The 60948-nt window shown below is 43.7% G+C and overlaps 1 protein-coding gene and 1 long non-coding RNA gene across 3 annotated transcripts in view; both read left to right on the top strand.

Moving 5' to 3' along the window:
* The first annotated feature begins 2202 nt into the window (after nt 1-2202).
* On the top strand, nt 2203-29030 carry LOC126540828 (uncharacterized). Its single transcript, XM_072286195.1, has 3 exons — nt 2203-2253; nt 26353-26517; nt 28353-29030. Exons 1-3 carry the CDS (start codon nt 2203-2205, stop codon nt 28908-28910), a joined length of 774 nt encoding a protein of 257 aa, XP_072142296.1. The 3' UTR covers nt 28911-29030.
* A 23459-nt stretch (nt 29031-52489) lies between these two features.
* The window catches only part of LOC140216191 (uncharacterized), an 11235-nt gene continuing 2776 nt past the window's right edge, over nt 52490-60948 (top strand). Inside the window, exons 1-4 of one of the 2 annotated variants that reach the window (XR_011892877.1) lie at nt 52490-52792; nt 53541-53631; nt 57773-57958; nt 59739-59900. This is a non-coding gene — a long non-coding RNA (uncharacterized lncRNA). Of the gene's footprint in view, nt 52793-53540; nt 53632-57743; nt 57959-59738; nt 59901-60948 lie in introns of both variants that reach the window. The other variant, XR_011892878.1, reaches the window with a different exon arrangement.

Here is a 60948-nt window from a genome sequence, read left to right as displayed (position 1 = left end):
GTAACGATATTGCCGGCTTTGTCTCTTAACGCACACATCTGATTCTTGCCTATTCCTAGTTTCTTCTTCACTGCTTTTAGGTTTCCTCCGTTCCTGAGAGCCTGTTCAATTCTATCCATATTATAGGTCCTTATGTCCGCTGTCTTACGCTTGTTGATTAACTTAGAAAGTTCTGCCAGCTCTATTCTAGCTGTAGGGTTAGAGGCTTTCATACATTGGCGTTTTTTGATCAGATCTTTCGTCTCCTGCGATAGCTTACTGGTTTCCTGTTTAACGGCGTTACCACCGACTTCTATTGCGCACTCCTTAATGATGCCCATAAGATTGTTGTTCATTGCTTCAACACTATGGTCGTCTTCCTGGGTTAAAGCCGAATACCTGTTCTGTAGCTTCATCCGGAATTCCTCTAGTTTCCCTCTTACCGCTAACTCATTGATTGGCTTCTTATGTACCAGTTTCTTCCGTTCCCTCCTCAAGTGAAGGCTAATTCGAGTTCTCACCATCCTATGGTCACTGCAGCGTACCTTGCCGAGCACGTCTACATCTTGTATGATGCCAGGGTTCGCGCAGAGTATGAAGTCGATTTCATTTCTAGTCTCGCCATTCGGGCTCCTCCACGTCCACTTTCGGCTAACCCGCTTGCGGAAAAAGGTATTCATGATGCGCATATTATTCTGTTCTGCAAATTCTACTAATAACTCTCCTCTGCTATTCCTAGAGCCTATGCCATATTCCCCCACTGACTTGTCTTCGGCCTGCTTCTTGCCTACCCTGGCATTGAAATCGCCCATAAGTATACTGTATTCTGTTTTGACTTTACCCATCGCCGATTCCACGTCTTCATAGAAGCTTTCGACTTCCTGGTCATCATGACTAGATATAGGAGCGTAGACCTGTACAACCTTCATTTTGTACCTCTTATTAAGTTTCACAACAAGACATGCGACCCTCTCGTTAATGCTATAGAATTCCTGTATGTTACCAGCTATGTTCTTATTAATCAGGAATCCGACTCCTAGTTCTCGTCTCTCTGCTAAGCCCCGGTAGCACAGGACGTGCCCGCTTTTTAGCACTGTATATGCTTCTTTTGGCCTCCTAACTTCACTGAGCCCTATTATATCCCATTTACTGCCCTCTAATTCCTCCAATAGGACTGCTAGACTCGCCTCACTAGATAACGTTCTAGCGTTAAACGTTGCCATGCTGCTGGGCAAGAGATGTACACAGGCGGATAGGTGCTATATTTAAACCTCAGTTTTATTTGTTGCTAAAGTCGAGCGAATATGCTAAAAATAATGACCGCATGGCTCACAAATACTCAAAAAATAAATGAAAAAGAAACTGAAGAACATGTAAACTCTTCGCGAACATTCACAACGCCCTTAGTCAAAGTGAGAGAAAACACTGGGCAACAAGAACAGTTCCTCAGCAAGCTAACAATTCAAATGTTACAGACTCATTGCAAATCCTTCGTTTCTAAGAACTACTCGACAATACAAACATTGCAACAATAAGCTAACAATTCGAAAATTAAAAAGAAATTTTCAACTCTTTGTGTCTAAGAAACAGTAGGAAGCAAAACATTTCTGCTATAAACTAAAAATATAAAATCTCAAGACAGATCATAAACTCTTCGCGTTTCAAAAATGTAAACGAGCTACCCAACGCGATACAAAACAAAAAAAGAACAATACGGAGGAGGCGGAGATTGTAATCACGAAGTGGCAAAATGCACATTTTAGGGGGAGGGGGAGTGGCGGTATAAGTTAACGTTAGGGACTGTGACAGCTTGAATAAAGCTGGCGCATTACACTGTTATGAAGTTCACTGTCCTTTACATAAATCATATCGCACAATCGTGAATGCGTTTCTACGCGGAGTTCATCTGTTAATAAACTCATCCGCGATTTCAGAGATTTATTTTGCGGGCAAGTTCTTCGTCCCCATGGAGAACTGCTTTGTGATTTAACCGCGCTTATCTAATTGTTGACCTCAGGTACGTTTTGTCGCTACGGAGGCATGAAAACGATCTCTCAGATCTGCATGACGTGACTGGGCTTTTACAATTTTGACATGCTTAGCCACCTCAGGCAAAAGATTTCGCAGCTTCTCACAGTTATCGCGTGAAAACATTTCTACAACATCCTGAAACATTTTTAAGGCTGTATTGCTCTGCATCGATATATCGATGAGAATACTACGATGAACGTGGACCCGCTCAGGCTCAAGGTTTTTCCCGTAAAGCTTCAACATGTACGTGCTGTCACCATTACCAGTCTAAAACTGCTCAATTTGTGTCATGCACGTGCTGTCAGATTTCTGGTGATACCTGCCGCCCATGCACAATCTACTCTGTCCAATTCCTCGTAGAACAGCTGATAGTAGATGTCCTCGGCCGAAGGACATACGTGAAGTACGGTTCAGTCGTCATACCGTCGTGGAGTCTTCCTTTGGCTTGGCGCAGGAGCTTCTTTGTCTTTAAAAGACGGCTCCAATTCACGCGCCTTTGCGTGTGTCTTGTTCAAAAATTTGCAAAGTCCTTCCTTCCTAAGTCCGCTAAGACTCTCCGTGATGGACTTTGACCACTTTTTCTGCTTGATCAAATCTCAGTGCTCCTTTCTGCAACGCAGCACTTACTGTTTCTAATCGCGAAAACGCTAGCGTCATAAGCTTGAGGATGAAGTATGTATGGACTTTCGACAGTGCTCTTAAAAATGCACCGGCTTTGGATCCGGCATCGTTCCGTTCTTCTGATGCTAGGTCATGAAGAAATGAGAACAGCTGGCTATAGTTCTGTACAATTGACCCCGTACAAGTGGCCCTTAACGGCTACCTCGTCGGACAATATTTCCGAAATTCACGCTTTCACCTTCTTTCTGAAATACGTGGAATATATCCAGGCGATTTGGTAAGCACGCAACAAACCTTATCTTTTCTGACATCATGCCCCGAAATTACGACACATTTCCACTTTCTGACTCACGTCCTGCAGCACCACGTTAAGTATGTGCGCAAATTAGAATGTTTGCCGACGACTGCATATTGTACAAGAGAATGGAGTCACCAGGTGATCAGGCCGACCTTAATCTTAACTTACAGAAAATTAATAACTGGTGTGATCGGTGGCAAATGCAGTTAACCCAACTAAATCAGTTTTTATGCCTATCTCTAGAAAAAAGAATATTTTAAATTTCTCATACAGTATCAATGGTCATGAGCTTGCTCAAGTTAAACAACATAAATACTTAGATCTTGTATTTACACCCGACTTGCGTTGGAATCTTCATGTAAATGAACTTTGGGCAAAAGCTAACAAAGTATTGTGGGGGCTGAGACGTAACCTGCGCTCTGCCTCCCCTGAAATTAAAATTTTAGCTTAGAAAACCTTGCTAAGACCGATAATTGAGTACGCAAAAATAGTATGGGATCCCTACACCCAAAGTAGCTGTCTAAAACTAGAGAAGGTCCAGCACCTTACTTCTAGGTTTATATTTAATAAATACCGCCGTTTTCACTCTCCGACTGAATTATGTAAACTTACAAAGCTTCCACCTCTGCAAAAACGTACGGAGTATGAAAGGCTTAAATTCCTGTTTTTAGTAATTCATAACCATGCCAAAATAAGATACGACAAGTACTTCCAAATCAAGACACAGGAAACATCACGGCACAGACACAGTATGTATATACCTCCTTCCACAGTGCACAATGACTGCTTCAGGTATAGTTTTCCCAGAGAAAATCAGCAGTGGAACTCTTTGCCTGACTCAATTGTCCAAATAAAATCAGGCAATGCATTCTTGGAAGCAATACATGGCCTTATGTAACCTGATGCACCCTGATGTTCTGTAGTAATATTGTGATATTATTACGATATGATTGAGCGATGCTCAAGAGACGAGCCGCCGCGAGAACGACGAAGAAGTTGGTCGGTGCCCTTGGCACGAGCGAGTGTCAGCCTGGCTGCCAGGCTCCAGTGTAAATAGCGTGTAAATAGCAACTCTCGTCTGTGTCTTTCCACACGTAAGATTTCTGGTGGAGGTCAGTGATCCCCGTCCTCACCACGGAACTCCGAATTGGTCGGCACACCGAGCTTGTCACCATGCCTCCCGGTGACGAGCCCGCCTCTGCAACGGCTTCGGCTTGTCCGACTGCTCCAATCGTCACGGTTGCCCCACATCGTGACCCAGGTGTGTTCTCTGGCCCGGAGGGACAGGTCGTCGATGACTGGATCAAGCTCTATGAACATGCCAGCACTAATACCAGGTGGGACCCAACGATTATACTCGCCAATGTCATCTTTTATCTCGGGGGCACCCCACGCGTGTGGCACCAAACACATGATGACGAAATAACCAGTTGGGTCAGTTTCGAAGAAAAATTACGGGAACTGTTCGGCGACCCCATTGGGCGCAAGGCTGCCGCGAGAAAGGCTCTTTCGTCTCGTGTTCAGTCATCTACAGAGCCATACGTTTCCTACATCCTCGACGTCTTGGCTCTATGCCGTAAAGCTGACGATCATATGCCCGAAGCAGATAAAGTGGCATATGTGCTAAAAGGCATCGCCGACGACGCTTTCAATTTGCTTGTTTTCGGCAACGTCTCGACTATCGACGCCATTATAAAAGAATGCCGTCGCCTTGAGCAGGCTAAGAGCCGCCGTATCTCACACCACATTGCGCGCCTACCCAACACTGCTGCTACGCCGACATGTGAGGGTCGACCGCGTCAGACGACCACCTGTGACGACGTCACCCGTATTGTCCGCCGCGAACTCGAGGCCACCTGCTCGCCAGCCTTCTGCACGACGCCTCCCGATCCGCCAGCAACCACCATTGCAATGATTCAGGCCGTCGTCAGACAGGAATTTCAAAACATGGGTCTGAACACCGTGTGTTCTACGTCTCGACCCAGCGTTCCCCAGTTATCTAGCGGCCCTCCTCGTCCCCGGCAGTCCTTTTCTGCCACATCTCGCCGCAACCCGTCAGAATGGCGTACCCCTGCTGACAGGCCGATCTGCTTCCACTGCTGTCGCATCGGCCACGTCGCTCGTCAGTGCCGCAACCGATGGCCACCACCTCCTCGGACTTATGCCCCCACTTATTCCCGCACCTTTGGACCTTCTGTACCATATGCCACCCGCCATGAACCCACTACCGCTGATGTCCCTGCTCCGAACCTTCGCTACAGCCGCTCGCCCTCACCTCGACGCCACCAGTCTCGTTCGCCCCAAGCCCGCCGCTTTTCTTCGCCGCCTATCGCCTCCCGCACCCAGCCGGAAAACTAGGCACTGCAGCTTCTGGTGGTGAAGCTGCGTTGTGACCCTGCCCTCAAATCCTCTGATCACGTTACCTACTAACCGAAACATTCTTGACGTTGACGTTGACGGCTATTCTGTCACGGCACTCATCGATACAGGAGCACATCTTTCTATTATGAGTGCTGCCTTCCGACGACGACTGAACAAGCTCCTCACCCCAGCGTAGGAAAGCGTCGTCCGCGTTGCGGATGGCGGTACTGTGCCTATCATCGGCATGTGTACGGCACGTGTCAGCATCGCCGGCAGCCGCACTCCTGTCCTCTTCACCGTAATTGCTCATTGCCCCTACGACCTTATCCTCGGCCTCGATTTTCTCTCCGCCCATTCTGCCCTTATTGACCGCTCTTCCAGTACCCTTCGCCTTGAGTTGCCGATGCTCGCAGAACCTTCTGACGCAGCCCACTGCCGCTTACGCTCCACCGGCTTTCTTCGCCTGCCGCCAAAGTCCATAGCCTACATTGAACTGTTGTCTTTCCCACCAGATCCTGATGGCGAGTACCTCGTCACTCCTCTGCCCGACATCCCAATACAGTATGACGTCACCGTGCCTCACAGTATAGTTACTATTACTGCGAACCACACTCGCATGCCTGTCAGTAACTTTGGATTGGCAAAGCAAATTCTACCGCAGAGTATTTGCCTTGCCACCATTGATTGTCGCGGTGACCTATACGTGGCAGCGTTATTGACCGATGGTTCTCGCGACCTTAGCATGCCCCTCGCGCCAGCCTGGGGCGTCGATCCCAACATAAAGAAAATGGTTGCGACGGACCTGTCCTCGACGCAGGCTGAAGACCTTTGCGAAGTATTATCGTCCTACCGCGATATTTTCGACTTCGACGATCGCACTTTAGGCCAGACGCTCGCTGTCAAGCAACGCATTCTTACTGGCGATGCTGCGCCTATTCACCGACGACCGTATCAAGTTTCTGTGTCGGAACGCCGAGTAATTCAAGGTGAAGTGAACAAAAGGCTCGATAAAAACATCATTGAGCATTCATCGAGTCCCTGGGCATCACCGGTGTTGTTGGTTAAGAAGAAGGACGGCACGTGGCGCTTCTGTGTAGATTACCGTCACCTGAACAGCATTACAACAAAGGACGTCTACCCGCTCCCACGTATAGACGACGCCCTTGAATGCCTGCACGGTTCCAGATATTTCTCGTCTATTGATCTTCGTTCGGGATATTGGCAGATTGCTGTTGACGATGTGGACAAAGTAAAAACCGCGTTCATCACACCTGATGGCCTATACCAATTTAAAGTAATGCCGTTTGGATTATGCAACGCCCCTGCCACCTTTGAACGTATGATGGACTCCTTGCTCCAAGGTTTCAAATGGTCCACATGCCTCTGCTACCTCGACGACGTCATCGTCTTCTCGCCAACGTTCGACACTCACCTTGAGCGCCTCACAACTACACTTGATGTATTTCGAAAGGCTAAGCTGCAACTTAACTCATCCAAATGTCGTGTTGGCCACCGACAAATTACTTTTCTGGGCCATCTCGTTGATGCTTCCGGAGTACAGCCTGATCCCGACAAAACTCGCGCTGTCCGAGAGTTTCCGGTTCCGAAGACAGCCACAGATGTTCGAAGTTTTGTAGGGCTGTGCTCGTACTTTCGTCGTTTTGTTCCAGATTTTGCGACAATTGCTAGGCCCCTAACTAATATTTTAAAGAAAGGCGTACAATTCTCGTGGGGTACTACAGAAGCCACCGCCTTCTCTCGTCTCGTCACTCTTCTAACCTCACCACCCCTTCTCGCCCACTTCAACCCTGATGCACCTACAGAATTATGTACAGATGCCAGCGGTCATGGCGTAGCATAGGGTAGCTAGTCTTAGCATAGCGTCAGCGAGGCCAGGGTCGCGTTATTGCTTATGCGAACCGACTCCTCACGCCATCGGAGCACAACTATTCCATTACGGAACGAGAATGCCTTGCTGTAGTCTGGGCGGTTGCGAAGTTCCGTCCTTACCTTTACGGTCGCCCTTTTTCCGTAGTCACTGACCATCATGCTCTCTGCTGGCTCTCATTGCTAAGAGATCCTACAGGCCGGCTTGGTCGATGGGCTTTGAGGCTACAAGAATTTTCATATTGCGTGGTCTACAAGTCTGGCCGCCGGCACCAAGACGCTGACAGGTTGTCGCGTTACCCTGTTGATGACCCTGACTCCTCCAATATTACCAGTGCTCCTTGCGTATTCTCTGTGTCGCAGCTCCTTCATTTCGCCGACGGGCAACGTCGTGATGCCTCCATCAGAGCGCTCATCGACCGCTTTGAACACTCTCCGGCCGACGCCACACTACGCCTCTTCGTCCTCCGCGACGGTACTCTGTACCGTCGTAACCTTCATCCAGACGGCTCTGAGTTCCTTCTTGTAGTACCTAAACACCTCCGCTCCACTGTTCTAGAAGAGCTTCACGACGCACCAACGGCAGGACACCTCGGCGTATCTCGAACCTATGACCCCTGTACGTCGCCGTTTTTTCTGGCCGGGCCTTGCCCGTTCCCTACGACGTTACGTCGCCGCTTGTGAACTTTGCCAACGACGCAAGAAGCCTTCCCAGCTCTCCGCTGGTTACCTGCAGCCGCTCGACATCCCTGCCGAGCCCTTCCATCGTGTCGGCTTGGGCCTTCTCGGCCCATTTCCGGAATCTACATCAGGAAACATGTGGGTTGCAGTCGCGGTGGACAACGCGACCCGCTACGCCGTAACGCGTGCTCTTCCGACCTGTTGTGCAACTAATGTTAATAATAATATTTGGGGTTTTACGTGCCAAAACCACTTTCTGATTATGAGGCACGCCGTAGTGGAGGACTCCGGAAATTTTGACCACCTGGGGTTCTTTAACGTGCACCTAAATCTAAGCACACGGGTGTTTTCGCATTTCGCCCCCATCGAAAATGCGGCCGCCGTGGCCGGGATTCGATCCCGCGACCTCGTGCTCAGCAGCCCAACACCATAGCCACTGAGCAACCACGGCGGGTGCAACTAATGTTGCGGACTTCCTGCTACATGATATCAATTTGATGCATGGTGCTCCGCGTCAATTGCTTATAGACCGCGGCGGCACCTTTTTGGCCAAAGTCATTGACGACATCATGCGTGCCTGCTCAATACGTCATATACGCTGACGATATCACAGTGTGGGTCCCAAGGGGGTCACTCGCAGCACTAGAGCAGACACTACAGGCAGCGGTAGACACCACAGAATGCTTCCTTAAGGGCACCGGACTCAGGCTATCACCTAGTAAATCTGAGCTGCTGCTCTTCAGACAGGGGAGACAAGATGTGAGAAACCTTGTGCCTTTAGAAACTCTGCCAATAAAAATCACGGACAACACAGGACGGGTCATACCCAGAGTAGAGCAAATAAAAATTCTGGGTCTTCTCATTGACGCAAGGAGCTGTAACGCTACGGCCCTAAACCGTCTCACAGGTCAGGCCAACAGTACTTTAAAGCTCCTGGGCAGGGTCTCAAACCGAAATGCAGGCCTCAAGGAGGACAATCTCATCAGAGCATATCATGCATTTTTCATCAGTCATGTGACGTACATTGCATCATACCTGAACTGGGGGAAGGGAGAGAAGGCTAAGCTAAACGCACTTATACGCTCCGCACTCAAAAGGGCTCTGGGACTCCCGCACGGAACGAGTACCGAACTCCTCAACAAGTTAGGACTTCATAACACTATAGATGAGCTCATTGAGGCACATTCGATGTCACAAATTGCAAGACTCTCCAACACTAAGCCAGGGTGTAAAATTCTAGATGAAGTCGGAATACTGCCTCGAGGAGGAGACGTCTCTAAGTTCAAAATACCCAAGGAGGTGGAGACACAATTAGTTGTAGACCCCATACCTAGAAATATTGATCCTGTGTACAACAAGGGCAGAAGGGACGCCAGGGCCAAATTCATTCTGGGTAAACTGCACCAACAACACAGCTCAGCACTTTTTGTCGATGCAACTAGTTATGGATCGGGCAACCGCTACGCTATTGCCGTGGTCGACGAGAGCGGTAAATTAATAAACGCGGCATCACTAAGAACGACCTCCATTCATGCCGCCGAAGAAGCAAGCATAGCACTTGCAATTACAATGAGGAGAGGCTCCACGATTTTCTCTGATTCCCGTAAAGCTATTAGGAATTACTCAGCCGGCTTCATCTCAGTGGAAGCACACAAGTTACTTATACACAGTATTAATACTCATAATTACGACCAACTGGATAGCTCACACCTAGTCTGGTTTCCGGCTCATCAGGGCCACTCGTTCAGCCCCAGTGGCTGCAATCCTAACGAGCAAGCTCACTCTGCTGTGCGAGATCTCACATGCCGCGCATCAGATCAGGAACTGCTCCAGGATGACTGCGGCTCCTACAAAGACCCACTTACTACTTTTCACGAGATCACCTCACACTATAGGGAAGGCAGGAGGTTTTTTCCTCCCCACCATCAGAAGCTCAACCGAGCTCAGGCAGTCACATTAAGAATGATTCAAACTAAATCTTATCCCACACCTTTCGTGCTTAACAAAATTGACCGGGACTTTCCCGCGGAATGTAAAAGTTGTGGACACACTCCGTGTCTATTTGATCATATGTTCTGGCTGTGCCCCAACCAAAGGGCTTCGGATCTCAACAGTGAGGAGGACTGGAGTCGGCGCATATCCAGCGAAGTCCTCCAAGATCAACTCCTGGCCGTCCGGAGAGCTCACGACATCGGGAAAGCCTTTGGCCTACCGGTGCCTACGTGGGCGAAGCCACCGACTTAGCCTGGGGGCTTGTGCCCTCGGACCCTAGTTTCTCTGGACTAAAATAAAGTTCTTGCCATGCCATGCTCAATACAGCATAAATTTACCACCTCCTACCACCCCCAAACGAACGGCCTCACTGAGCGTTTGAACCGCACCCTTACATACATGCTATGCAAATACGTTTCAGACGGCCACCGTGACTGGGACCTGGCTCTACCTTACATTACCTTTGCATACAGCTCTTCCCGTCTCGAAACTGCTGGCTTTTTCCCGTTTTACCTCTTGTATGGCCGCGAACCGACGCTACCACTGGACACTGGGCTTCCGTCCGCCACAGCTTCAACTAGCGATTATGCCCGTGATGCAATCATCCATGCTGACCATGCTCGCCAACTTGCGCGCGCTCGTCTACAAGTGTCTCAAGACAAGCAGAAACACCGCTACGACCTCCGTCACCGCGATGTCCATATTGTGGCCGGCGCCCTCGTGTTGCTTTGGTCACCATCGCGTAAAGTCGGCCTTTGTGAAAAACTGCTTTCCGGTTACACAGGCCCATATCGCGTGATACGCAAAGTGACCGATGTCACCTATGAAATCGTTCTAGCCACGCCCACTACGTCCTCCGCTGTGACAACCAGTGACATTGTCCATGTTGCCCGACTCAAGCCCTACAACTCTCCGTGCACCTTGGATATTTAACAGTACCGTGACGGTGCTTTTGCGCCGGGGGGTAATATTACGATATGATTGAGCGATGCTCAAGAGACGAGCCGCCGCGACAACGATGAAGTTGGTCGGTGCCCTTGGCACGAGCGAGTGTCAGCCTGGCTGCCTGGCTCCAGTTTCAATAGCGTGTAAATAGCATCTCTCGTCTGTGTGTTTCCACACGTAACAATATAATAAGTCAAAGTGTGCTGTGTAATTATATTGTTAATGTTTTTCATATCAGCAGTGCTACTTCATTTTCTTTTTTCTTCTTTTTAGTGCATTGTTCAATCGCACTAATACGCTTCTCTGTTTATGTATGTTACATCAACTCCTGTAATAGCCCGTCATGGGCTGACAGTATCAATAAATAAATAAGTCAATGTATGTAGAGAGCTCGCGGCTCCTCTTATGTGAGAGCTTGCTACCCATCGTTCTGTCCTCTCATTTGTGTAGCGCCATCATGGAGCATTAGATTTGTCAATGCTAAGACTAAAACGGCAAAGGACTTCCTTTAGAAGGACAAATATACTGGCCGCTCTGGTGTCCGCAGTGTTAGGAAATACACAGAACAGCTGGTGTTTGGTTACAGTGGTTACAGTGGCAGATGCCGAGCCTGCGCCGGTAATGCAAACCTCGTTAGGTTCAGAAGCGGACGTCAAAGGTTCCATGCCAAGTATATTGCGTGTCCTTTCGTCACCCTCTTTGGGAGATCTGTTCTTGATGAGAAATGTGGCCATTCTTTTTCACTGTTTCCTGAAATAGTGTACCAGGAAGGTAAGACCACCAAAAAATTGAGTTCTACAAGCGTGTTTCAGGTTTAAGAGAAAGAATTTACGTGTTAATGAAAACCATCCCTCAAGATGCCATGGTAAATTACCATAGACGCACAAGCCTTAAGGAAAATAATGATCGGGACCCAAGGCTAACAGAAGAGAAAAACCTCGAAGATCTCCTGCAGTATTTTCGCGTTGAGGTTGACTGCAGGGAGAGAACAGCACACGGTCCGCTAGAGGTGTTAAGCGGACAACACTTGCTGCCCAGAGCAACCGCCGAGAGTCACCAGCTTCATTGGCAGGAGCGCTCTAGAACAGTGGAAATGGAAAGTGAGTGTTTTGCGAGAACCATCATGCAGCATGCGAGTGCGACTCCTCCTTGGTCTACAACGAGAAAAAGTGTGGTCGAGGCAACCGGCTGCTCGAGCCAAAACTGAAACTGCCGTTGCACGGTTAGCTGCACGCACTGCACCGGCAGACATGCTTCATCTATGTGTTATACAAACAGAGCACAGACGGTTAAACTTGAACCAAGGCAGTCTCTCAGCAGTTCATTGATGCATGCTACGCAAATAGGCAGCAAAAACCATTACCAATTTGACAGTGCTGTTCTACTTCAGACGTTCAGCAATGTTTTACTGCTACGTTCGAGACATCTGTTAGAGCGGCAGCCAACGTAGTTTTGTTAGCCCAAAATTATCACGGAAACTGAAGATCGAAGTCATACATGAAGTTGACTTATGCAAATACGTCTTTCGCTCTCAAAGTCCCAACCACGCTTGACGGCGAAAGACTTTTAAACTTTCACTGCATAGTCAGTTGGACGGAATTCTTGTAGAAACTGAGGCTATTGAAACACCGCGTATTTGCGAAGACACTGTGCAGATTCCGCATGTCAAGAATTTCGTCAAAATAACGGAGAGCCGTTATAGGCCCCTCGCTGACGCGGTTGCTTATCCTGCTACACTACAGGAACCAGGAATAAGTTTCCTAATCGGAGCTGATGAGATCTGCAAAATATTAAAGAAGTGACACGGGTGATGCCAACAAAACACTAGTTGCTAGGGGCTCAGCACTCGGGTGGGTATTGCGAGGCCCAAAAAGCAATGGAAGATGCCTCAATCGACGGACGCTGTGCTGTGGACGGTGTGTGTGCTTCGAACTTCGTGTCGCATGTTCGACGATCTGTCAACATCATTGCAGGAATTTTGGCAGCTTGAGAGTATGGGTACAACTGATCAGCCAGATTCATCTGATCATTTTAAGACTGTTTTGAAAGAATGTAACAGCAATGTTAAGCTACGGGGTTAGCGCTACGAAATAAGCCTTCCCTTTGAAGACCTTGACGTCAAACTTTATCACAAACGGTCGTTAGCGATTAAAAGCTTGAAAGATTAAAATCAACGTTTGTCCAAGAGCGAAAATCTACTCCTACATGATGCGGTGGTCACGAAGTATCTCAAGGTTGATGATGCAAAACTAGAAGCTCCGCACTGCACAGCTAAGGACAAGACGTATTACATGCCCCATCGCACAGTCATCAAAGAATCGTCCACAGTAACAAAGCTACAGGTGTTTTTTCATGCGTCATCTCATGCTGCCGGAGCGACATCCTTGAATGATCATCTGGGTGAAGGCCCCAGCCTCAACAATGAGCTGCTGGAAACGTTATCTTTCGCACGCATAAGATTGCGATCACCACAGACGTTCAGAAGGCGTTTCTGATGATTTTAATAAAGTTCGTCGACAAGGATTCCCTGAGATTCCTGCGGTTTGAGAAGACCTGATTCGAATCAAAGACTGTGTAAGCACTTGTGTACCCTTCGGTACTACATCTAGACCGTTTCTAGTAAGCGCGGCTTTACAATGCCATTTCCATCAAGGTTGTGAGCCTTATGAGACTACCACTCTAAAGTTATTCAAACACTCTTATTTAGACGACATGCTGACTGGAGTTGAGGACAATGATGCCGTTCACCAGTTGCATGGCCGGGCCACACATATATTTTCTGGCGCAGGCATGAAGCTGCAAAAGCGAGCAACCAGAAGCGCTGATATACATGGCTACATGCAGAAGAAAGGAGAGTCCAGTTCTCCTGATAAGACAAAATATTGGCACTAATGTGAGACATTCAAGAAGGTACTCTAAGCGTGAATGCACAACCGGTATTGAAGTGGTTGAAGAAACAGGAGCCCACAACATGATTCAGTTTGCAGACTTGAGCTCGAATATATGACCCACTGGCCTTTGTAGCGCCGTTTTCGATCCGAGTCGAAATTATTTTTCAGTGCATCTGGCGAATAGTGACGTCGAGGGACCACGGAATACCGGAAGAACTAGCGCAACATTGCAAGAACTGGCTGCATGAAGTGTCTCATATTGCATCGTTGGCTGTTCGAAGACTGTGCCCTCTCTCGAGGTCCTTTCCAGACACACAGCTGCGCCTTTTGACAGATGCGAGCAATGCAGCTTACGGACCTGTCGCTTTTTTGTTCTTCCCAACACAGACTATGGGCGCTGACAGGCCCCTGCTAATGACAAAGGCCCGAGTAGAGATTTGGTTTATTTCAACACATCAGTACACTTGTAACACAACAGAATGTACCATTTATGATGAAGATAGCGGGGTAAATGCTGCATTTCTGCAGCTTCACTAGCCTTGCCACTCCCTTGGCACAAAGGCAGCAACATGCGGTACATAAGATTTTGAGTCGTGCGCAAAATTTTGAGTGATACTTCAGAAACCATCATATAATAACGCACAAGATGTCGTATTTACATAAGAAAAATACACATTCAGACACCATATCTAACATTGAATTTTTAGACATAGCACATAAACTTCCATCTCTGAGTTTGAATTTATTTAGTAAATTGGGTTGGCAATACTGTAGTATCTGTGATCCACAGTTTGTACGCGTCTTGTTGAACGTACAGAGAGATTTAGAGTTATGTTTGCTAATGTACGTATGTGGCGGCTGTTTTAGATAAGGTCTGATCTAAATGTCGTTAAGAGATAGTATTTATAGAAACTTTCAAACTTCAATATCTTCAATCTTGCAAATGATTCGAACCTTGGTGCATTGTATGTATACCTGCAATCCAACGTATGTCCTTTTTTTTGCAACATGATGAAGCTATGTTATGATTTCTTGGTCCCGGCACCCCAAATTAAATGACAGTAGAGCCGATGTGGAGTAAATAAAGCATTATATATCATAAATCTTTGCTGTTCTGGTAATATGCGGTGACATTTTCTTGGGATTCCTACTAAATTACAAAGCTTGTTTCTTATGTAATTCTTGTGGTGCTCCCAGGGCATGTATTTATGAAACACAGCTCCCAATGTCTTTCCAAAGGGACAGAATTCTATTTTACAATTATTTAGGTATAAAGAATTGAACATAGGGAATGTTGTAGGCTTGGCTCGGAAAATAGCATATTTTGTCGTAGAACAGTTTCTTCTTTAAGAGATTTTTACCGTCCAAGCGTGCAACGCATTTAGTCTGTCATTTGCCAATGCAGTAACATTACCAACATTCATTCCAGAAAAACACAGGTGTCATCGGCATAAATAACATATGCTATTGAACTGTCCCCTCTAATGCTGTCGTTTATAAACATGATAAACAAAAGCGGGCCAAGTATACACCATGTATACACCATGCGGTATACCATGTCAAATTTTTGCTAGTAAAGACAGTTCGTTTATTCATATAAACTGGTGCCGATCGGTCAATTAACCCCTGAATTAAAGTTAACACGACACCGCGAATGCCATAGCATATTATTTTTTTGCAGTTATGTTACGTGATTTATGGTATCGGAGGCCTTTGAAAAATCTAGGAAAATACCTAAGGGTAATGTTTTCGCTTCAATATTTGTCTAATATTAACTCCTTTTAATAAAGCAGCGCAGATTAGGTTGAGAGGCTGAAACCGAACAGTGATGGCGTAATAACACAAATGTTCGTCAAAAATGTTCAAAGTCTAATAAAGATAATACTGTCTAGTCCTTTTACGAATGCTGGTAATATTGAATTTTACAAGTAATTATTGAGATTTTTTTTCTCTGCCCTCTTATATATTACAGTTACTTTAGCTGTTTTCAGAGGTTGAGGAAAATACCGGTAGTTAAAGCGAGGTTGTATTGCGTGGTAAATACAGACTGAGGCGGTCAATAACAAAAATAATAAGTTGTAGTTTTAAACCATTGATCTCCTCACTCTTACATTAAAGGATCTAAATATAAATATTATCTCATGTTCATCTGCTGATGTGGCAAATAGGGAATTTTGTGTAGAAAGGGAAGGTAGTTTAGAGCTTCTGCATCATATTTACCATTTACTAGAATATTAATATGCTCGCTGAATTTCCTAATCATGTCAGTTCCTTTGTATACTTTATTACATATGGTAAGGTCATCAATGATATTTTCCGGCTGCCTTTCAGAGACTACAGCATCTAATTTGATCCACATCTTTTTCCCGTTTACCGCGCCGTCAAAGTAAAATAATAGTCGTGTTTCCATTGTCCCAGGGGCTAAATTTTTTCGGTATAGTACTTTAAAAGCCTTGAAAGCAGCTATGTCGCGTCCTGCAAGGAACACATTATAAAGGCTATTTTTTTTCATTCATCATTTTAAGCGTGGAAGGGGTTATCCATGGTTTACGCGCACGTTTATGTATGTTTTGTCAGAATTTTATATGGAAAGTGCTTCTTACATACCCAGCATCATTATTATCAGCCAGGTTACGCCCACTGCAGGGCAAAGGCCTCTCCCATACTTCTCCAACTACCCCGGTCACGTACTAATTTTGGCCACGTTGTCCCTGCAAACTTCCTAATGTCATCCGCCCACCTAACTTTCTGCCACCCCCTGCTACCCTTCCCTTCCCTTGGTATCCAGTCCGCAAGCCTTAATGACCATCAGTTATCTTCCCTCCTCATTACATGTCCTGCCCATGCCCATTTTTCTTGATTTCAACAAAGATGTCATTAACCGGCGTTTGTTCCCTCACCCACTCTGTTCTTTTCTTATCCCTTAACGTTACACCCATCATTCTTCTTTCCATAGCTCGTTGCGTCGTCCTCAGAAACCTCTTCGTAAGCCTCCATGTTTCTGCCACGTACGTGAGTACTGGTAAGACACAGCTGTTATACACTTTTCTCTTGAGGGATAATGGCATCCTGCTGTTCATGATCTGAGAATGCCTGCCAAACGCACCCCATCCCATGCTTATTCTTCTGATTATTTCAATCTCATGATCCGGATCCGCAGTCACTACCTGTCCTAAGTAGATGTATTCCCTTACCACTTCCAGTGCCTCACTACCTATTGTAAACTGCTGTTCCCTTCCGAGACTGTTAAACATTACTTTAGTTTTCTGCAGATTAATTTTTACACCCACCCTTAGGTTTTGCCTCTCCAGGCCAGTGAGCATGCATTGCAGTTGGTCGCCAGAGTTACTAAGCAAGGCAATATCATCAGCGAATCGCAAGTTACTAAGGTATTCTCCATCAACTTTTATCCCCAATTCTTCCCACTCCAAGTCTCTGAATACCTTCTGTAAACACGATGTGAATAGCATTGGAGAGATCGTATCTCCCTGACTGATGCCTTTTTTTATTGGAATTTTGTTGCTTTCTTTATGGAGGACTACGGTGGCTGTGGAGCCGCTATAAATATCTTTCAGTATTTTTACATATGGCTCAGCTACACCCTGATTCCGTAATGCCTCCATGACTGCCGAGGTTTCGACTGAATCAAACGCTTTTTCGTAATCAATGAAAGCTATATATAAGGGTTGGTTATATTCCGCACATTTCTCTATCACCTGATTGATAGTGTGAATATGGTCTATTGTTGAGTAGCCTTTACGGAATCCTGCCTGGTCCTTTGGTTGACATAAGTCTAAGGTGTTCCTGATTCTATTTGCGATTACCTTAGTAAATACTTTGTAGGCAACGGACAGTAAGCTGATCGGTCTATAATTTTTCAAGTCTTTGGCGTCCCCTTTCTTATGGATTAGGATTATGTTAGCGTTCTTCCAAGATTCCGGTACGCTCGAGGTCATGAGGCATTCTGTATATAGGGTGGCCAGTCTTTCTAGAACAATAATCCCGCCATCCTTCAACAAATCTGCTGTTACCTTTTCCTCCCGAGCTGCCTTCCCCTTTGCATAGCTCCCAAGGCGTTCTTTACTTCTTCCGGCGCTACTTGTGGGATTTAAAATTTCTCTAGACTATTCTCTCTCACATTATCGTCGTGGGTGCTACTGGTACCGTATAAATCTCTACAGAACTCCCCAGCCACTTGAACTATCTCATCCATATTAGTAACGATATTGCCGGCTTTGTCTCTTAAGGCATACATCTGATTCTTGCTTATTCCTAGTTTCTTCGTCACTGCTTTTAGGCTTCCTCCGTTCCTGAGAGCCTGTTCAATCCCATCCATATTATAGTTCCTTATGTCCGCTGTCTTACGCTTGTTGATTAACTTAGAAAGTTCTGCCAGTTCTATTCTAGCTGTAGGGTTAGAGGCTTTCATCCATTGGCGTTTCTTGATCAGATCTTTCGTCTCCTGCGATAGCTTACTGGTTTCCTGTTTAACGGCGTTACCTCCGACTTCTATTGCGCACTCCTTAATGATGCCCATAAGACTGTCGTTCATTGCTTCAACACTATGGTCCTCTTCCTGGGTTAAAGCCGAATACCTGTTCTGTGGCTTGATCCGGAATTCCTCTAATTTCTCTCTTACCGCTAACTCATTGATTGGCTTCTTATGTACCAGTTTCCTCCGTTCCCTCCTCAAGTCTAGGCTAAGTCGAGTTCTTACCATCCTATGGTCACAGCAGCGCACCTTGCCGAGCACGTCCACATCTTGTGTGATGCCAGGGTTAGCGCAGAGTATGAAGTCTATTTCATTTCTAGTCTCGCCATTTGGGCTCATCCACGTCCACTTTCGGCTAACCCGCTATCGGAAGAAGGTATTCATGATCCGCATATTATTCTGTTCTGCAAATTCTACTAATAACTATCCCCTGCTATTCCTAGAGCCTATGCCATATTCCCCCACTGACTTGTCTCCGGCCTGCTTCTTGCCTACCTTGGCATTGAAGTCGCCCATCAGTATAGTGTATTTTGTTTTGACTTTACCCATCGCCGATTCCACGTCTTCATAAAAGCTTTCGAATTCCTTGTCATCATAAGATCTCTATGAGAAGATCTCATAGCGTAAGATCTCTATAAAACAGTTGTACGCTATATCAGGCGAAAATGTCGATAACGCGTCATCCCAAATTAATGAGCTAATTTCTTCTAAGAAAAACAAGAGCGAATCAGAAGGTATTTGTTGAAATTTTATTTCCGGCAAAGCGTTGTTTTTTGTTGTTTTTTCTGGTGTCTAGCCAAAACAAGGTATATGGGTTGGTGATCACTTACTGGCGTGGCAAAACGGCGGAATGATCGCTTCAGTGGAAGCGTTTGTTAGAAATAAATCTATTAGGGTTGCACTTGTCGATGTAATTCTGGTAGGAATTGAAATTTTATTTGAAACAAAATTTGAAGCAAAGAAGACCGATAACTTCGAACGCTTTGTTGTGTTCGCTTACATATGCTCATTGTGCAGGCGAGGTTCAACATGTGCGGGCTACTTAAGGTATATATTGCGTAGACAAGTGATCCGTAGCATCGCAGTTCTGTTTTACAAACAACGAGAATTTATTCGGCTGCTTTAACAGGCCTGCTAACGCATGCGACATCAAATTGAGGCGTAAAAATAGGAAGCGGGTAAAGGGGAGTATGGGGGAGAAAGACGTGAACCCTATGGCCTATGTTCTGGCAAATTCAAATGGGGGTGAATGAATTATTGACTTACTTTTTAAAGATTCCTTAAGAACTCATTGGACCTTGTTTCATTTGCTCGCAAATTCCCTGAATTCGCAGTGCTGATCGAGCAGGGGCTGCCTGTCGACTATCTTGTTTGTATTTCCTTGCTACTTGATTCCTTTGCTAAAACTAACCAAAAAATGATCTGTCCATTTTGCCAAAGATTATTCTCGCGCTAACGAGGCTTGCGTGATTGATTACTTGGAAAATTGTTTAATTTATTTTGACGAAAATAGTGTAAATAATTTTGGACCTGCTTTAAGAACACGTGTCATTATTGTCGTGATAAATTCATAGCAAATAAAAAAACAAATTCACAGGGAAACACAATGGATCTATCCCAATTTCATTCATTTAAAACGCAAAATTCACAGACTAAAAATGCTCCTGCGCAGCCAAGCTTGATATCTCAAGTGCTGGATAAACTAGCACTTGCCGTGCGTAGGTCAAAGGATTATTATTTTCACTAATCACTACCTAATTTTATTACTAACAATCCAACTAAATATTGGAATTACATGGCTGAGAAGAATAAAGTAATGTCCAGAATGACAAGAAATTGACAGGTGGTTAAGGAGAAGGTAGAATTTGCTCATCAATTTAATATCTTTTTTCACAGTGTGTTCCCGAATCCTAGTTATTGCTCACTAGGATAGACGGCACATTCTACCACCCATTTGATGGGAATCTTATAACATATGCGGGCGTGCTCTCTATGGTGTTGATCCTAAACCCCAAATGTTAGAGGGAGCCTGACAATATTCCTTACTTGTTTCTCCCTAGATATTCTGTAACCTTATAAAAGTTCCTTGTTATAATATTCCAAGCTTCATTATTGTTGTCTGAATCACTGAGTGAATGGAGGACAGCCCGAATTGCACCAATTCATTTTCTATTTATTTACAGTACACCCTGCAACGCCGAAGCATTATAGCAGGGGAGTGGGTCCAACATGAAGTGACTAGCACGAGATTATAATCCCACAAGAAGAAGGGGTGACAAAGGAGCAAGGCATCAAGATAAAGAAAAACTAGTTCATGAATAAAGTAGATGAAAAATGTACGAAAAAGTATATGAACAACAGTACAAGAAAAAAACTTCATTCAGCCTGCAGTCATTGGTTTCGGAGAAGATTGCAATTACAAATAATTAATTAGTCTTAAAATGCATCCCGAGTAGCACTCACACCTTCATGTGGCAACTTATTCCATTCAGAAATACTGTGGGGGTAAAAGAAAGCTTCATATAGTTCGTTTTGCAGGAAATTTCACGTATATTGAAACTGTGGTCTCTTCTCTTTGAGATATAGTGGGGTGCTTTAAGGTATTGTAGCTTGTCATAGCCGGTCGCGTCAGTGTATCTTGCGTGCAGAAGTTTCAGTCGGTGCTTCTGACGTCTTATTTGTAGCGGTTCTAGTCCGATGTGTTTCTTTATTGCTGTTATGCTTGCACGTGCGGAGTACTGCCTTGATATAAACCTGGCATCGCGGTTTTGTATGCCTTCGAACTTCTCAGTTAGGTACCGCTTGTGGGGATCCCACAAGGCGGTGACTTATTTTAATTCCGGCCTTACCAGCGACTTATATGCTATGGTTTTAAGAATCTTAGGGGAAGTTCTAAGGGTTCGTATAAGTAGGTGAAGCATTTTCCCGGCTTTCCTGACGGTCATAGCAATATGGCTGGAAATAGACAGATCAGCAGTTAGATGAACACCTAGACATTTAACTTCGTTAACCTTCCTGAGTATGAAATCTCCAAGTTTGTAAGTAGGTTCATTAGTGATTTTAGATTTAGTGAATGTTACATGGTAACATTTATCCGTATTCAGGCTAAGTTCCCAGTTTTGACACCAGGAGGCTATGCTGTTGAGGTCCTGCTGGAGTGAGTCTATATCATGTTGATTGCGAATGGATCTGTAAAGGACGCAGTCATTTGCGAAAAGTCTAATTTGTGAGAAAATGTTTGAAGCGAAAGAGGGAGACCGTCTACTTGTTGAAAATTACCATCCTATTTTTTTAACGTCATCATGCTGCAAACTCATCGAACATATTATAGCAACAAGCTTAACGAAACACCTAGAAATGCATTCCTTTTTAACTAAATTTCAGCACGTGTTCCGAAGAGGGTATCCGACTGTCACACAGCTGGTCACTGTAGTTCATTCTTTTGCATCAACCCTTAAAAAAACGGACAGATAGACATAATTTTCCTTGACTTCCATAAGGCATTCGATACGGTCACGATACGATATGCAACGATCACCCAACTAACACTTGCGCTTCAGCCTTCAGAAAACTTTGCTTTTTAAGACTCAAACTTGAGAAAGCCCCTTCTAACGTCAAGATGTTATGCTATACCTTTCCCTAATTAGACCTAAGGTGGAATATGCATGCATAGTTAGGGATTCATATACAAAAAGTAATTTCAATAGTCTTAAGAGAATTCACCGGAAAGCGGTCAGATTTACATTCAACAAACTTTCAAGATGTGATTCCCCCACTGAACTTATGAAAATTAACAACATTCAACCACTTGAGCTTAGAAGAAAGCAACAGAAACTTGAATTTGTTAACCTACTTCACAATAACAATTTATCCCTTGACCCATCTGAATAATTATAGCAGTTATCGACCAGAACTACACGCCACCGCAGACATGATGCATAAACCCCTTTCTTTGCAAGAACGAATAAATATAATTTTTTCCTCGAACTGTAACCAAATGGAATTGTATAATTGAATCAACATCCTAATCTTGTAATTTTATGGTCTTTGCTTGTTTTGTCAATTTTATTTTCATTGGATGTACCATATTTTGCCCTCCCTGCTTGGACCGCGTGTCCGCAGTATTTAATAAAAAAAGTGCTGGAAAGCTTTCTAGGCGGCCAATGACTAGGCGGCCAATATCCGGGCAAAACTTCAAACTACACGATTCAATTACAAAAAACTGAAATACTTATTGAAACAGTGCAAAATAAATAGCTTCTTCTGAAATTGGGCTGTGATTGTGCGAGATAGCGCACGACTGCTACAGTCTTGCTGCCCTGAGGAGGACGGCGTATGATAGTCCTCGACTTCCGCTTGACCTAACTTGTACCGGTCCTATCCTGTTATCATACGAAGCACCAATGCGGCGGCACACCTACACGAACGCGCGCATTGCTATGGAATATTTTATTCGTACTTGCCGCGGTAGCTAAGGCGTTGCGCTGCGAAGTTGGAGGCCATCATTTCGGTTGGGGCGGCTCTATTCCTATGGCGGCATGACGCAAGAAGGCTCGTGACTGTGCATTGGGTGTACGCTACCGGAACCCAGATGGTCAAGACTATTCCGGAGCCCCCACTAAGGCGTTTCACCTAATCAGATCGTGGTTTTGGCACGTACAATCCAAGAGCTTATTCATTTTAACTTTGTGCGACTTTTCCCAACTAGGTCGTTAAAATTTCTCTTTCGTTAACTTCATTTAGTATAAATTATAGGTAGCTTTCTTTCTTATTTTACTTGGAAAGCGTAGTTATTTCACCTGTGTCTAACTTCTCAATCACACTATTTCTTTTCTTTTTCGAGTTTATTGACTGTCGTTACAAAATCATTTTTAATAATTAACATCGGCTACACAACCACATTCTTTACCAGTCACCGTTAATAACAATATCTCAAAATATTTCTGCTTATGATCATCAATCGCACGAAGTATTTATCTTGCATGATACACCAGATCCTCTCGTCCTCCATCTTAGTTTGGTTAACAAAGCGTCGCGTCAGGGTAAAATTGTCCGGCCGCCCTCGTCGTTGCCGTACTGTCGTCACTGTCGTCATTGTGCCATCACTATTGTTGACAGCATAGGTGTGCAAAATATAATAACTAAGACTCATTCACAAAATATACTTTCTGATAAAGGTTCATTTGGACGCAGAGTCACAAAAGTTCTACTCAGCTGAGTCAGTCACTCAGACTCACCACAATTCTACCCAGCCGCGGGTACTCAGACTAATCAGAATCAGACTGAAACAGACCTACTTAGGGTCACCAACTCAAAGTCACTCAGGCTTAGTCAGATTCACAGAATTACGGAAACAGAAAGCTCATACGAATTATGGGCTGATACTCCATTTATTGTAATGAATTTGCCCATTCTCTCACTTGATTCAAACTCACAAATTTAGAACGGGTCCGAATTAACACTATGAGAACCGGCCAGTTACCACTAAGTAAACAAACAGGATCAGGGGTTTAGACTCCATTGATTGGATTGGAAAAACTTTAATAGAAGTCCTGCAGGACGCACGTCAGCGCGCAGTGGGCGTCTCCCACGCAGGGACCGACAGGGAGTACCTGGAGGCCGCTGCGCGAGCCTGCTGGACGGCCCATTGCTGATCTTCTAGGAGCGGACTTCGTATTGTCCTCTCCCACTTGTCGGAGGTAGAGTCGGGCGGAGCGTTTCTGCACTCCCAGAGCACGTGTGCGAGTGTCGCCGTGACCCCGCACGAGGGGCACGCATTGTCTGGGTAGACGTCCGGGTAGATGATGTGTAAGGTGGCGGGGTTCATTGAATCACAAGGAATTTAATTTTACTTGATCGCACCTCACATTTAACACTTGTCTGATTTCCAGGTCGCTAAAACGCTCACTGATTCAGCGTAACTTCACACCGCGTTTATAGTAACAATCACACTACCGTCTACTCACACGCACTACGACGCCCTCAGTTACACACTCCTCTGCTTGTACTAAAACATACTCGTTCACGCCCATAATCTCCTGCACTCACAGTCAGCAGCATTCACTGATATTGAAAACGTATGGTGATACTGAGCGGCATTGATTCCTGTTCACACTCATGCTTGTCAGCACTGAGTCACGCCCACATTTGATACAATCACGCACACTCACAAGTATGCATATTTGCTGGCACTTACACCTACCTACCAAGTCCAGGTAAATGTGAGTGGGTGTGGCCTTATTGAGACCATGGGAATTATGAGTTTTACAAATGTGGGAGTGTCAGTTAGCGAGGCTGTATCAAACATTTGACTCCGTGTCTTTTACAGTACGCGTCCGCTTGATCTAATACGCTTGAGACAGGACGGTAACTGTAAGTGAGGACATTAGTTTGCACTTTCAGATCGGAAGACAAACTCGGCGCAGTGAACTTTGTCCTCAGTCTTCCAAGTTTCTGACATAGGCCGGCAAAATGAGCGGACTCACAGAGACTCGTGCGAAAATTTCTACGTTTACGGCTCACTCAAACTAAACTCACCAGAATTCTGTTGAGCCGTGCACACTTGGACTCCCGGGTCAGTTTTAGTTTAAGTGAGATGACTAATTGGTGAGTTTACCGACCTATCGAACAATTGACACAACTACCTTCGCTGCAGAAACACCATCGTCGTCATGCGGTGTCATCATCACTGTCGTCGTGTCTCGTTCGCGTCACACCGTTGTTGCCTCTTCCATGGCACTGGCGCCGACGTGCCGCGATCTTTACCGTTTCGTCGTCCTGCCGCAGTCGATATTGCCTGTGTTGACATTGTGTCGTGGCTAGTAGTGCCTCTGACTTGGCGGTCTTGTTTGCCAAAGTGCTACGCATACACAAGCCATTGATTGTGATCGGCCTGTTCTTTGTCGTTAATAATGGCTGTGGACGTAAACAAGATGTACAGTGATGGATAAAGGTTTGTACACCACGCCCACACAAAAACTACTTGATTTCCGTATGACCACTGCGTGACACATCTAAATGAGAAAAGTCAACTCTCTTTCCTTGCTAGATAATAGTAGTGCACCTTTACCTTCCGGCCGTGCCCGTTGGATTCGACAATGTTCAGCGCTTTCTATATAGGCTAGGCCCTGACATCTTTGTCCTTCACAGTACTCTCAGGGCCTCCTGGAACGAAAGGATACTATAGCTAACTGGAGAACTGTGCAATGCATCAGTCAGTGGCAGCTTAGGGAGTGTCAGGAAGCAACGTAGCGTGAGCGAGGCACGTCACGACTTCTCCCTTTCTAGCGCTGGCATGGCGCAAAGCACGAAATCTTCACGCTTGTTGACATTGCGTGCAGTCAACAAGAACGTCAGAGGTATTGCGCTTTCACTGAAGAACTGCTTTCATGCAAGTGACTACCCGCAGGAAAAACATATATTCAAAAACAGAAAAGCGTACATTCTTTCCACATGTCTCGAGATCTGGTGGAAAGCGCCCGCTTGGTAGAATATAAAAGCTGGCTGCGGCGGACAAGCTCCCATTGTAAAACACTGACCACATCTCCATTGTTTGAACTGTATCGCACAGAACAAGTGGAAGTTGCCAATACCATACGTCGTAAAGGAAGCGGGCAAAATCGAAATGTTCTCGAAGGTAAAATTACCGCACAGTATTTTCCGTCGGACTTCTTGATCATTGTTTCATACCACGCAAGTCCTATGATTGATAACGTGCGCCGCTTAAATTTTAAGCATGGGGGTGCAGAATTTATGTAATCTAAAATCAGTTGCATATTATTTCACAGAGTTGGAGAAGTTGCTGTACAAACGATATATTGAAGTTTACTCATAAGACACTCACCTGTTATTAGAGATAACTTCACGGTCTGTGCTTTTTCAATGCGAAAAGCCGCATCTTGCTTGACCCTCATGTTTTCCGAATGATTGCGATGAAGCTTATCGACATTTCAAGCTAGATGTGCTTATGACAGAAGGACATTGTGCAGTACTACTTGCCAGGGAGTAATTCTTTTGTAGTGGTTTTTATACATTTGTTTTCATTGCTATCATTATGTGTTTCCAAGGTGGTTTCACTTCGTAACACGAAGATGTATGACAATTTTGCTAGGTTCTGCGCCCGATGCTACTATCTAGAAACGGTGTTACAAGTGCTTCATTTTGCTTCTCTGCAGGTGAAACTGCTCGTGTTCGTACTGTTCGTATTTGTCGCAAAGACGTGCGCACTGAATCACCACGACTCCGCAACTGGATACCAGGGTCCCGGCTACATTGGGTACGGTGGCTATAACGCTCCTGCAGCAGGCACATCTTACCAAGGATACGCTGGTTACTCAGCTGTAAGTAAGGCATGAGCTGGGATTATGCCAAATTTCGCTTTCTTTGTCATTGTAGGTGCATAAAGTTGCGCGCTGGAGATACTTTTTTTCAGCACTGTGTTTATACTTAAAAGTTGAGGAAGTAGCTGCTGTACACATACGCACTACCTATCGCCCAGCTTGGGGAGGAGAAAAGTGAAGTCGCTACATCGGTCGTTTTCACCCAAAACGTGCTCCGCGGCCGTGAAACACATAATGAGGTTTAAGTGCGGAATGCGTAGTGCCTACCTCAGTAACACAGTTTGTTGCCGTGCTGACCTACATCCTTCAGCAACTCTATCCCACTATCCTTCGGCTTTAGGCAATCAAAATTACGGCAACATTTGAGGCTTCGAAGAGAGCACACAGAATGGCTAAGGCCGCCTGTTCTAGACTAGCTTAATCTCTTTCCGGACATGCAAACCGAATATACTTTTGCACAAGGATTTAGGTAATATTTTATATCAGCGCCACGACAGCTTTCTTCTTAAACCAATGCCCGCATTCCTTTTAAACCGAAACGCACTCACTCACATACACGCTTTGGTTCGGCGAAACGTTAAAGACATCATGTTTTCTCGTAGCCCCTAGGAGCACTCCTCAAGGGAAACATGACCATGACTGCTCTTCCAGAGCAGATTGATGAAACTAACCGGAAGGCCGCGTCGTTTGCAATACACTCTTATAGTGTCAGCATTAACATCAGCTCTATGCCACATTGCGCATATTTCCAAGGCGACCAAGCATAACGGCTGCGTCCCACTTCGCGTGCTTTAAGAGTAAACTTCAGCGCGGGTGCTTCTGTCTATACACATGGGAACGTAGAAAGCTTTTCTTTTTTGCAACCACTGCAGTGATATTCATGAGGCTTGTGGCACTTAAAAGAAAAAGTTAAAATCCAGTGTTTTTTCTGTTTAGCTCATCATAAAACTAAACTTTCCAACTCAACGTGAAAAAACAAGCCTCATGTAACGGTAGAAATTCCAATATGTTAATTAAATTTATAACACTCCCACCCCCGCCGTTGCGCTCACCGCTCATCGAGGTAGATTTCAATCAAAGAACTCAGATTAGATGCTACAAAATGTTTTTAAATAATACTTGCAATTTTTTTATGGGGTTTTACGTGCCAAAACCACTTTCTGATTATGAGGCACGCCGTAGTGGAGGACTCCGGAAATTTCAACCACCTGGGGTTCTTTAACGTTCACCTAAATCTAAGTACACGGGTGTTTTCGCATTTCGCCCCCATCGAAATGCGGCCGCCGTGGCCGGGTCGGGATCCCGCGACCTCGTGCTCAGCAGCCTAACACCATAGCCACTGAGCAACCACGGCGGGTTACTTGCAAAATGAAAGTGACACTAAAACTAGATGTCCCTTTATTGTAATCATCTTTTTCACACCGCTCTGAAAGTCATAGAGATAGTAGGAATTCAATCCGAAGCGCATTCATTTAAATGTCACTATTGACCGCGAGAACAACAGAATGCATACATGGCTCTCGCGGTACGCAAAGCCTCATACCGTTTTCCCCTGCCTCCAAATATGGATAGGGTATTCCGCTAAGCCCCTTATCCCGCCAACCTATTGCAGACCTTCTGCATATCTTTGCCTCTCGTAACACTACACCTTGTGGACATTTCTTCACTCGCTGGTGTTCTGTATTGATAATTAGTAAGTATTCTAATGTTATCCTGTTGCGAACTTAATTTCCTTTGACACATGCATCAGACACGTCCGCTAAGCTCCACTGATACTTCGCTGTAACCTTTTGGCCGGTGTTTTGATATTTCGTGTGGTCTCTTTTTCGATGCAGCCACCGCAGCCGTACAGCTTTGGCTATGACACGGCTGACGAGTTCGGCAACCGGCAGTTCCGCAGCGAACAAGGTGACTCCAGCAACGTAAAGACCGGCTCGTACGGTTACATGGACGTCAACGGCCTCTACCGGCGCGTGAACTACATCGCGGACGCCAACGGCTTCCGCGCCAGTGTAGACACCAATGAACCGGGCACCGCGCCAGGAGCCAGCGCGGACGTTGTGTTCAATGCCTCGCCCGTGGTCCCGCCCGTTCCTGCTGGGGCGGCAACACCTGCTGCGTACGGCACCAGGGCATCCGCTGGTTACAACAACGCCTTGAGTGGCTATGGTGGATACGGATACGATCCTTACGGCCGCCGCGGTGCTGGAGCCGGGTTTGGTGGTTACGGGCGCTTCGGCTACGCCCCTAGTGGCCCGGCCCTTGCCGGTTATGCTAGCGGTGGACATACTCCTTCCGGCTACGGTTCTGCTGGCTACGCGGCAGGTCAGTACGGGCCAGCTGCCTATGGCGGATTGGCCGCTGGTCACCATGGATTCCGCCGCCGTAGATAAAGCACGCATCTAACGCCTGTGAACTTCTCAGTCGAAATAGGGTGCTGCAGACCAACGGGCCCTCGTGTGAGCTTTCGGTCATCAAATTGGCCCTGCACTGACTGAGATAAATGGTGCATATCAATAAAATGATTTAGTCATTTTTGTTGTGTGAGATCTTCTTGCGGACTCCCTGCGAACCGTACGCTGAGGCTGCTGATATGTTCTGGGAAAGGTGGAAAGGGGGGGCTTTAAGGGGGTTGCTATTCAGACCTGCAGTGAGCGTGTAACAGAGGCCGTAAATGCTTGCGAAAACGCAATGGTCTTGCATTTGACTACAACGGGTGGTGTCTGAGCCTGATGCCCACATTATTTTAGTGGTTCCAACCATGATTCACAGAAGAATCCACAGAAGAATTCCATACAACACTGTAGAAGAACTCTATAGTGACCTGGGACCACTCGACCATTTTGTTTGATCACTGGAACGCTCAAAATATGGGGAATGTGCCCAACATTTTTACATGCCAAATATTGGGTACGGATTGACTAATCATGTTCTTGCAATGTATAGTCCTTGAAGGATTGGGAAAGCTCCTGTGGCCCGACTAGGGGACTTACTTTTTTTCATTGCTTTTTTGTTCCCTCAGTAGACCAGGCTCTTAATCGTAGGCGGAGAGTTCTCATGTATTCGGGGAGGGGTGGGGGGGCTGGGGCCCGACTAGCTTTCCAAACCCCATGTAGTATATATATGTATTTCTTGCACTGAAAGAAATTTTGTGTGACCTCGAAGAATTGAGCCCTGAAGTGACGACGTTATATGAGTATATACAAGACCCCATAGTTGGAGACAGTTTAATTTCACGGCCTGAGTCCTCTTGGTGGTGTAATCTTCCTTGGTGTAATTGTCGCACACTTGGCTATCACTACTACTGCTTCGCTTTCTTGCGAAACCGAAGCCTCTCTGTCTCTCTTTCTTTCTGTGAGTCCATGCTTCTGCTTATGACTGCTGTTGATTCTGATTTCGAGTTAATCCGGCTTGGCCTCATTTTGATTACTGAGTGAATTAAAGTGTTGCCTAACTATCATGCATCAAGTGCTAAAACAGAGCAGTTGCGTTACTCGAAAAGAACCTATTGCATATTGTTTCCAGATACACATGAGTAGCCGCCACTAATTTTTTCGTTACTGAGATTTAGTTCGTTATTTGCAAATAATTATCTAACTCGAGAATTACTGTGCCAATTTTGAAAGCGTCAGTGAGGCATTTCCAGGCATCCCAAAATGACATCTAACTGTGGTATTTTCAGCGACGTATTAATTGCGTAAATTTTTTTCTAACTGGCAAAAGAACCTCACGAAGTATGAAACAGACCACTTGAGTGCGCTCCCACCCGCATCGTGAAGCAGCGCCCTCAAATAAGATGATCGAAAGCAACTGCATTGCTTGTCGCAAGCCTGAAGAGACAGCGTATCACCTTGATAATGGTACGGAAAGAGCACCAACAGCACGTCTGGCGGCTTCGCAGCTATTCCTTCGTCTTATTTCTACGTCACACTTATTATCCACCTCTTAAGGCTGACTGATTACATTGATAACAAAAGCCCCTTGATAACGCAGGCGAAGCGCCGCTCTGACCCTGCACGATATGCGAAAAGCAATGCAATGGGCATAGAATGTTTCAAAATCCTGGCTTTGCTCGCACCGCATTGAAAGAGTGCGAGTGAAGCTGTATTTCGCACCAGGATATCGCTTCGGATCAAAGCCAAATTAAAGTAACCGTTTTAGTTTTCGTGAAAGTGTATATGTGCTGCAAAAACAAGTTCGTGTCAAAAAATAAAAGCGACATAACCCGGGAAGCGAACAACGTGTAGAGAAAAGGCAAAACCTATGCGTTCAAGAATGTAAATGTACCAATTCTATGTGAGCCGAATTGGCAATCAGGATGCCTGCACAAAAAGAAAGACAAAAAAAAACGATCCGATTTCAGTGTACCCTTCTTACCTATGAATTCATAAGCTCCGTTGAACACCAGCCTAGAGTACGTGTTCCAATAGGTCTCCTTTTGCAGCTACGCAGTACTGTGTCCGTGTTATCACATCTTCAGTGGCTTTCTTGATGACCGACGCCAGCATTCAACGGCAGACATCTTTTTCCCTTCCCGTGAACTAATCTGGCTTCCGTCTCGATCATATAAGCACCATCTTACACATAAACTCAAAGAAATAAATCGAGTGGAGAGAGGTCAGGTCACCTAGCCGGCCAATGTACAGGCCCATGCTTCTAGTTTATTGCGTACGAAAAGTCACATCCAGCCAATGTCGTGCTCGGCGGTTGCTGCGTGCGGGTGCCCTATCTTGCTTATACCACAGAAGTGGAAGACGTGACAGCGGGAGTTCGCTGACAAACTCATCCACTCCTTCAAAAATTTCCTTCATGTAACGCTGTCCAATCAGCGTGTGATCGAAGAAGACGGGACCGGCGTAAATTCTGAACCACATATTGAGCGACTACTGGTACTCTTGCCGATTGCACTTTACCGAGTGCAGATTAGTCTCTCCAATAGTGTTAATTATGCAAATTTACCTAGGCGCTTTTGCGAAAATTGGCTATATCTGTGCACATGATGTTGCTCAAAAAGTCTGGTGCCTCATCGACTTTTGTGAGGACCCAATTCGAGAAATATAGACGAATCTACAGGTCCGTATCTTCTAGACATTGGTGCTCGTATGGGTTAAAAGTCGTCATTTAGAATCCTCCAAGCTGATGCCGTGGAAATTGGTATCTAGGCGGCCACATCCCGGACGCTAGCATGAGGGTTTGAGGCCATAGATGATAGAACATCCGTGCGTAGGCTATTACTTAACGATGGAGTCCTCCGCCGCTTTTTCCTGAAGCTGCCGGTTTGTCTCCGGTTTTCATAATTTCTGATAATAGTCGCTGCGTTTGGTCTTCCGCGACACTTCCATGACATAGGTATGTGTATGTTTGCGGCCCTACTTTCTTGCCACTTGCAGATCCCAAAGCAAGCAAGATGTTTACCTTCTGCTTATTAGAGAAAGACATGGCGACTAGGACGAAAAGAAAAGAACCTTTAAACCTTTGCACTGAGGCTGTGAATTCACTGTTGTGGTGATAGGTATTGTGGCAAAAAAAGGAAACATTCGTGTACTTTGTCTACGTAAAGAAAGCAGCTATGACAGCTTGTTTCCAACGCCAAACGCGACGTGTTACTTCGGCCGGGGCGCGGTAGATAAAGCACCAGCTCGATCACGATGTTTTCTTTATTTCTTTTATTTCGTTCTGGCTAACTCAGGCGGAGCCTCTTCGAGGATGCTGTTTTATGATGCGGGTGGGAATGTTGACAGGTGGTATTTTTCATATTTCGTGGGGTTTACTTATCAGTGGGAAAAAAATAGCACGCAATTAGTACGTCGTTGAATATACCGCAGTTAGATGTCCCTTGGCTGTGACTTCAAATGCCTCATTGATATTTTGATAGGATAGTGCGCCTCGAGTTACGTAATTAGTTACAATTACCTAAATAAACCTCAGTAAATAAAAAATTTCTGGCAGCTACTCCACTGTACTGTAAACAATATGCACTAGGTGTTCTTCCAGTAACGCATTGCTGTTCCTCTAAATTTTGGTTCATAATAGCTAATTGGGATACCCTGCTTATATTTGTGCGCTTTGCATGCAACTGATGATGTTTCCATCCCTAATAAATATTGTAAATTAATAATGTATTTTTCATGAGTCCTTAGCATTGCCTGCAGGAAAAAGAATCAATACTGAGACACACAACCCTCACGTGCATTTTACACGCCATTGATAAAGGACTCGGCTGAGGGGGTCACTGAAATCTGTAGGTGTTTTTTTTTTCATGGTCAAAAAAGCACGCAAAACAATTTTAGGCGTGGTGAAAATAGAACATATTCGTTCTCTAGGCATAAGCTTTCCATACCTTTGTAAATAATTTATATTGGCTACCTCCATCCCTTTGAATAATATAATTACCTTATCCTGTGTGTACATTAAAAGATATTGCATATGTGCATGATGTTTATAGTGGAGATTTAAAACAATGTCTGAGTGAGAAAATACGGATGAGGCAGCCGCTGCATGTGCTTCTAATGCGTGTGTCCTCCTATTGTCAGAATTTCCAGAAATAAAGCGAAAGTATGAGTTAAAAGTCGTGCATGTCCGTGCCAACAATGATGTAATAAGCTATTTCTAGTGAAAAGATCGAGGAAAGTCAATTGAAACCTCAAATCATGTGGGTGACAAAGGTTTCGTAATGGCACTTTAGCTGTGTGCGTGGTTGTGCGCGCGCGCGCGCGCGCGCGCGCGTGTGTGTTTGCGTGTGTGTGTGTGTGTGTGTGTGTGTGTGTGTGTGTGTGTGTGTGTGTGTATGTGTGTGTGTGTGTGTGTGTGTGTGTGTGTGTGTGTGTGTGTGTGTGTGTGTGTGTGTGTGTGTGTGTGTGTGTGTGTGTGTGTGTGTGTGTGTGTGTGTGTGTGTGTGTGTGTGTGTGTGTGTGTGTGTGTGTGTGTGTGTGTGTGTGTGTGTGTGTGTGTGTGTGTGTGTTTAAGGAGGAGGGTTCTTCGGCATCGCCATGGGCGGGGGGGTCTCAGCCTCCCGCGGAAAACTCCGGAGCATGCTCGGGCCCCGGAGCCTCCCCGTAGTCGGCGCCTATGCTGTTAATTAATACTTATGCTTTTCTAGTTGACTGGCATCTGATTAAGTGTGCCTAACTACTGGACTGCCTTTCAAGCACTTTGGATTTGTGTGCGTGCTATGTAAAGTGATTATGTGACAATAAAAGTTCATAATAATGTTTTAATTAGTAAGTAAGTAAGTACATTCTCTACAGTAAGCTATTTACAACGCTCACTGCAGGGACAAGGGCTAAAGGCTATCAAGCCTGACAATCGCCCCCGTCCCTCCGCAGTTCTTGACAATTCAGATGTATCGAGTTCAGCACAATCAAACAAGGATTATGATACATTAGTTTCAGGAAAATGGTCAACTAGTAAGTTGCAAGAGTACACATATCAAATCACACATAAACAAAAGAAGTTTAGATAACATATTTAAACAATTGTACAGAAGAAGCCGCGCAAGGCAAGACGGACCGCCAAACAATATAAATTACGAAATGAGAAATGTGAATGCATGAAGTACTCTGATTACTAAGTCACTGATGATTTAAGCATTGGTCGCGGCATGAAAATCCACTCGTTAATATTGGTACTCTATACATTTGGTTATTAATGAGTTCTCTTCTTATTTTATAAAGGCACTACTACTAACCTTAAAGTTCACTCTACCTGCAAAGATATTCAGAACATGATGTGGCTGGTATGCAGCACTTCGTTTTCCATAATTATTTCTTATTTTAGGTGCTCGTTTCCTTTGTTCTTGTAGAGAGTATATAGTCTTTCGATGGGGATTTGTTCATATAGTTTATTTTGTTGAATTATCTGGAGCAATTTACTAAATTATGACTGATCCACCCTGAGCATGGAATGTTTTATGAACAGTGGAGCAGTTAGAAGGTCCTGTAATTTTCCCGCGTACTTTTCAAAAAAGCTCAGTGTTTTCTTTGGCAGAATACTAAGCCTAGGGTAACTTCTTTGCGATGTCGTTCCCCAGACTAATATCCTATTTTTACCTCTTTAAATGGAACAGTGCATACTTATCTTTAACCTTACTGGGATTAGGTGCACCCAATTATTCGGGCTTACGCGCTCATCGGGTGATTCAAATGCGTATTCCAGTTCAAGTCCTCCTGGAACCACATGCATAAAAATTTTCTTCCCTAATGTGTGCAATGCAATTTCCTTCAAATTCTACACTTAATTTACTTACAGCTTGTTTATAGGTCGGAATATCTTATATATATATATATATATATATATATATATATATATATATAATTTTTATTCAAGCGTTGTTTATTAGTTCTTTAACCAATTTCAAAGATGCTTTAAATAGCTGTTTACACTGACCTCAATTAATTTTAATTTGTGTGATGATAAGAAAACGTTGGTATCCTAAGCATACCTAATCAGTTCTGGGGAATCCGGTAGTTCGACAATATGATTTATATAGGCAAGGAAAAACAGTGACCCAGTATGGACACTTGGGGAACTCTTCAGTTTAACTTTATCTTTGTTAACATTGTGCTATTAATGTGTACGCATTGATAACGATCTTCAAGGTAACTTTTGAAGAGTTGAAGTGCGACTCCTCGCACTCCATACCTCGATTATTTATAAAATAATAGCTGGAATCGTATGGAGTCGAATGCTTCTTGAAGATCAAGTCCGAGAGTATAATTTTTCAGTTCGATATGGTCGATTATCTTATCTTTGATATACAGTAGAGCTTGTTATGTTGACTTATTTTTCTAAAACCCACATTGACTCCTTGACGTTATTTGATGTTTTCGAAAAAAGGATGCAAGTCTATCGTAAATTACGCCTTCAAATATTTTTTTGCTCGAAGCACGGATATTGGTCGATAGTTGGCTAAAATATTGAAATCATACCCTTTATGTACTGCAGTGACTTTTGTCACCTTTAACTGTTCTGGAAATACACTGCTAGTGAGTGTGAAGTTGATAATATAAGCCAACACATGCCTGATGCATCACTATTTTTAGATATTCTGATTAAGTTTTCTAGTTCAACCGGATCTGCCGGTACAAAAAAATAGAATTAGGCACGATAGACTTGTCAGCAGTTGGAGCATTTTCAGTATTTCCAATGGCTGCAACACAAGAACGTGTGTGTATAAAGGGGTCGTTCTGACATTTGCTATCCTTTTGGCGCTGACTGTTCCGCCATTAATTGTTAGGTCCTGTGTCCTATGAGAGTCTTTATTACTGTTCGTGAGCCCATCTATGACCTGCCATAATTTCTTCTGCTCATTGTAAATATTTTCAAATACCTTTTCATAAGAGTCAATTTTAGCCTTTTGTTATGTCTGAAGTGAAATCACTTCTATATATGTTGTATTTGGTAAACGCGTCTGTCTCTCGCGAGTGGATGAAATCATGCTACAACTTATTGTTTAATTGAATACGCCGGCAAAGATCAGAATTTATCCAAGGCTTCCTGCATTTTGGATTCTACCACGTCAGAAATTCGGAAGTGGGAATGCTGCGTCATAATTAGTACGCAGCAAACGTAGAAATGTATTATGAGCTTCATCACAGTCCTTTTGCCTGCAACAATGCTCCAATCCCGGTTCTGAACTAAGCGAAAAAAGTGTTCCCGACTTTTGCTGTTTTTTTTATTCATGTCATTTGTTGTTTATTTATTTTTATTTTCTAATTAGATGAAGAGAAGTCTGCGTTTTCAGAATGCAGAAGCGAGGAGTAAATGACTTAAGAAAAGAGATGGGCATATTATCAGATATGTCATACCAAAAAAACCCGGTTTTTATATTCTGAGAATATAAATTCATAGCACATATATCAAGCATAGTAGCGCTTACTGATGTGATACTAGTAGGTAAAAAGATCAAATTTGTGCTCCTATATGTAAGTAAAAGCGTTTCAAATTCTCTCGGATAGGGATCATTGGAGCAGAGGTAAATATTTATATCGCCCATAATTATGCAGAGAGTATTCCAGAGAACAGTAGGCAATAACACAACATCAAGGAACTGAAATTTCGTTGTTTGTGTGGCCATGTGGTGGCCTATATCAACCACTTACTAAAATGGACCAATACACATCGTCATGCATTCAATATCATCATTCACGACAGAACATTTTAGAAGTAGTTGACAAGAAAGCACATCTCTAAAATAAATAGCAAGACCTCCACTTTTTCGCTGTTTGCGACAGAGGATTTCAATAACCTTTGAAAAACGGTGCATCTTCTTCATAAGTAATCCATGTTTCTGAGAAAACCAGCACGTCAAACGCAATTGATAGAGACTGTAGGAAAGCAGCAATGTCATCGACCTTTCTTTTAATGCATCTACAATTTGCATGTAATGCAGGAAACAAGTTTTTGATAGAGCGAAATTCGTTATTATAGTCTACTACAGCATAGTCCTTGTGGTTATTAAGAAGATCAGGCATAATAAACTGATTTCAGTTCAGTGTTTCACTATTCCATGTTCAATTCCCCAAATTTAGTCATACTTGCCTCATCCAAAATGTGTATCGCTCGCGAACCCTTTTCTTTGCGTGCTAGCACTTTGCCACCAGATGTTCAGACAAATTTTCAGCCAGTTTCATTTGTTTTTCCGTATTGCCACTGCAAGCAGAGCCCCTTGCCCCTCTGCGTCAAATGCTCATTTACGATAATGGGCACCTCCTTCTTATCCAGAAACACAGAGCTATCCAGCCTTTTCTCTCTACACTTCGACTGAATGTCATGTTTTGTTCTTTTGACAAAACAAATGAATATTTTCTGCACCCCTGGCTTAGTAGTTGTATCAGTCGAGGTGGCCAGCGACCAAATGCTCTTTATTGCTGAACGTACAGTGCTTTTATAGCCGCAAGGGGTGTGGCAACCAAGGCGCATATCTAATCTAGGCGAGCACGATGAATCGCCGCACCAGGCATGGCACGTGCGTCATTCCCGATACATCTTCCCTCCTGTGGAGAATAGATGCCAAGTACTTGGTTGAAATTGCGGTCGTACCGCAGGCGCTGCGGTGGTCTCCTATCTCTGGTAGATCGGCGCAATGTAAGAGCCTGCGGAGCCGTTGAGCACACAGTCGGTCCAGTCGTAGTCACGGGCGGCGGCGCCTGCATAATGTTCTCGGAGCTCACAGGCGAGTCTCCAGTTGCAGCAGGTGCCGTGGGTTGCAGTGCTTCACACGCTCGTTCGCTCTCCCGGTCGTCACATTCGAGGGCTTCTTGCTGGAACAGCTCACCAGTTGGAAGCAGATGCTGTCGGTTGCGACGTAGCACTCTGTTGTCCTCGGTAACTACTCGATAAGACCTCGGTGCAACTGCTTCGGTAACTTGAGCTCGGCGATTCCATGTCTTTTCCTGTACTCTCACGACATCGCCGGTATTGAGAGGTGGTAACGTTCTCCCCCGAGTGTCTGCCTGGGCTCGCTTGAATACTGGTATGCTTGGCTGCTGCCTGAAGTCTGGGAGTAGAGTGCGAAGCCTCCTGCCCTGCAAGAGTTCACCAGGGGAGCGGCCATCTTCGAGCGGAGTGGATCTGTAGTTGAGCAACCCGATCCAGAAGTCTTGTTTTGTTTCTTCCGTTTTCTTTAGGATTCTTTTCACAATCTGAACCCCCTTCTCAGTGAGTCCATTCGATCGCGGGAACTCGGGGCTCAACGTGACGTGGCTGAAGTCGTACCTGGATGCAAAGAGAGCAAATTCATAAGACGAAAACTGCGGCCCATTGTCCGTGTGGACTTCCATTGGAATGCCGTATCTTGAAAACATGGCACTCAACTTCTCAATTACGGCACTGGATGTTGTACGAGTCAGCTTCTCCACTTCCGGGAAGTTCGAATGGGCATCAAAAACCGACAGGTACGAGCTGCCTCCGTACTGAAAAATGTCAACGCCCACGCGGTACCATGCATGGGCCGGTGTAGGTCTGATCATAAAAGGCTCACTTTGCTGTTTGTACGTATATTTGCGGCAAACTGCACAACTCTTCAACAGGTTTTTGATATCAGAGTTCAGCCCCGGCCAGAACACTAGGCCCCTGGCTCTTGCATGGCACTTGTTCGAGCCCATGTGTCCCTCATGAATACGTTCGAGAACTTCCTTTCGCATTGACTTCGGGACTACAACTTTGCTGCCTTTAAATACAATTCCTTTAATCAATGAGAGCTCGGACGCGAATGGCTTCATTATTCCCACAATGTCACCGTGGCCATTAATGTAGCGCATCACTGACTGCAAGTCCTGATCATTCGCCGTTGCTTTGGCCAGACGGGCCAGTGTTCTAGCGCTTACCAAGGTTGACATGACTGCAACCGCGTGGACCTCCACATCTTCCGTGTCGTCGGAGTAGTCCTTAGTCGCTGTCCCTGGAGCCCTTGATAGCATGTCTGCGAGAAAGAATTTCTTTCCTGGTACATACTGCAGTTCAAAATCATAAGCCATTAGCCTCAAGAAAAAACGTTGAAGCCTGGGTGGCATATCACTGATTCCTTTCGCTGCAACACCAAGCAGTGGACGGTGGTCAGTCTCGATAACAGTTTTACGTCCGTATACGAAGTGATGAAATTTTTGACAGCCGAACTTTATCCCCAATGCTTCCTTTTCAATCTGCGAGTACCTCTGCTCCGAGTTGGCCATTACACGCGAGGTATAAGCGACTGGCCGCCAGTTTTCACCGTGGCGCTTTAAAAGTGCAGCCCCCAAACCATTCTTTGATGCATCTGCCACGATTTTAGTTTTTCTGGCTGGGTTGAAAATAGCTAGGAGAGGCGCACTGCCAAGCATGTCGCAGATCATCCTCCACTCACTAGCGTGGTTTTCGGTCCACTCGAAGACAGAGTCCTTTTTGATGAGGCTGCGAAGAAGCGTAGTACGTTCTGCGAGATTAGGCAGGTACTTGCTGAAATAATTTGCTACTCCTAGCATTCTTTGGACAGCGGCTTTATCCGTTGGGCATGGAGTCTCCCTCAACGACTGCGTCAACGCTGGGTTAGGCTTTATTCCGTCGTGGCTAATGACGTCACCCAAGAATTTAATTTCAGTCACTCCAACCTTGCACTTTTCAGCGTTGAAAGTTAAGCCTGCTTTTTCTGCCACTTGCAGCACTTTCCGCAGGCGCGCATCGTGTTCTTCCTTAGACGAGCCCCATATTAGAATATCATCAATGTACACTCCCACACCTTGACAGCCGTCAAATATTTCGCTCAGGATTTTCTGGAAGACTTCCGGGGCTGATGAGATTCCGAACGGTAGCCTCAAAAACAGGCATATAGTTGTTGTGGATATAGTTGCCGTGCATATAGATCCCACTTCTGACACCATGTATCAGTCGAGGTGGCCAGCGACCAAATGCTCTTTATTGCTGAACGTACAGTGCTTTTATAGCCGCAAGGGGTGTGGCAACCAAGGCGCATATCTAATCTAGGCGAGCACGATGAATCGCCGCACCAGGCATGGCACGTGCGTCATTCCCGATACAGTAGTGTGGATACAGTGGCATGTGTTGATGCCAGCTAGATCAATCGTCGTGCTGACAGCTTCATCTATCTTTGTTACAACATCAGCTAGATTACTTCCCACCGGTGCACCTTTTAAACAAGATTGTTTAGGCGCTCATTCTACTCTAGCTCATCGCATTTTTGTGATAATTTCTCATTTTCCGCGTTTAGTTTCATGTTTTGTGTGATAAGTTCTTGGATTTCAACTCTCATATTCTTAATATCAGTGGCTGCACCTTTCGCCTCACTGCAAGTATCAGAGCAAAAGGTTATGCTGTCCATAACTTCCCTCATCCGAAATCTAAAATCGCGCTTGAACTTTTCAAACGCTTTTGACAGCCCTTCAATATCTTTTACGTCTCTGCATTCTCTGCATTCTCTGCATTTTACGTCTCCTTCTCTGCATTCGTTCCGATATTCTTAGCGGATTCTTTCCCCATTAGAAAAACAAACGCACTTCACGAAAAGCAAATACACTTCAGGCTTTTTTCCGTAGCAGTGCACAAGAACAGGATCAAATTTTAGAACACGCAACAGTATTTCACACCTGCAAAAGCAGTAGGTGCGTTACAATCTGCACAGTTGGTGCACTGCCGCCGAAGGGCGTGGCCCACTCGTCGAAGCCGTCCTTTTATACGCTTTCCACGACGAGTTGGCGCTTCGGCAACGTGAAGATCCAATCGCAGGCACAGGACCACAGTGACCAAAGTTCCAGCGGAGCGTCCGTCCAAGAAGCTGTTAAGGGTGGTTTCCGTGAGCCGAAGTGAAGACAGTGAGCTGCAAAAGCAGTAGGTGTGTTACGATCTGCACGATTTGTGCCCGGCCGTTGAACTTAATAACATAAGGTCATCGAAGAGAAGGCATGAGAGACCGATCCCTCTATAGGTGTGCAGACACTAACGCGATCTTGAGAATCAACCGGTGCTCCCTGAAAATTTTGAGAGAAGTCTCCATCCAGTTGAAGTGGGAACTCCTGGACCACTGCAAGAAAAACAGAAGATGGCCCTTGTCTCACTTTTGCTCACTTTTTCTTCTCATGATAGTGCGTAAGTATCGGGCAGCTTTGGTTACTCTTCTATTGCATTCAGCTGTGTGTTAATATTTCTAGGTTTATAATTTTGCGTTTCATCAGTAAATGTAGCTGACTCACCTTCTTGTGATTTGCCTCTTTCTCCCCTGATCAAATGCCTTCCGCGGCTTTCATTCTCAGTGGGGTGAGCAGTACATTCTTGTGGCAGCGCTGCTCTTGCACAGAGTAGCCATTTCGCTAAACTCTCAAGCGGTAAAAACACAACGCAAACATCCGTGACATCATGTTTATGATGAGAATAACATAAAATTTATCTTATTCATAGATGTATTTCAAAGGTTGGGCCATATTACATTAGAAGAGTGATAGTTTGGCCTAGCCCATCATTCAGTTCAAAGTAACAGGGCCTTGTTCTTAGCAAAGGTAAACGAACTAAGTTATAAAAATATCGCAGCTCGCATTGTTAATTTAAACCATCAGGCACCCTGGTCTGATCCCTACTTCAGGCCCATTATTAAACGAAAGAAAACTTATTCCCGCTTGGCGAAATAATCACCCACTGATCAAAGATAGGCTGCTTACAAAACATCATTTTGTGCTTACGTAACTGCACCCAAGCTAACTAATAGTAACTTATTATCTACACTAGCATTTCTTATAGATATTGATAATTAATGTTAAAACATTGTGAAATGCACAACTCATCATCTAATGATCACATTATTTTGGATGACTCCTTCGGTGCCTGTATTCCTCGACCAATATGCCATAGCTATAAAAAAACATGAATGAAAAGCTTTTGAAACACGTGTAGGAGTGTTTTGCCAACAACTCTTGACTTTGACTCTGTGCAAAATCCACCAGTTACTGTTTATATGACTGGTGCTATAAAGCAATTAATTATCTCAGTGGAAATTTTTCTTGTGATTGTGGTTCTGCTTCTGGTTCAAAAAATGTTTGACACACTACTAGTGTTGTTGGTTCAATTATAATTTCAAAGATGCTTCCTGCAATCTCTAAATACCTCAGCAGCGTCTATGGAATGGACGATGGGGAGGGTGGTTCATCAAGTTACAAGAACTCGCCTACTAGTTACCGTTCCAGTTCCACGATTAGTACCCGTTGTAAATAAAATGAACATATATTTTTTCTAGCCTTAGAAATTTCCTTGAGTCTAATAAATTTTTCTCTTCAGCCCAGAAAGCCTTTCGAAAAAACCCTTTCATGCGCAAAGTAACCATTTTCTTTCGCTCTAAAGTTGCATCGAATCTGTGATCGTTCTTCTTGAGCCAAGTGCGTTTTCTTAGATTTTTCGAAGCCTTTCAGAAGGCTTGTCACAAACCTCTGTAGTTCAAAACTTCCTCACGTGGATTAAGCGTTTTCTAAGGAAGCGCGCTCAATTTGGAAGACCTAATCATGCAGTCCTTCTTTTAGTAAGTTTCATTCTGGAGTACCGCATGGTTCTCTTCTGGGCCCTCTCATATTTCTCATTAATATTAACGACCTCCTCACTCTAGCATCCTCTGACATATACTTGTTCGCCGGCCATTGTTATTTCGATAAATAACCAATGAAGCCGAAGGTAACGAACTGCCACATGACGTTAACTCTATAGCTAAATAGTGTAATGAACTAAACATCAGCAAGATTAAAGTACTGCACCTGTCCCGGGAACCAGAACGTTCAGCTCATAAATAACGTTCGTCTGGGAACAGTATTTCTTACAAATATATCAGTGTCAACAAGGCAGTCATGGTTAATTCACACCAAGTATGCCATTAACAAAGTTAACCGCACCTTAGATTATCTGCGTCGTAACTTTTCTATAACGCCGTCAGATCTAAAGTGCCCTTTGCATAAAACTTTAATACTGCCTAAATCAGAATATCTTACACTTGTTTGGGATACCAGACAAGATAATCTAGTTACCACTTTAACTCTTCACTAAGTGGTTCATTTTCATCCTTTCTAATTATGTCAGAACTGCGAGCATTACATAAATGAAATCTTGTTTTGACCTTCCTTTGCTGTTCTTTCACTGTAACATTGAATGTTTAGCATTTTACCACTGGTTTTCCCATCATCCTACATTGTATATACGAGGTCTTTACGAGACAACATTATTTCTACCACCGTGCTGACCACTACCTTTAAGTTAGTACTGATATATATGACACAAAGCTTTTTTCGCAGTCATTTAGCCTCGTACGTTTGCGCATTGGAACCACCTTCTCATCGATACTGTGGCTATCAGTGATAAAAATCTTATTTGTGAAATTTTAGCTAGCATTGCATAATTAGGAACTTCTGAGTTTTTCTGCGTATTTTTTGTCGCAAAATACTGCCTAGCAAGACACGTTTGCATCTGATATTGTTAATTTTCTTGTTCTTTATCATTACCTTTGTTTACTATATACCAAATTTTGTACCGCGCCTTTCTAAAGTCTACCGGGACCTGATTGTACGAAAATAAATAACAATTACGTACAATCACCGCTTCAGCCAAGGTGGGATTGCCTGCAAGATGTCTAACCAGGCTTGCTTGAGAATACTTTATTGTGCACGTCCTTCGAAGTTTTTTGAGTTACTTATTTCATTCGCTGCAATTGGCCTGCATCAAGTCTATGTAGTTCGCAGTGTCGACCCCGTTCTGCAGTCCATCTGTTACGCTTAGGATGATCTCCGTGGCAGGGGTTATCGCCATCAGATATTTTTTGCCTCTCAAGGTAGGCATTTGGCATTTGGTATTTACAGTAGGCGCACTTACGTCTCATATTTTATAATGCCGCATTTGTTGTCGGTTTAGTCATAGCTGAGGAGGGTGTAAGAGTGTAGTTTTTACAGCTGTGCTGGAGCGATAGCCATTCTACCTGTCAGTGTTCTGCAGATTGAGAAGTGCTGCCTTTGCGGTGGATACCACGCCACTGACTAATTCAGTTGCCCGGCTAGTGCATAGAGGTTGAAACAGAGCACATTATGCATAAAAATCGGTAACAGATTTGAGGATATACAAATTACTAGTGCGACATAAGACTCGCACCTGCATTTTTATCGGCCTCAGTCCATCCGCAATAGCAAAGTCTAGTATTATGAAAGAAGGCCTGCAGAAGCGCCAGGCTAACATTTATAGTAAAGTCTCAAGTTATGTGGACTGCTATATGAAGTAACATAGAGTGCGACAACACGTCCTGTAGTGTCGCACACGTCAACGTTTTGAAAGCAAAGCACGACCTCGGTGTACCTATGTACTTTATTATGTACGCGTCTAAGCTTTTGCAGAACAGCTGCATTAAGTATGTTCAAAGTAGCGCTTACACTGAGATTGTTCGACAGCCGTGAAAGACTCCCCCTAAAGGCGCAATGTTATTTTCAACCTTTGGTTATTAGTTCAATTACTTAGATCTCGTCTTCTCAGATATTGGACACATACGTTTGCGCTCTTGGTACTGCTTCTGCTGCGTCCGCGAGGAAAATTCAGTGATTATATGAGTACTTACAAGGAATACTTATATGCTTTAGAAGAAAGGCTATAGGTTATTCGGCACATGGAAGATAAGGGTGTTGTATTAATTTTTAATATATATCCAGTGTAATACCACTGTCTTTAAATCATGATGGTATTCGTAAATAAAAATGACGATGTATTTTAGACGTCTTATTAGGAAAAGCATATCTCACAGTGGTATCTTGAGCAAATGACTACGTAGGGTACTCCAGTCATGGGTATATTGAAAGCAGTGAGCAATAGTCAATGGGACATAAGGGTTAGACGCCGTTATTGACTGATATCAGACATGCATCGCAGCTATCATGGATGTTAGGCGTGGAATATTTTCTTGTTCCGCGGTTTATAAGCTACGGCAGTCGGTTCTAACAACCAGAAGGGCTTCGCTCATGCCTGGAGTTACCCACGTTTCTAGCAAACGTTGTGATTTACATGGAAGCACATTTACTTTATTCAAGATGACTTTTCAACCTATTGTACCAGGTCTTTTAATAAAGTGTCGATTATCACTTGAGATGGCCACTGCAAATTTTGGTTTGTAAGCTGCGTTTCTTTTTTTATGTTCAGTGGCCTCGTTTTCTGAAACAGCCGATACTTTTGGCTCACTCGATACTGCATCCGTTCGGTCTGTTTATATACGATGCCATAGCCGCAACCAGCGGAACACTAGGATTGAGAATCGCATAAGGTCACATCTTCCTCAACAATGAGAACACCTTTGGATAATTTTATGCACCTTCAAAATGACCTAGTAATAATTACCAATGCTCCTCAGTGGGAAGAAACTGCCGAAGTAGGAATTTTCTCGTCGTCCTGGTATCGGTTCTTATTTCAGCTGTTGGATTCATTTCTGTATGTCCTTGTGTCATTGGCTTACTGTGTCGCGTAATCGACATCTTTTCAACACCTATTCTGCCTGTCCCCCTCATCTGCGTCTCCTAAGGTTTGCATGGATGCTGGATACAAAGGTCTCCTTCTGAAGCAAGTAGCTTCTCCTTTGGCCGAAACTTCTCTTGCAGGGCCATTTGCGCCATGCACAATTGCAACTACGACTGTGACGATACCCTGCAAAAAAATTTGCCTTACTTTACAGAAAATGTGCTGGTAATTTGTGACCAAACACTTTTTCGTAAATTAAGAACGGTCATTTCCGTTGAACGGACAACTGTAAAAGAGACACCGTAATACAAGATACGAGTGCTTCTGTATCTAGAAAACGAAAGGCTCTGTATTCTGAATCTGTACTATAACCGCTAAAATAGAGCTGCTTGCCGTAATCAGAAAACGAAAGACTGCGTATGCTGAATCTGTACTATATCCGTTAAAGTACAGGTGTTTCCCGTATTTCCTCTTGCAGAGCATATCCATTGTTCGGAGAATGTGCCATCGGGGACAAAATTGCCCAGGACGTGCGAGAGTCGACCGAATTTTATGGTTCTGTATTTGCTGGGATCAGCCGTGCTAACATCTGCGTTCGGAATGTGCACACGTGACCCCCTGTTTTCAGCGGTCTTGAACAGAAATGCAATTTCGTCGATGCTCGCACTTCCAGGGTACTTTTGTCCACGATAGTACATCTCCTTTAATGCAAATGTCATGAAGGCTACTCATAGCCGAAGCAGCAGGTCACCATTGAGAAAATTGTCTCGCCAACACACTGACATGGCTGCAGAGATAATACACTTTGCACTTTGTGATATGAATGCATTGCATAGCATATATACAAAAAGGTACAACATTTCAGTCCTCAAGTTCTTAGATCACAGAAGCAACTTTACTTTCTGCAATCATTCGTCTTGCACTTTTTCCTGGTGAAAGTTGTTCTTGAGCCCAAACGCTTGCAAGGATTAGCTTGCTGCTGTTAGAAGAAACAAATAGTATTCGTGAATATCCATCCTAAAGAAAGCCCAAAAAAGTATATTTACAGAACACGACAAAGCAGTAATTTCTGTGTTAGAAAAACTTGTAAGTAGACAAACATTGTTGGAACAAAGGATGTTGCTGTAGCCAACATTTCGACATAGGTGCTTGCCATCAGGGTCGCAAATGTTTTCCTTGGCTGTGTTGTTTTGGATTATGCATAGCTCGCTGGCCCCTAGCCTCATTGGGGGAAAAGCTGGTGCATATAATAGGTCAAGAGAAGCCAAAGTGTTAGAATAAAGGAAGGAAAGGTGTGCTTAGCAGTGGTGATTGTGATGGAGCGGGTATGAGCACTGCTGTCAGTTCTTGCTAACAGTAGAGGTGACCAAAACAGAAAACGATATACACATGTAAGCAGTCATTAATCCAGTAGACCTAATCTTCCCAGAAGACAAAATAGGTATTAAGATGAACAGTTTGCACATCTGGAAAAAGGAAACGAAGAATTAGGGAAAATAAATTTTGTATTAAGATGCATCTGGTTAAGCTCACTGTAAATGGTAAATGAAGGCACATTATAAATACATATTTGGTTGAAAGCCGATGAAGATATATGAACCAAATATTAAAAAGTAGGGACATTAAAATTAAACTGGGTATGACCATATAACACTAAAGAACAGCCTGTAAAAAAATGGTATGTACAATATGATAACGAGGTGCAAAATTGCAAAACCTCGAGCGCTGTTCATATTCATGATGGTGTTGACGGCTTCAAGTTTCTGTGTTCATGTGGAAGCTTGGACAAGGAAATGGGTCATTTTTTAAACAAGTCAGTTCAAATGCTGTTCAAAGCTTCAGCATTACTATAATGAAAGAAAATGTTATGGGCAGTTCTCCTGGGTGTTCTTTCATTCACCAGTTATTTCCACAGATGTAAGCTCAAAATTTAATGGTCTAAATGGACCTTAGCTCCTGGCAAACCATTAGCTGGTCTTTTTTTAATACAGATGCCTGCCCGTCATTTGCACATAAATAATGCGACAGCAAATATAACACAAGGATAGGAATGTGGGTCTCTTAGAAAAAGTACATACACATTATGATTGTAATGTGATGTGATGCCAGAATGAAACAGAAAGCAACACATAGAAGTGAACGCACTTCCATGCCACCAAGGTTACTGGACAGACAGTGCTTCAGAAGTGTCCGCAACGCAGTCAAACAAGGCAAAGCCGCATTCCCATGCGTTCAACAGAATGCGTTGGCGGGCTAGTTACGAATCCATAAATGCGGTGTTTAGCGCAAAACAATGGACACAAGAAAGACGACCCCCCCAGCACAAGGCGCTACTCTCAACTTACATCACTTTATTCCATCCCTCCTTTAAAGATAGCACAATCTAGAAGAACATGCGCAGTGAGCACCATGTGCAGGAACCACCAACATCCGATCACAAGAGGGCACTCATGCGACGGAATCCAAAAAACCATATTGAGCTCTGCACAAGGTTAAAGAAGGCACACTAATGCACTGTGACCCCAATGACTGTATGAAGAAAGCTTCCGATAACTCTTGGGCGGTGGTATCACAGCACTTTTTCAAAATCGTAGTATCACGAAACATGGCTTTGCACTTCCATATTTTACAATGTTGAGCCAAATGGGAACCTGTGCCTGTTGGCATGGATCGCTCATGTTCGAGATGTTTCGTGATACTACGATTTTGAAAAAGAGCCATGATACCACCGCCCGAGAGTTATCGGAAGCTTTCTTCATACAGTCATAGGGGTCACAGTGCATTAGTGTGCCTTCTTTAACCTTGTACAGTGCTCAATATGTTTTTTTTTGGGGATTCTGTCGCATGAGTGTGCTCTTGTGATCGGGTGTTGGTGGTTCCTGCACATGGTGTTCACAGCGCACGTTCTTCTAGATTCTTCTGTCTATAAAGGAGTGACGCAATAAAGTGATGTCAGTTGAGAGTAGCGCCTTGTGCTGGGGGGGTGGTCGTCTTTCTTGTGTCCATTGTTTTGCGCTAAACAAAATATCTAAGTAGTCCTTGTGTGTGTTTGAAGACAGCTCCACACTCAGTAGCGATTCCAGTATTGCTGCCCAGTGGTTTAGCTCGCCGCAGTTTGAAGTGCCACACAATATATGGAGAGAAAACTGCAATATAGTCTTGTTGCAAACAGGAATATAACGTGAAGTGCATTCTGAGGCCAGACACTATCAAAACAATTTCATGATGCACCACTGTGCAGGGTTTTATAGCAAAGTCAAATGCATTTAGTGCAAATATCACGCTATGGTGGTACACAATGGTGGTAATCTGTAATAATATAAAAGGTGCCTTAATGTTACAACAAAAGTTGACATTACTTAATAATAGCCCTGTAAATTTTAGCATGCAGGGGCACCACTTGGTTAAACAATAGTGATGTAATGTCTATGTGTACAAGTATTACCCATGCATTTCTGCCATTGTCCTTATGGCAGAAATGAATGGGTAATACTTGTATACATAGATATTACATCACTATTGTTTAACCAAGTCGTTAAACTATGTCTGCCTCATACATGATTAGAATTAAAGCATAAATTATATATAGTCACCCTAACAGTAACACCTCATTTGAACTTCACAGTAAGTAGACGCCTGTTGATGCCAGCCTCCCCCAATGCTAAACTGTGCTGCATGCTTTACAGAGAAATTATAGTGATATCACTTAACACTGAAGCTATTCAGGACTTCAGCATTGTAGAAGACATCTACAAATGTCGTATTTCATGTATAACAGCCTGAATTGCTTGCACATCTTACCAAGTGCAAATTAGGATTAAATCTCTTGTTTTGCATTTTTGCCTGCTAGACCACAATCCAATGACATCAATATATTAACATATTACCTCAAAGAACCTAGTTTGGCTTATAGAATAACACCTTAGCATACTGCCACAGCTGCACTTTGTAATATGCGTTGCAATCATAAAGGAGTGCTTGTCCACCACCACTCCAATGTCACTAACAATGGTCACCTACACAGCTAAGTAGATGGTCATGATTCAGGTAGCAAATAGCCAAGAGAAAAAAAATCTACTCACTTTGAGAGCTACAATACTTCGATAACTTCAGAGAGATGGACCCATTGCAGGCAGCAGACCTCTTCTCAGCCCCAGCAGAACAACAGCAACTTGCCTTTCAGTAAAAGAAAAGGATTAATTAGTAATGATAAGTTACCTTGTTTTTGCTGAGTGTCAAAAAAGAAATAAGCTTGAATCGTTACATCTCGACACTGGGCATTCTTTCTTCCCGTATTTTTTTTTCCTTCTTTTTGACAGTACACACAGTACTAGCACGGTAATAGGTCCTTCATCTTCAGTCACCTTCCAGTAATTTGTACGCATGTCGGTGCATGTTCCCGTTCTTTATTCTGCCGTACAAGAACGAGCTCGCTTACAGGTCTTGTTTCAATATGAAGCGCCAAATGTTTGCGATTACATCTTACCGCAAGAATTAACACATGAACAGTGATTTATGCGTAATCGATTTGTCTCAATGAATGGGCAGTTATTGTCAGAGACGAGATATTTTGCAAATGTTATGGGAATGAGTTAAACCAACTACATTGCAGTTCAGCAATGCCCTTTCACACTTATGTTAATTCCTTGCCGCATTCGAAAATTTCATCCGACCGTTGTACTTGGATCTACCGGCCGCCAGTCCCCTTCGAGACCATTTCTTGCTAAACGTAAACACAGTTACGGTCATTATACCACTCCCTGCATTTTGGTACTGATTTATAGTGCGCACAATTTTTGGCGTATACCACCAATGTCATTCCCAGTGCAGCAGCACCTGAGTGCCGCAAGCTTGTTTACGTATGCACGTATGTCCACGGCTCTTCGTTCACTTAAGCATATATGCTGTATTATTAACTATAAAGCGGTTAATTTGACAACATTGCGAGAACACGCATATATTTTCGCATATGATCAGCATTACAAGGCCTATATGCGCGGCAAACTGCGACCGGAATAGAAGATGCGCGTATATATATTTATATGATCTGTTATTGCAGCTCTAGGTAGAAGGCTACACTGTAAAAAATTTCCGTAATTATACGGGGGATTTCCGTCATTATACGGAGAACTGCAGGGTAAAAATACGGAAACTATGTCATATTTCAAAAATACGGCAAAATCTGCCGTTAATATACGGAAAGTGCTCTCCGTTTTCAGCTTTACGGACATTTTCACTGTAATCATATGTACGGCTATACACTGTTTTGGACGAAACAGACAGAATTCCGTATTTTTGTTATGCGAACATGCATATTATTGTGAGAAAACTTAAGCTGTCTGAATGAGCGCTCGTACTCGTAAAGTTTCAGCCAACAATATTTTATTGAACACGCAAACTGTACGCATTATGAAGATGCGTACAAAATGTGAGAGCTAGCCTTCTACCAAAAGCTCGTATAAATATATCGTAGTAGATCGTATAAATATATACGCATCTTCTATAGCGGTCGCAGTTTGCCGCGCATATGGGCCTCGCTGATCATATGCGCAAATATATGCGTGTTCTCGCAATGTTCTCAAATTAAGCGCTTTGTAGTTAATAGTTGTAGTTTAAGTGAACGAAGAGCCGTGGACATACGTGCATACGTAAACAAGCTTGCAGCATTCAGGTGCTGGTGCACTGGGAATGACATTGGTGCTCTGTATACGCCAAAAATTGTGTGCACTCTAAATCAGTACCGAAACGCAGGGAGTGGTATAATGACCGTAACGGCATTTACATTTTGCAACAAATGGTCTCGAAGGGGGCTGGCGGCCTATAGATCCAAGTACAACGGTCGGATGAAATTTTCGAATGCGGCAAGCAATTAACACAAGTGTCAAAGGGCATTGCTGAACTGCAATGTAGTTGGTTTAACTCATTCCCATAATATTTACAAAATATCTCGTCTCTGACAATAACTGCCCATTCATTGAGACAAATCGATTACACATAATCTTCACTGTTCATGTGTTAATTCTTGCGTTAAGATGTAATCGCAAACATTTGGCGCTTCATCTTGAACCAAGACCGGTAAGCGCGCTCGTTCTTGTACGGTAGAATAAAGAACGCGAACATGCACCGACATGTGCGTGAACTACTGGAAGGTGACTGAAGATGAAGGACCTATTACCGTGCTAGTACTGTGTGTACTATCAAAAAGAAGAAAAAAATAATACGGAAAGAAAGAATGCCCAGTGCCGAGATGTAACGAATCAAGCTTTATTTCTTTTTGACCTAGAATGCAACACCATTAGTTTCATGTGCTTTATATATGGGTAATGTTATGACACAACTCATTATTTACCCGTTCATTACATGCACCAACCAGTCCAAATTATCGCTATACTAGAGATTATGGACGCATCGCAGTGCATTGCTTTGCACTTCATTGCAGCACAGGGGTTAGCTATCCCCAGTAGCGAACGCTTTGGTTGACCTCCCTGCCTTTCTGCTTCTTGCATTCTCTCTCTCTTTGTATAAAACGCACTAACTTGTGGGAGAGAAAGTGTTCTCCTCTTTTAGAATTCAATTAATTGTCAAGCAATTATATTGCAGTTCCAGTAACTGTATCGACCGGGTCCCGGTCGAAGAAACCGACAGCAGGCGTTTCAAGACAACAGTGAACTGTTATGTTTATTGCGCTGGGCATGTTATACCAGAGCGATGGAAAGGGCGTAGTGGAAATAGAGGGCAAGGAAAGGCACGTGTCGTTCTAGCGTGCCAAGATAGCTTGTGCTCGTTGAACTGATACGATACAGTAACTAGAGCACAAATGCGAAAACGAAACCGATTCTGTTCGCGCTCACAGAGTGCGGCACCAGGGGGCAGCGCGCGCTGCGCGTCCGTTAGGAGTGGCAGACAGAGCTGCACATGTGTAGTCAGCCGGAATTTTTCGTGTCGTGTTGTAAAAGTTGTTAATTTGCCGTAAATATCTATTGATTTGTACTCAAGAGTGAAGCAAGACTCCAAGGAAGAGAGATTGACGCATCGGGAGCGAAGAACAGAATCGATGGATGGTTACGCTGCTTGGGTCTCGGCACGTTCGAATTGGCAAAGTTCCGAATTTGTCGCTGTGTTTTGTACGCTTGTGCGCTCGTCATTTGCCGTCATCGCGCGGAGATATTTGCGCTGGATGTCTTTCACTTCGTGTACAAAACTCTGCACGCTGCGGCATCGAAGAAGTTGTCCTGTGTTTGGGTGCACGTATGCGCTTGGACACGGATATATCCTGCTTGCTCTCAACGGGTGTTCAACAGTCTACGCGCACTCGTAACTTGCTCATGAGGTAAGCCCATCTTAATCTTATTTGGTTTGCATAACGTAGGTGTTAGTGATGTGTGGTAAGCCGGTGTCGCGAACAGAAATATTGTTTCAGAAGACCACTATGCAACGTCTTAGGGCAAAACTGACGCATGAATGGGGAAAGGGATCACCCTATCCTTTCAGATCGATTCCAGTCGTAGCGCGATCGGCTCGATCGCAATTTCCGTGAGGTACTTCTAACCTTTTGCTCACTCGCGTTAAAAGCGCAGAATAAAACTGCGTTCAGTTGCGCACTGTATTGACGCTTGTATTGGCTTGAGAGCATCCTGTATCCGATACAAGAACTTCTGTTAAAATACGGAAATAAACGTTCGAGGCAATAGCAGTCGTTCACTACCTGTGATCGTTACTTTCTTGCTTGGGTGCACGTTTTAATTGTGACCAGAAAAAAAAAGTTCTTTCCTCTGGCTGCTTTGCTGTGTTTCTTCGGTGCAACTTTTTGCAGTGCAGCAAGACGTGTTGCTTCGAATGATGTCTGGGCAGTCAAGGCATTCGTGTCAGTAAGCAAGCAGTAAACGGGGTATCAGTGCGAAAAAAATTGCACATACAAGAGAAGCGAATGGTATCATCATTGACTCTTTTATTTTACGAATAATTCAGTTGTATTACTAAAGCGGAGAGTGGATATGCATGAAAGTCAGATTGTATTGATACTCACCAAAAACAAGGTAACTTATCTTTACTAATCAATCCTTTTCTTTTACTGAAAGGCAAGTTGCTGTTGTGCTGGAGCTGAGAAGAGGTCTGCTGCCTGCAATGGGTCCATCTCTCTCAAGTTATCGCAGTATTGTAGCTCTCAAAGTGAGTGGATTTTTTTTTCTCTTAGCTATTTGCCACCTGAATCATGACTGCCACCTGCCACCTGAATCAAGCTGTGTAGGTGATCACTGTTAGTGACATTGGAGTGCTGGTGGACAAGCACTCCTTTATGATTGCAACGCATATGACAGAGTGTAGCTGTGGCAGTATGCGAAGGTGTTAATCTATAAGCCAAATTAGGTTCTTTGAGGTAATATGTTAATATATTGATGACATTGGATTGTGGTCTAGCAGGCAAAAATGCTAAACAAGGAGAAGTAATTTTAATTTGCACTTGGTAAGATGTGCAAGCAATTCAGGCTGTTACACATGAAATGGGACATTTGTAGATGTCTTCTACAATGCTGCAGTCCTGAATAGCTTCAGAGTTTAGTGATACCACTATAATTTCTCTGTAAAGCATGCAGCACAGTTTAGCATTGGGGGAGGCTTGCATCAACAGGCGTCTACTTACTTACTTAGTTAAATGGGGCTTAATGGCGCAAAAGCGGCTAAGGCTATGCTGCGCCAAACATGAGGTGTTTTAAAATCCAGTTAATGAAGGAAAAGGCTTTGTTAATAATCTATATTTTATGTAAAAATCCAGTGTCGTCTAGAAATTTACGAACGTCACATAATGGGACTAGCAGATCATTACCTAAAATTAGAGCAGGGTGTAAAGGTATGTGTAGTTGATATAATTTGTGCAAAAGTGTTCGTCTGTGTTTCAGTCTGCGTACATGTGAGTAATATGTGCATAACTGTTTGTGGCTGTTGACATTTCTCGCATGTTGGTGTGTCTTCTTTCGTAAGTAAGTAATTGTGTGTGAGGTGTGTGTGCCCAATGCGTAGTCGGCATAAAACTACATTGATGAACCGCTCCTGATGGTAGCATGACTTCCACTCGCCAACTATGGGTTTCGTGAGATGTAGTTTGTTGTCAGCACAATGATCCCATTCGCGTTGCCATTTCGCCGTTAAGGCTTTTCTAATCGCGCGGATGCTATCTTTGTATGGAACTGTTGTGTTTGTTATCTCTTTGTTCGCTGCCATCGATGCATATCTATCGGCTGCTTCGTTACCCGGTATCCCAACATGACTTGGTACCCAGCAGAAGTGGATTGATCTCCCATATTTGTTAAGTGCGACCATGTTTAGTATGTCCCCTAACAGGGGTTCACACTCAGATTTTAGGTTTAGAGCCTTCAGTGTACTTAAGGAATCAGTGTAAATGACTGTGTTTTTGTGCTTGCCAGTGATAATCTTTTTCACTACAACCCATAAAGCGTAAACTTCAGCAGTGAAAACAAGGGCATGTTTTGGTACACGAATACTTCTTTCCCAATTTTCTGTTACGGCCCCTACACCCATGTGTTGTTTTGTTTGGGACCCATCAGTGTAGAATTGCGTGTGATTTTGATATTGGTCCTGAAGAGCACGGAATTCTTGTATAATGTGGTCGTGAGGAGTGTCTCTTTTCCTTAAATGTGTTAATGTCCAGTCGCACAACTGCGTGAAATCGTACCACGGGGCCAACCGTTCTGGTTTCTTGGCAACCTGGAGGACTTCGTGGGGAATTTCATAATGCCGACACTATTGCTCATACTGCAGTACAAGTGGCCTAAACATGTTTGGTTTATTTCTGTAGTGTAAGCGTGAGTTGCACTGTGTGACGATGTTGTAGCATATGTGTTGCGGTGATGACTTAAATTCTGAGTACGTAAGGAAATGTGAGGAATGCTCTGCGCTGCTGTAATGAGGGTTCGTTACATTCAACATATAAACTTTGAATAGGTGACGTCTACTAAGTGTGAAGTTCAAATGAGGTGTTACTGTTAGGGTGACTATACATAATTTATGGTTTAATTCTAATCTTGTATGAGGCAGACATAGTTTACCGACTTCGTTAAACAATAGAGATGTAATATCTATGCATACAAGTATTACCCATTCATTTATGCCATTTGGACAATGGCAGAAATGCATGGGCAATACTTGTGTACATAGACATTACATCACTATTGTTTAACCAAGTGGTGCCCCTGCATGCTAAATTTTACAGGGCTATTATTAAGTAATGTCAACTTTTGTTGTAACATTAAGGCACCTTTTATTTTATTACAGATTACCACCATTGTGTACCATCATAGTGTGATATTTACACTAAATGTATTTGACTTTGCTATAAAACCCTTCACAGTGGTGCATCATGAAATTTTTTTCTATAGTTTCTGGCCTCAGAATGCACTTCACGTTATATTCTTGTTTGCAACAAAACTATAACGCAGGTTTCTCTCCTTATATTTTGTGGCACTTCAAGCTGCGGCGAGCTAAACCACTGGGCAGCAATACTGGAATCGTTACTGCGTGTGGAGCTGTCTTCAAACACACACAAGGAATACATAATTGCTTTTTCAGCGCAAAACAATGGACACAAGAAAGACGACAGAACAAGGCGCTACTCTCAACTGACATCACTTTATTGCGTCCCTCCTTTGTAGACAGCAGAATCTAGAAGAACATGCGTTGTGAACACCATGTGCAGGAACCACCAACATCTGATCACAAGAGCACACTCATAGGACAGAATCCAAAAAAAACATATTGAGCACTGTACAAGGTTAAAGAAAGCACACTAATGCACTGTGACCCCAATGACTGTATGAAGAAAGCTTCCGATAACTCTCTGGCGATGGTATCACGGCTCTTTTTCAAAATCGTAGTATCACGAAGCATTGCGAACATAAGCGATCCATACCAACAGGCACAGGTTCCCATTTGGCTCAACATCGTAAAATATGGAAGTGCAAAGCCATGTTTCGTGATACTATGATTTTGAAAAAGTGCTGTGATACCACCGCCCGAGAGTTATCGGAAGCTTTCTTCATACAGTCATAGGGGTCACAGTGCATTAGTGTGCCTTCTTTAACCTTGTGCGGTGCTCAATATGGTTTTTTGGATCCCGTCGCATGAGTGCGCTCTTGTGATCGGTTGTTGGTGGTCCCTGCACATGGTGCTCACTGCACATGTTCTTCTAGATTCTACTATCTATAAAGGAGTGACGCAATGAAGTGATGTCAGTTGAGAGTAGTGCCTTGTGCTGGTCGTCTTTCTTGTGTCCATTGTTTTGCGCTAAACAAAGTATTTATGGATTCGCACCAACTAGCCCGCCAATGCATTGTGTTGAACGCAAAGAAATGCTGCTTTGCCTTCTTTGACTGTGTTGCGGGCACTTGTGAAGTACTGTCTGTCCAATAATCTTGGTGGCTTGGAAGTGCCGTCCACTTCTATGCGTTGCTTTCTGTTTCATTGTGGCATCACATCACATTATATTCATAATGTGTATGTACTTTTTCTAAGAGACCCATATTCCTATCCTTGTGTTATATTTGCTGTCGCATTATTTATGTGCAAATGACCAGTGCTCCAAGTTCCATTTTATCGCAAAGTAAACTACTGGTACCTAAACAGTTCTGTATATCAGAAAACCAAAGCCGAACTGCCGAACACTATCAAGCAGCAGCATTAGTACAGTGTCAGGTAGTCAGATTTTATTGGTTATGCAGAGGCGCACAGCGTACCTCTTTATTACTTGCTGAACAATTAAGCTGTGTGAAAACTGAGTATTTATGTAGCTTCAACCACATGCTATTGGCCATTGTTCCTGCCCTCAGCAAATGTGGAAGATTATCATGGCATTTCTTTTTCTAACTCTTTTTCCTTATTACAGTGGGATTACTGCATGTGTAAGTGGGAAACGGATCACATAGGCAATCAAAAGCCAACAATGTGTAAACTTGGAACATTGATTGTACAGTTTGATGACCCAGAATAAGTAGAAATACACCATAAATGATTGACGATTAACTTTTACTTGACACAGGGCTAAAGCATACAGTAAGCATACTGTATGCTCATACGGTGTCACATCAATTTAAATTTTAGTGTAGCTTTACAGTGTACGCTTCTATTGTTGCATTCTGTCAGAGGGATGGTAATGTTTCGCGTGTCTAGCAACTAGACTGTCTATATACAGTAGTAAAAATGTGCGAACTGTATCTTTTTATGATTTGATAGAATGTGTAGAACAATAAAGCCATACAATCAACGCACAGTGATGTGACTTTCTCTGCACATGTTGCAGGTTCAAAAAAGTATGGTGGAAGCTGTTGCCAAGGTTCCGACCAGAAAAGACAGCCAGTATAAAAGGGTCTACACCACTGATCTCTACTACAGGGCATGGACAGCACATCGAGCACCCTCGACTGAAGCCAACCTTGTCCCGGAAGTTGGTGCTTCACAACTTTGCGGCAGCACTTCGTTTGCACGGGTGTGTGGCATTTCTTCCCCTAACATGCCCGCCTGATGTGCCATAAACTACCCAAGCAGTGTTTCGAGGTGTCCAGAATTTTTCCATTGCAGTGTCTACAGTGTAGCTAACATAAATGGCGTGCAATGGAAACACTGGTAAATGAGAAAAAACTTGATGTAAGAGAACACTATCGTATACGGGTTCAGATTGTCATAAAAGCGCTTACCAGACATGTAGAGACCTCCTAAAATGTGAAAAACCACAAAGAAAAGTTTTTCGGCAGCAATATTATCTGATCGCACGCACTAGTTAGTCCACCATATAAATATGCCCTGCTTCCAGGACAAGCGCCTGCATGACACCGCATTTCCACTGGCTTCACCTGGATCCGGTGCGGTGTGCTGCATCCAGCAAAACATTAGAAATCACTGGTGCACAGTGTTTTCTGTCCCCTTTCTCGACACCTACTGAACACATGGTAAACTGTTTCCAAAGCAAAAAAACAGAGGGAAAGGGCTCTGAACACATTGCATTTTAAAGTGGCTGGTACTGGGTAACACTAGTACTGTGGCATAGTATATTTGCACCAGGCAACCTGTGCGCCCAAAAAGGCTGCGGTTTACTTGCAAATGGCCAACGTATTGTGAGCATGTTGAAGTTCTTTTTTTATTCTCATCTGGAGAAGAAGCCTTGGAAGCATGAAACACTTCACAAAACCAGCTTCAATATATTGTGTCTGCATCACAATTTCATGGCTGCATGAGTGAACCCTCTGGTTAACATGTAAGAGTGTTCATGATGTTTGCCATGCATTATCCACTTTATTTACAGGTCAACCCTATCTTGAGATTTAAGCTGATGTTGCGTTTAGAGAAATTATGGCCGAGAGCCAGCTTTTGAGAATACAGATTGAGCTCGACAGATTAAACACCAGAACAAGTCGTTGAGGATTTCAGATCAAGAATCTTCAAAGGCCAGTTCATTTAGTGGTGTTAATATTCTGCTCAAAGTTGTTGATTGTTACATTCTTATGGTGCCCAAGAATTGCGGTAACAACTTCACTTGGAGTACATAGCAAGGGTGTATTCGACGTAAGCTGCTGGCTTTTTTTCTGTTTTCAAAAACTGGTTTCTTGTTCAGTTCAAATTTTGCATTGTTTATTAGGTGTTCTGTTCTGTTTCCTTTTCCTGCAGCTTCTTAGTTAAACATCTGAATAGTGAACACAACTTGACCTTTTGCTTGATTTTCTAGATTACCACCCTCGATGCAAAACAATTTCACTTCAAAACTGCTTGTACCATACTGAAAGAATAACTTGAAGCAGCCATAGCCACCAATAACACGCAAGAGATGATTATGAAAATTTTAATATTGTTTTTTGATCTACAGGGTGTCTTAACTATCGTGCACCAAGATTTAGAAATATGTAAATGCGATGTAACTAGACAAAATGAAGGTAATGTTGTTTGCCGTCGCTTTGAGATACTCTGATTATATTTTGCATTCTGCCTAATTACATAATTCTTAATTAGTTAATAAATATCTCAAATAATTAAATGAACTGTGTCAATGAAAAGTTGTAGAGCAATATGAAAGCCTCCTTATACACTTTTTTGTTACTGTTACTCATTGTGTGCTACGTAAAAGTGTTTTTCCAAGGAATAAACCTGCGAATACACATAAAGTGTCTTGAGTGGCCAGTCATGTGTCAGTTTTGTGGTGCAAAGCCACGAATACACCTTAAATGGGTTCTTTTAAGAAAAAGACTTGGCTCAGAAAATTATCCTTCTTTATGCAGCCTGTGGAGACAAGGTTTCTTAGACATGGCCATGGCCCTCAAGGAAGATGCCGAGGCCACAGGCAGTTCCTCCAGTGACCGTGAAAAGGTCCCCTGGGGCACAAGTCTAATTTGGCACCCCTACCTTTCTCCTGCAGCTTTTCTGTCTACTTAGCTAACCAGGTGGGTCAATGATGGCAAAGGGAAAAAAGAATCAACAGCTTCAAACGTAGAACTTGCTCAAGCTCAACGCATTTTTGGTGTGAAGTTTTTCCCTTATCATTTATCAAAAAAATGGGTAATAAGTATATGATATGGCCTTCATACGGACACCTCTTTCCCACAGAGAATTAGCAGTAAAAAAAGCAGCTTATGAAGGCTTGAATATTAGCTAGGATGATGTGGCATAGATAGGATAATGATTATGAATGTTTCTGGTAAAGGTAGTGGTAGTAGAGTGAATAATCAGTTTATATATAGATTAAAAGACATTTCGTTCCAATGCCAGAATTTTAAATCATCCAAAATAATTTTTGCGTTTGATAGTCTATGCGCATTGAGTGACAGTGCTTCTTGATGCTTGCTTCTTGCTGACATCATTCTTATGCTGCATAATACACCTGTTTAAATTCCCTATTTCTCCTTTTCAAGCAACTTTACATTCATCATAACATACCTTGTATGTTAGGATGAATGTAAAGTGATAAGTGATGAATGGAATGTGATGAATGTAAATGTGATAAATGTGAAATGTAATCTCATCAGCAAGTTCCGGAAACTTGCTGATGAGATTAGGGGGTGGCGTGCACCCCAGGCTTAGATATGCATTCAAGAGCCTAATATCTTGCAAATGTTAGAAATACTCCTGCTAAGCAAGTTCTTGGTGTCATACAAGGTTATTTGCGAATACAAATTTGCTTAAATTTAGAAAACAGTCAATCTAAAACATGTCAAGCAATATCGCTGACAGTACACACACATTCCAACGGAACTAAATACAAATAAATATAGCACCAAATGCAGAATCATTGGCATGATGCCATCCTTTCAGTGGAATAAAAGCTGTCCTGCATTGTAAATCTGGAATCCTTTATAATCCAGACTACTAAATGCCTCATGAGGGTTGTGACGTAAAATATGCGTGTATTTATTCCTCGTTTCTTTACTTTAAGACCCGATAATACTTAAACAGCAGTGACAGAACTGAGATCACGGTACTTAATACTTTATA

The sequence above is a fragment of the Dermacentor andersoni genome, chromosome 2 (assembly GCF_023375885.2).
Source record: "Dermacentor andersoni chromosome 2, qqDerAnde1_hic_scaffold, whole genome shotgun sequence".
NCBI classification, from domain to species: domain Eukaryota; kingdom Metazoa; phylum Arthropoda; class Arachnida; order Ixodida; family Ixodidae; genus Dermacentor; species Dermacentor andersoni.
The sequence above is the reverse complement of the archived record's forward strand: the minus strand, read 5'-3'. Positions and strand labels throughout refer to the sequence as shown.

Excerpts from the sequence above, each read along its gene's own strand:
- LOC126540828 (XM_072286195.1), top strand. The coding sequence starts at position 2,203 with ATGAACGTGGACCCGCTCAGGCTCAAGGTTTTTCCCGTAAAGCTTCAA. Across the intron at positions 2,254-26,352 it reads TTCCCGTAAAGCTTCAACAT|GTGAAACTGCTCGTGTTCGT; the intron begins GTACGTGCTGTC and ends GCTTCTCTGCAG. Across the intron at positions 26,518-28,352 it reads GATACGCTGGTTACTCAGCT|CCACCGCAGCCGTACAGCTT; the intron begins GTAAGTAAGGCA and ends TTTTCGATGCAG.